At 42.3% G+C, this 72089-nt stretch overlaps 1 protein-coding gene across 1 annotated transcript; it reads right to left on the bottom strand.

The window, feature by feature from the left end:
* Positions 1 to 15552: 15552 nt before the first annotated feature.
* On the bottom strand, positions 15553 to 71481 carry LOC148542639 (transcription factor ETV7-like). Its single transcript, XM_088467411.1, has 8 exons — positions 71420 to 71481; positions 59659 to 59788; positions 49108 to 49272; positions 46457 to 46582; positions 42787 to 42936; positions 38798 to 38940; positions 21981 to 22081; positions 15553 to 17251 (listed from the first exon to the last, which is right to left on the bottom strand). Exons 1-8 carry the CDS (start codon positions 71459 to 71461, stop codon positions 17149 to 17151), a joined length of 960 nt encoding a protein of 319 aa, XP_088323537.1. The 5' UTR covers positions 71462 to 71481; the 3' UTR covers positions 15553 to 17148.
* Positions 71482 to 72089: the final 608 nt, after the last annotated feature.

Genomic DNA, 72089 nt, shown 5'->3' with positions numbered 1-72089 from the left:
TTGGGAGGTGTCACCTTGCTCTAACACAGACATATGGACCAGGCTAACATCAAGGCTTATCCAGTATTAAACATTTCAATAACTTACATTATTACAGTACATAATAGACATGCTAATGAAAATGTGTGTCCTGAGAATGATCACACATACACTAGGAGACGGATGGGGGACACAAAAGGACTAAAAAGTAAATTGATCTCTGCAATGACTGAGATGCTGCCAGTAAATTTGTAACACACATCCCATGTCCTCACATTCCTCTCCCACTTTTTAGGCCTTGTTCCCAGGGGTGATAAGGACACATTACTGACTGGGGGAGGCGGTGCTAGGTCTTCCAGTGTGGCGTAGAACTGGGTCTGGTTCCTGCTGACGGGACAAGCCATCCGCGTTTCCGTGATCTCTACCCTGTTTGTGGGAAATAGAGAAGTTGCACAGTTGCAGGGCCAAACTCCATCTTAGCAAGCGTCCATTGTCTCCTGCGGTACGTTGTAGCCAACTAAGGGGGTTATGATCTGTGACCACCGAGAACTCGCGCCCATACACGTATGGCTGCAGCTTCTTAAGGGCCCAGACTATAGCCAGACACTCCTTTTCAATAGTGGCGTAGGCTACCTCACGGTCGACAAGCTTCCGCGAGAGAAAAGCCACTGGGTGTTCACATCCATCTTCCCCTACCTGGCTCAACACAGCTCCTATTCCATAACCTGAGGCATCGGTTTGCACAATGAACCGCTTGCGAAAGTCGGGGGCTGCTAATACTGGGGATTGGGACAAAATTTCCTTAAGCTGGGAAAAAGCCCGTTCACACTCAGGGGTCCAGTGTATTTCTCAGGTGTACTTTTTGGTCGTCAGGTCAGTTAATGGCTTGGCAATGGTGCTGTACTGGGGCACAAACTTCCGATAGTACCCTGCCGTTCCAAGGAAGGCACGTACCTGTTTTTGGTTACTGGGTTGAGGCCACTTCAAGATGGCCTCAATTTTTGCCGGCTCTGGACGAATTTGGCCTCCACCAACCCTGTGCCCGAGATACAACACCTCTGCCATCCCCATCTGACATTTGTCTGGTCTGATAGTCAACCCCGCCTGGCTAATCCGGGCTAGCACCTGGGCATCATGCTGCAGATGTTCCTCCCAGGTCTCACTAAAAATTGCTATGTCGTCCAGGTATGCCTGGGCGAACTCCTGACACCCTGTCAGCACGCGATCTACTGTACGCTGAAAGGTGGCTGGGGCATTCTTCATACCAAAGGGCATGGCTGCAAATTCAAATAGCCCAAATGGGGTGCTGAATGCAGACCTCTCCTGTGCCTCCCTGGTAAGGGGTATCTGCCAGTACCCCTTACTAAGGTCCACAGTGGATACATAGCGAGCCGCCCCAACCTGTCTAGCAACTCATCTACCCGGGGCATGGGGTATGCATCCGTCACAGTCACCTCATTCAGCTTCCTATAGTCCACACAGAAGCGAGTGCTCCCATCCTGCTTAGGCACTAAGACTACACTGGCTGCCCAGGGACTAGTGGATGGTACAATGACCCCAAGTGCCAGCATTTCATCAACCTCTTTTTTGATCATGTCCAGCACCTCTGGACTCACCCGATATGTGGGTTGCCTAATGGGCCGAGCCGCCCCGGTGTCGACATGATGGGCCACTACATGGGTGCGCCCTGGTTTGCTTGTGAATTGAGGTCTCTCTACCTCCTACACCTCCCTCATCTTTCTGGCCTGGGTTGCTGTTAACTGTGAGCCTATGGGCACTGCCTCTACCCCTAGATCCTTTTTGGTTGCTGCTAAAATGTCAGGGATAGGGTCAGTCTCTGGGTCATCCATAGGTGGGCAGCAGATTGCCACAGCCCCTATTTCTCTAGTGACATACTCCTTTAACCGATTTATGTGGTAGGTACCCACCCGCTTCCCTGTTGGACCTAGGGCAACAATATAATCTACCTGGCCCTGACGACCCATGATGGTATAGGGTCCTGCCCAGGTTGCCTGTAACTTGTGCTTTCGGGCAGGTACTAGAACCATCACTTTCTGCCCAACATCTAGCTCCCTTTCATGTGCTCGCTGGTTGTAGTACTGGCTCTGCCGTTCCTGTGCCCCCAGCATGTGGTCATGCGCAAGCTGCATCAAACGCTGCAATCTCTCCCTCATTTGGACTACATACTCCAGGACAGGAACCTCAGGTTCCTGGAATGTCCCTTCCCAGCTTTCCCGGACTAGGTCTAGAGGCCCTCGTACCCTTCGTGCATATAATAACTCAAAAGGGGAGAATCCAGTGGAATCTTGTGGCACTTCGCGGTACGCGAATAATAGCTGCTGCAACGACTTCTCCCAATCCCCCCCCTCCGATTCAGCATATGCCCGCAGCAACTGCTTTAGGGTCCCATTAAACCTCTCGCAGAGCCCATTCGTCTGGGGATGGTAGGCTGTCATGCGGAAGGGATGGACCCCAAATTTGTCCCATACTGTTTGCAGCAAGTCCCCTTGAAATTGTGTACCCTGATCGGTAACTACTTCTTGGGGAAATCCTACACGGCTAAAGATGTCCATGAGAGCCTGGGCAATATGCTCAGCATCTATGGATGCCAGGGCCACTGCCTCAGGGTATCTAGTCGCATAGTCAACTACGGTCAGTATGTATTTCTTCCCTGTTCGGCTCGGCTTCTTAAAAGGCCCAACAATGTCCATGGCCACTCTCTTAAATGGCTCGCTTATGACAGGCATGGGTTGTAGGGGAGCTCGACGTGGGGGCCCCCCGAGGCGTTGACATACCTCACAGGATTCCCTATACTGTTTTACTGCTTGGCTTATTCCAGGCCAGAAGAAGTGCCATAATAGCCGGGCACGGGTTTTACGAACCCCTAAGTGGCCTGCTAAGGGAGTGTCATGGGCAAGTGCTAGCAACCGGGTACGGTACTGCTGGGGAACAATCAACTGTTTCCTTAGGACTTCAGGCTCTAAGGGGTCTGCTTTTGCAGGCACCCTGTACAGTCTCCCCTCCTCCCACTGGATGCGATCCCCCTGAGGTCCCCAATCTGCCCGTTCTGCCGCACTGCGGAGGCTAGCTAGGGAAGGGTCTGTCCGTTGGGCTTCCCTAAATGCCGTCCTGTCTAGCTCCCCCAGATTCCCATTACAGTCAAACAAGTCTGGTTCAGTGTTACTCACCGGTGACAGGTCAGGGGTTGTGGCCATTGATCCCACCAAGACCCCCGATGCTGGCCCGAGAGGGTCCTCGGGTGCTGTCGCCAACAACTGCGCTTGGCTCCGGGTGATAGCTCCCACAAAATAACTAGCCAAACCACTGCCCAGATCATTTCCCAGGATAACATGGGTGGGTAACCCACCCAAAAGTCCCACCTCCACTTCCCCTGAGTCCAGGCCCCAATCCAAGTGTACCCGGGCCATGGGGATAACAGTGATCTGCCCTCCGGCCATGGAGATTTTAATTTTCCGTTTCTCCAATAGTTGGCAGGGGGGGATTAACTCCGGTCGGACCAGGGTAATGGAGGCCCCGGAGTCTCTCAATCCTTGCAGTTCCTGTCCATTGACTTTAACAGGCTGTACGTGGGTTTTCATGTTATCCGGGGTAGCTTTCACAATAGCTGCTACTACCTCCACTTGATATGCTACTTCCTCCGCCTCTGGCGCATCAGGAATGCAGTTCCCCTCCCCACCCCCAAATGTTGTTTCCTGGTACACAGCTACCCTGGGCACAGCTGGTCGGGCACCTGGAAATTGTCCTCTTCCCCGCGGACAGTCTCGCTGCACATGCCCTACCTGGTGACAGTTGAAACACCGCCGAGGCTCTGGAAGTGCAGGGCCCCGCGGCCTTGCATTGGCCATTTGCAGAGCTGGGGTGTGTAGTGGGGCCGGGTGCTGGGTTGCCAGGTAGGGATTCTGGTCTTGTTGGGGCCGTCGGGGGGCTGACCTCTCTACTGGGTTGGCTCCTCTCTACCAGGGCCTGTTAGCTGTGAACTCGTCAGCTAGGTGTGCTGCATTCTCCGGAGTGGTGGGGTTCCGATCCGCCACCCACTCTCGAATTTCCGGGGGCATCTTGTTAAGCAACTGCTCCAGGATAATAAAGTTTTTAACCTCCACTACAGTGCGTGCCTGCTTTCCGGCCAACCATCTGTCACAGTTCCGCCGCAACAGGTTCTTAAACTCTGTAAATGAGGTATCCCCTTTCCATGACATTGACCGGAACTTGGCGCGGTATGATTCAGCAGTCACCGCATATCTGGCAAGCAGCACCCCCCGGACCTCCTCATAGGACAATGTCTGTTCTGGACTCAAAGCCTGGCACGCTTCCAGCGCCCGTCCTCTCAGACTGGGTAACAAATATAGAGGCCATTCTGCTGCCTCAAATTTATGCAGAGACATCATTGATTCAAACGTCTGCAAATGGTTATCAATGTCCGAGCTGGCCTCATCAAAAGGCGGTATGTCCCGATATCACAGCCTGGCTGGCTGACTTACTGATACTGGTGGGACAGGGGTGTAGGTCTGTGCTCCCAGTGCGGCCCCCAGTACCGCTGCTCCTTGTCCTAACACTGCCAGCAACTCCCGCAATTGATCTACCCCTCCCATGGTAGGCATTGCCCCGGAAACCGTTGTCGCCGTGGTTCCCTGACCCTCGGTCTGCTCCGGTGCATCGTCCTCATCGTCCTCCTCCGCTGGATGATCTTGGTCCCACTGGGCTAGTTTTGCCATTAATTTTTTCCTGGTGTCCTCCGCATAAAACTCAATCTGTTTTATTCGGCAGAGATCCTGCAGGGGGCCCTTCTTGAGGTATCGGTAGCATAGTGGTTCTGGATCCATTCCCTGCTGTATTTTATGACTTTATGCTTGAAAGCTGGTGTCTGAATGATCCCACTGTTGCTGCCGCCAAATGTGAGGATACGGGGTTCACTCAATCACCCAGACACCGAGCAGATGAAACCAACGTGATGGTTTATTTTTCCACAGCACACAGAAATAGATAATATGTCAGGACAAGCAGTAAATTCAGTGAATGGGCAATAAACAGGTAGCAGTCCAGACAGAGGCAGTCCCAGTAGAGTATAATGTCCCAGAACAATTCCACGAAATAGCTAGAGACCCTCAGTCCCCACAGTAGAAACTATCACTGATCACACAGCAGTGAATAGCGTATGTCCACTCAATCACTTCCAGGACCCTACACGTAGAAACTATCAGAGATCACACAGCAGTGATAGTCCCTGGGTACAATCAAGCATTTCCAGGACCCCATGCAGTAGAAGCTAATCACAGAACACACAGCAATGAATAGCGTATAGGTCCTTGCATAATTTCCAAGTATAAATCCACAGAACTGGTGATGCGTTCCACTAGCACCTTGGCAGAGCGAGGCCTCTTAGCCAAAGTCAGCGACTAACATGTGGAGTTGCCTTCAGTCCTGTTTTAAAATCTTCCAATTTCCCACGATATTGTGACCTCCCAGGGGGGATTGCACCGTTTCCTGATTGGTGCGAGTCCCTTATGCTGTCACTTTCTCCTACCTCCTCTGGGTATTACTTCCCTGACGAACACCTGCTGGGATGGTTCCGTTCAGTCTACCAGGTTCACGTGAAGCACAAAACAGGCAAATGGAAGGAGGAGTAAATCCTGAGCGTCCCCTGGGGAGGTGGGAATTAACTTAGAGGGTCTTTTGTTTTGGGAGGTGTCACCTTGCTCTAACACAGACATATGGACCAGGATAACATCAAGGCTTATCCAGTATTAAACATTTCAATAACTTACATTATTACAGTACATAATAGACATGCTAATGAAAATGTGTGTCCTGAGAATGATCACACATACACTAGGAGACGGATGGGGGACACAAAAGGACTAAAAAGTAAATTGATCTCTGCAATGAGTGAGATGCTGCCAGTAAATTTGTAACACACATCCCATGTCCTCACACTATACATAGGAAAAACCTGGTGCTGTGCACAGACACATTGTGTTTAAATATTTTACATTTGTTCAAATTAATTTATGTATTATGTAGGTAAAAATTGCACTTACCTTTCCCTGGAGGTCCAGGTCAATCCCCAGCCCCCCTTTCAGGGAAACTGAATGTGCCTACATGCAGTCTCCTACTGCAGTGTGGTATGAGGAGGTGCATGGGGAGCTGTGTCAAAGCTGGTTTAGTGGCTGAGACAGAATCAGTGTAAAATTAGCTTGGAGTGATGCCATCTTGCGAATGGCAACCAGACTCCATCTTAAAAATAAGAACCTGCCAGAAGCCATTTTGTGACTGATCTCCCAGCACCATTTTAAGTTACAACTCTAGAGCTAAGTACAGATGGCAATGTTTTTGGTACTGGGGACAACCTTGCATAGAAAAAAATACCCAAAAAAATAGAAAAACAGCTTCCTGAGAATAGTAATTAGAAAAGACAATACACCAGGAATTTTGGTTGTTTTTGCATGTAAATGGAGAGACCCCACATGTGGACAGGTGTAGCTGTGGCAATTGTAATATGGCCCAGACACTTGAATTTCAGTGAATGAACAATGGTAAGAAATCTGCATGAAAATAACTGTTTAAACTCACTGTCAGACAATATGGCACAAGCAATCGGCTGGGGGTCTCCACCCTGTTTGAGAGTGAATCTCATTACTAATAACACATTGCATTGCAGTTTCAAAATGTTAGTAAGGAATGATATATATATATATATATATATATATATATATATATGTGTGTGTGTGTATATATCTATATATATATATATATTAAATCCATCATAAATAGAATCACATGCATAAACACTGCACATTACGCACAGTTGCGCTGTTAACATAACGCACATTAGCGAATGCATAAGATCCTGTATGAAAACGCTGTTTATTAGCTTAGTGCGCACGCATATGCCCCAAGTTAACTAGTGTCTTTTCTCAAACCCCGAATACTTACACACTGCACATTCACATAAAAGGTTCCATAGCTTTAAAGCATAAGATTCAAGTTTTATTCATTTGTTACAAATGGTATGAACAAAGGTTATTTGGTATCTTAGGCTTAATACATGATAAGTAAACCGTGTTTGGTGTTATACTGATCTGCACTTTCTCAACAGATTCCCGGTATCATCGATGTGAAGATCGCAATATGCATTCTCAACTTATGGACCGTAGAAAGTTAAAGCACCAAAATGTACTTTGTAAAATTAACAGCTTAGATTTGCATGCAGGGGGAAAACTGAGACAAAGGCTGCTGGAGGCTGGTCTGTGTCCATTTGAATCAACCTGTTAAATATCCTGTAACAGATGCACCCGCACTGGGAACCAATGAAACCATGCCAAACTTCTCTATTGTATTGTCTAGTTCTGTAAGGGTATATATATGTGTGTTCTGACCCCAATCTGGAGTCTTCATGCTGATGCTGTTGATGGAGGTTTCTTATAGATGCCGGTAACTGGTCCCAGTGTGCGTGTGTATGTATAACTGTATCTTGGGTCTGTATAATTTCTTTGCGCTAAATTGTACTTAGATCACAGCGTGTAACTAACTGTACTTTACTTGAATAATACTTTGTGCTTTGGAAATACATGTTCAAGGTCTGAAGGCATTTATTTACTGTAAGACTGCGTACGCAAATAGTGTCAAAACCTAGAAGGTTTATAGGCAGGATTCAGTAGAGGTTTATAGGCAGGATTCGGTAGAGGTTATAGGCAGGAGCGTATAGAGGTTTAAATTCAGTATCCTTAGATGGGGGCTCTCGAGTGAGGTCACTTACCTATTCACATGATAAACATACGGTTATCCATCTCTCACCAAAGGGTGGAGTGGCCACACGCAGGGTTTACCTGCAACCACTTGATGCTGAGAGATCGCTATTCGTTATCGTGTGAGTCAAGGTACGCTGACTAGAATCCAGGGACAAGAAAGGAAAAAGTTTGTTTTCCTTTGTTGATAGAAGTTCATGCTAAAAAGGGGTGCCGCAGTATTGTGTACGTGGCTGAGTCGCATTTTTGTGCGCACAGTAGAGACGCACTTTTGCGTACGCAGCTAAGGGTAAGTCATACGGTTCTGTAGTAGTCGCATTATTGTGTATGCGGCTAGTCGCACAATAGCATATATGTACTTCCGGTAGTGCTGCCACATGTTTAAACAAAGCCATTGAGGTTACATTATCAATTGTTGCCAATAACTGGGTTAACATTTATTTTTCTGTGCAGGAAAAGAGTGTGTGATTGTGGGTATTTGTTTAGGGTGTAACACGGGTCCTAAATGTTAAGGGTATTGTATGATCCTTAAGGGCTAGGTGTAGGAGTTAGCCTAGCTGCTTGGTAGTAGCTACCGTTCTATACACATCAACAGGTGTACATGTTGTCTTTGTTGTAGGGACTGGCTCTCAGTGTGATTGCAGTGTTTAGTAGTTAGGTTGGATTACTGGAGCATTGTAATTGAGCCGCACTGGAAACTTGTGATTGTAAACTGAGAGATAATAGGTGAGTGGGAGCATCTAGAAATTTCTTCCATAGGTGATTGGGAGCATCTAGAGATTTAATCCATAGGTGAGCGGGAGCATCTAGAAATAACTTCCATAGGTGAGTGGAGGCATCTAGAAATAACTTCCATAGGTAAGTGAGAGTATCTAGACTGTCTTTCACCAATTTAAATCTTTATTGAAAAACTTAGGGTTCTCCCAGGATGGGGGCCAAGCAAACGGTAGAGATGTTAAATGATTTGCTGCTGTTGGAAGCACCACTTGGGTCGGCACGACATATTATGCATATTAAGTACGGTGCCAATGCAACAAGGTATTGTGATTTATGGTTTAATATGACGAGGAAGAGTGTTAGGCCATTTCCTAGAATTGGTAGTTTTGATAAGGAGATATTGAATAATGTCAGAGCTCACATCTGTTTGGTGCGTTCTCGAGTGAAAAAGGTAAAATATTATGAATGCTTAAAATTGTGGCAGCATGTAGCGGATGCATGGTTTAAAAATGTGCAAGCAACGCAAACTAGCATTGCGAACGCATTACTAGAACATATACCTGTGGTGCTAGATTGCAATACATCCGAGCCGCACGTGCAGCAAGGTAGCATTGCGGAAGGTATTGCCAGTAGTTCATGCGCACCACCACCACCTTATGTGGATGGGGGTGCAGGTACAGTTATTGAAAAAACCCACAAAAATGTAACAAGTAATTTGTACCCTCTCTTAAGTAACCATAAGGAAAATGTTTATGATGTGGATAATGAGCCTATTGTCATGTCTGCCATTTCAAACCTCCAGCCAGGTAATATGGTCAAAAGTAGCAGTGCGGCCGGTCTGCATCCCATCTGGACAATAACTGTTCCGAATGGGAATGCGGATGCGAACGGAGTAGTGCCCACAAGGGATGTGGAAATGCATTATCCTTGGACAAGAGCAGAGCTAAATTCCATCATGAATGATTTCCCTGATCCCAAAAAGGAACTAGCCAAATGTCAAAGATTTTTGAGAAATTTGGGTAGTTCTCATGAGCCAACCAATGAAGATTGGCGAGTGGTGTTAAGGGCCTGTCTACCACGCAATATCGACGTGACAAAATTTATCACGGATTGTGTATTGGATGGTGACGTTCTCTTAATAGACGAAGTAAACCAAGGTAACATTTCCCGTATTATAAATCAATTGGGTGTATATTTTCCAGAAGTAGTTAACTGGAACAAAATTTTCACTATAAAACAAATAGTGAATCTGCAGAAGACTATTGTGACCGGGCTCTGCAGGCTATCACCCAATACACTGGGTTAGAAGATATTAAAGATAGCACTCACCACAGGGGAATGATTGTCACTATACTCATGGATGGCCTTAAAGAAGACCTAAAGACCCGGGTTCAGACCTCACAGCCTGGCTGGAGGGGAATCACAATAGATACCCTCATTGAATCCGCCATAGAACATGACAAAAACATCTCAAAGAAGAAAGAGACCCAGAGCGAGAAACTAATGGCTGTCAGTATTCAAGCTCTAGAAGGAATGACGGTAACATCACAGCCAGCAGACACACCTGCACCCACACACACACCTGCACCTGAACAGTTACATGTCCTCACCAATCCCACACCACTGCAAACACAGCCCTACCCCACTTATCACACACAGCCACAAGTCCCATACTACCCACAAACTCCATATCCCCCACAATATCCTTTCCCTCAATATCCTTACCCATACCCACCACCTTTCCCTCATGCTCAACCCCCACAACAATCCTTTCATCCACCCCGCTCGCAAAAATGTTTTAACTGCAACCAAGTGGGACACCTAAGTAAGTACCGCAAAGTGAAGAATGTAGGACTCCCAAACCAGATAGTACCTGTATACCCTAATAAGGGATATACACAGAATACAGGAAACCTCCAACAGGCACCAGCTCCAATTGTGGCCGTTAATGCTTTATTGGAGAGTTGGAGCCAATGCTAGGAGTCGGGTCATTCTTGTGGTCTGCAGATAGACAGGTTGACGGGAAGTACTAGGGAAAAACTGGTAATGGTAATTGATGTAACTGATACCCAATCTCTGTTCTGCTTTCTTCCCTGTGCCCTAACACCCTGACTGACAGTATTTTTCTTTTCTGACCTAGGGGGAGGTGTACACTACACATGAACACGAGTGTCCCATTAGTTCATAGACAACCCCAGTATCTTCTCCCAGGCCTTATATGACTGTTTACAATCTTTCCAACCTGCCAAGAGATCTGTGCTCTGATACACTATGTGGACAATTTATTGTTATGACCTGTTTCATTTATACCATGTTTAAATGATACTAAACTGTTGTGCTTCATCTCTCACACACAGGACACAAGGTTGCTAAGTACAAATTGTAGCCATGACAGGCTAAGGTCAAGTACTTGGGAAACTGTCCAAACCCAGGGGCTGAGACACTACCTAGAGCAGTAGCTATTAACAACAGGATTTAATTGCAGGAATTTGTATGCAGATACGATATCCCTAGAATTATTAAAAGTGATAGGGGTACTCATTTCACAGGTGACATCTTCCAGAACATGTGTAAGGTGATGGGTATTAATATCAAGATCATCCCAGACAGTCTTTTTATCTGTCCCCCTTTGAGATACTGTTTAACAGGCAGCCTCATGTGAAAATATGATAATGAGGTTACTGTGCAGTGTCACACAAAGATGAGTAAGAACAACTGAAATTGTAAATGTTATTTTCTAACATGTCTGATGCAAACTGTCATGATGTCAAACCTGGGGAATTTGTTATGATCCAAATTTTTTTTAGCTCAGGTTGTTTGACTGATCGTTGGGAAGGTCCGTATCAGGTGTTGCTGAAGGTGGCCGAGAGAGATACCTGGATCCATTCCACTCACTGTAGAAAGGTCAACCAACCGGTGGAGATATGGGGCGGAGTCGAGGCAGATAACGTGAACCTGTTGATTGCGAGCCTGTTCCGGGAGGGTTAAAAGGTACAGCAAGATACCTGAGCTAAAGAAATGTGTAGATCAGTGCTTCCAGCAATGGAGTGGTCTGCTGTGGTCATCCTAGTTCTTTCTTCCAGAGTTTCAATCGTGATGATCTGTTTGGGGATACCCAGTTTCTGTGATGGAGGACTGATAGAGGAGATGAGAGCTGATGGCAGAGATGATGGAGTGGAGTCAGGAGGAGGAGTGCTATGCCAAATCAGGGGAGTGTCTGACCAATCTTAGTACCATAATTGTTATGTTATTTGGGAAGACTACTTCCAGAAATTTATGACCCTTACACATGGTGAAATGCTTGGTATTCATAAAAACACACCATCACCATATCTTCACACACAGTATGAACACAGAGACCAAATAAATATGATACCTGGTGACGTGCATAAAGCCACTTAGTTAATTAGTGAGACAACTGGCTTTCAAGTTTTAGTCGCATTGGATCCCACCAGAATCGCTCGGGGTACACTAAATTTTAGATATATCCAAGATCTTGCTAAATTGATAGATAATATCACCGAGATGTATGATGACACCTTCAGGTATACAGGTAGGGAATTGCAAGCGTACAAGAAAGAACTGATGCAACACAGACTAGTGCTAAATTATTTAACAGCTGTCACGGGAGGGTATTGTGTAACATTGGCCACCCAGTTTGGAGTAAAGTGCTGCACATATATTACTAATAACACCAGTGACCCCAAGGAGATGATAGACCGGGAGATAAATTAAATTCTGCAGCTAAAATGGGAATTTCGGAAGAACCATAATGCTTCAGTGGCTAAAGTAGAGAAGGTAGAGGAATGGGTTTCATGGTAGAACCCAGCGAAGTGGGGAGTGGGTCCAGGAAATGATCACAAGCATAGGTAAACTCCTGATCCTTATACTGGTTGTCATCATAGTAATTGGCATATGTGTCAAGTGTGTTCCTAATGTGTTGAAGTGTGGAAAATGTAAAAATAAGGTAAATTGGAAGAGCGAAATTATGATGGTGGTTAGTAGTGTCCATATGAATACTGAGGTAAATGTAGAACTGCATTACAACCCTGAACTAGGAAATACCATCATATAATGTATTATATTTAGAAATGTGTAAAATGTATTATTAAAATGTTATTTTTTTTCTCATTTAAACAACTTAAATGATGTAAGTCTCTATTCCCCTTCAAAACTTCCTTTATAGGACTGGTGCATCCCCACATCTTTCCCATGATCTCCCAAGATCCACGGTGTGCGTATAATGGTAGTTTTATGTTCCCTCCTAGAGACCCATTATAGATGGATTGAAACCACCTCGTGCCATCCCATTAAAATAACATTAAAATAATACCCCATATGCAAGCCTAACATTAATTTTAAAATCAGAGAATGATAGCATGTTGTTTGCTACCAAAGGGTGGAATGTCAAAGCTGGTTTAGTGGCTGAGACAGAATCAGTGTAAAATTAGCTTGGAGCAACGCCATCTTACGAATGGCAACCAGACTCCATCTTAAAAATAAGAATCTGCAAGACGCCATTTTGTGACTGATCTCCCAGCGCCATTTTAAGTTACAACGCACGAGCTAAGTACAGATGGCAATGTTTTTGGTGCTGGGGACAACCTTGCATAGAAAAAAATACCAAAACAACTATAAAAACAGCTTCCTGAGAAAAGTAATTAGAAAAGACAATATACCAGGAACTGAGGGTGTTTCTGCATATAAATGGAGAGACCCCACATGTGGACGGGTGTAGCTGTGGCAATTGTAATATGGCCCAGACACTTGAATTTGACTGAATGAACAATGGTAAGAAATCTGCATGAAAAGAACTGTTTAGACTCACTGTCAGACAATATGGCACCAGCAATCGGCTGGGGGTCTCCACCCTGTTTGAGAGTGATACTCATTACTAATAACACATTACATTGCAGTTTCAAAATGTTAGTAAGGAATGATATATATATATATATATATATATATATATATTAAATCCATCATAAATAGAATCATATGCATAAACACCGCACATTACGCACAGTTGCGCTGTTAACATAACGCACATTAGCGAATGCATAAGATCCTGTATGAAAACGCTGTTTATTAGCTTAGTGCGCACGCATATGCCCCAAGTTAACTGGCGTCTTTTCTCAAACCCCAAATACTTACACACTGCACATTCACATAAAAGGTTCCATAGCTTTAAAGCATAAGATTCAAGTTTTATTCATTTGTTACAAATGCTGTGAACAAAGATTATTTGGTATCTTAGGCTTAATACATGATAAGTAAACGGTGTTTGGTGTTATACTGATCTGCACTTTCTCAACAGCTTCCCGGTATCATCGATGTGAAGATCGCAACATGTATTCTCAACTTATGGACCGTAGAAAGTTAAAGCACCAAAATGTACTTTGTAAAATTAACAGCATAGATTTGCATGCAGGGGGAAAATGGAGATAAAGGCTGTTGGAGGCTGGTCTGTGTCCATTTGAATCAACCTGTTAAATATCCTGTAACAGACGCACCCACACTGGGAACCAATGAAACCATGCCAAACTTCTCTATTGTATTGTCTAGTTCTGTAAGGGTAAATATATGTGTGTTCTGACCCCAATCTGGAACCTTCATGCTGATGCTGTTGATGGAGGTTTCTTATGGATGCCGGTAACTGGTCCCAGTGCGCGTGCGTATGTATAACTGTATCTTGGGTCTGTATAATTTCTTTGCGCTAAATTGTACTTAGATCACAGCGTGTAACTAACTGTACTTTACTTGAATAATACTTTGTGCTTTGGAAACACATGTTCAAGGTCTGAAGGCATTTATTTACTGTAAGACTGCGTACGCAAATAGCGTCAAAACCTAGAAGGTTTATAGGCAGGATTCAGTAGAGGTTAAAGGCAGGAGCATATAAAGGTTTCAATTCAGTATCCTGAGCAGGTGAACACAACTATTTTAGCTAATTGTTTCTGGGAGCTCCAGAACTTCCACTTGGCAGCCAGGACCTCTCTGCCTGGGAATCTTGTCTACCTGTCCATGGAGCTGCGATTTCAGGTGGAGGAGGTGGCAAGGTCCCCTGGCAGATTCCTGGAAGTAAGTTTTGGAGGGAACCATCCCCTTCCTCTAGACATGCCAGCACCTAGGTGTTGACTTTTAGCCCAGGTGGGCTCAGGCATAGAGTGGTGACCACTTCCCCTGTCCATAAGGGACAATGTTAAATGTGTGCTTGTACAGTGAATGTCCAGCCAATGCACTGAGCTTGATTGGTTAAGGGACCAATGGCAGACTTGCACCCTATGCTATTGTGTATCGGAACCAGATAAAAGAGGAGACCTCATGCTCTGAAATGTGTGTATCCTTTGAGTATCACAAAGGAATGTACTTCAGTAACATCTGTATGCTGTTATTACCCAGAGCACCTTCAGCAAAGGGGAATTGTCTTTTTCAAGACATTGAGCAATAAATATATATCGCCTTTAAGACTACGCATCTGCTGTATCCTGTGACAGCCAGAATAGTGCAAAATGCTGTTCCATTCTCTGGCCGTTCTGGATTGAGCCCAGTGTCTCCAAGCTACAGTAAAACCCTCTGCTAGCTACCCTGCAGAGACAGGTCCATAATGAGGGACCAGTGGGAATTAGTCGACACTAACCAGGTAGTGATGCAGCGGCGTGTCCACACACATTCTAAGAAGTAGATGGTTCCAGGTGGCAATGATAAGAGCCTGGGTGGAAGTAAACAGTTCCAAGTACCGGTAGTAGGAGCTTGGTGGTGGTGGCAGTGGGTGGAGTTAGTAACAGGGATTCCCTCTTACCATCAGTAACCGCCTAATACACCAATAGGATCAAAAATAATCTGTGTTTGTCTGGCAGGTCATCCGGTAAAGATATTGGTGGCAGGGTACAGTGAGTAAAATGATAGGAAGACTACCAAGAGGTTATCAGCAACATTCAGCCCTGAAAACAACCTATTTTATATTTTTTATATAATTTACATAAAAACATAAAAATATATTTACACACATATACATATAAACACACACTCAATGATAAATGTATTATTTATTCATAAAAATATTTTAAAAAAATGTACATACATTTTACACCCCCTTTGCCCAGAATAACTTGATTTTTTCATGACATTGCATTCAACAAGATGCTGGAAACATTCCTTAGAGATTTTGGTACATGATGAAATTTTAAAATCACACAGTTGCTACAGATTTGTTGGCTGCACAGTCATGTTACGAATCTGATAATTCTAACATAGATATTTAGATTTGGCTGTTACTTATAAGTAATAAACTATGTACTTAATAAATCTGTGTATTAAGAGGAGTTAGACTCACTCTGGCGGACGTATGCTAATGTTTCTAGTAAATATACAATAAAATTCTGAGTCCTGTCTTTGATCCTTCTCCATAGTCCAAATGGAGCCCTTTACTTCAAGGTGATTTAGGCTCACTGGGTAAGTACTTTAATAGAACTTAGCCACAAATTCTACAGCATCATAAAGTGTACAACTGATTTAACCACTTCACTGGCTAATATTCATAAAAAATAAACCACTCAGAAATTGTCAGGTTTTTTATAAATGAATTGAGACAAGTATATCTATTTAAAACTTATCCAACACGATTTTATAAAAATATATATATATTTTGAAACACAGTATCCCATAAAAATAGCAATTCTTATTGTTTACTGAAGCGATGGCTATCGATGGCTGTACCATCAACGGATGATGGTATTTAACCATCAATAGAAAACCCTTAATGGTGCAGCCATAGATAGTTGGGTCTTGCTCATCTGCATAGCATGACCAACAGGCTCTGCCATTGATGGGGTGGCATCATTGGGCATTGAGCATAGACCATCAATGGTTATATACCATCGATGGTTGATGGCTGTTTCTAATATACTGTACCATCAACGGACGATGGTTTTTAACCATCAATAGAGAACCCTTAATGGTGTAGCCATAGATAGTTGGGTCTTGCTCATGTGCATAGCGTGACCAACAGGCGCTGCCATTGATGGGCGGCATCATTGGGCATAGACCATCAATGGTTATATACCATCGATGGTTGCTAGCTGTTTCTAGTATACTGTGCATGAACTTGAATCCCTTTGAAAACAAAAAAAATTTTTTTTTAGATCTGTACAAATCTAAGTATTGATAATCAACACTATCGCGTGCGGCCAGGGCTCTGCTGTATATGTTTTCGCAGCTGCTCCTCTCTGCAGTCGCTGGTAATCACAGGGTGATGGGCACTGACTGGCCTCACTTCCTCGGAGAGGGGCTGAGAGGTCCCTTTGATATTTGCGGCTACCAGATTATTTTCGGGCAGCTGTCCACTGGGCATTTCTGACTGGTTACATCAGATGCGAACATGTCAGGGAAAGCATGATGCGACCACTCTAGGCAAGTGGTTAATGCTTTGAGAAGCAACCTCAGAAATCTTTTGATCCCTATTTATAGCATCACAATACAGTTTTAAAATAGTTACCATGGCTTCCAGATTAACAATATTGTTGCCATCGCCTTATACAGGTCTACCAAATGTGGGTATTTCAGGTTAATAAAAATTAGTCAATGTAGTGTGATAGATTCTCAAACAGAGATATGTTGTAAATTATTGCATTAATTTAAAAAAAAAAAAATTGGAAAACCCATAATATAATTCTCCCCCATGCCAAACATCTCAAGGTGAAATAGCTATAATATCCTCGTTAGAATCATATGTGTCAAGTTCCAGCTGCAGCAAGTTCTCTGATGTTAATCTCTCTGTTGGTGATTTCAGAAACCTGAAAGAACACGGATGGGAAGATCTTCAGAAAGCAAGGAAAAGGTAGTCCTTATATTGGAGTGCACTTATAATTGCATAAGTGTATTTAATAAAGCTTAACCTTTATTAAGTATTCTTTAATAAACATAGAATCACACACCAAATTCAGCTAAATAAAAAATTAGTATAGATAAGTAAAGAAATTATTAAAACAAAGCCTTTGATTGTCTCTATGTCCCGTTATTTATTTATTGTGCTGTATTCACAGATTGCTCATTCATATTACTGCTAGCAGGTAAATGCAGGTGTAATTTGCTCTGTACATATTTATTACCACAGGGAATTGGATGTTTAGTTTAATAACATAATTGTCCCCACAGATTTGAGGTGTGTATTACAGCAGCATGTATATAGAGAAACAATGTCTCATATCCCCATCCACATACATTTTTGAAACAATGTATCTTGTTTTTACTCAAGGTCCCTAGTTGTTACATACATTCATCCTTGTGAAAAATAGCCAAATTAATATTATTGGATATAAGGAAATGATATATAGGAGCTTTTTATTGTAGTAGGATGCATCCAACAGATTTTCTTTCAGTATTAATTTATATGTGAACTCTCATTTCTCATTAGATTTTTAGAATTTAAATGAAGGAGCTCATTCTATTCCTCTCTGTTAATTCAACGCTGATGATGTTTAAATGAGAGTCGTAACACAATAATAACTTGTGGATAGAATGCTGCTATATTCACCATTCTCGACAGCTCTGTATGTTAACAGCTCTGTCAGTGAGTTATAGCGACACCACAGATGTGATCTATTCGCAGCGTGTCTTACATCACTGATCTACTGCTATGTTAAATGTAGTGACATCGCTATGGTATCAGTCCCCAGCCGTGGTCAGTGTGACATGCGCTACAGCTGTTCTGCTAATAGCACATCTATTACAGCATGTATATTCAATTAAGGCATTTCTTGAGTCAATCACAGCTAAATGCCGACGCGCGTTTCGCTGTAGCTTTTTCAAATAGGCAACGGTTGAGAGGATGCTTGCAATTAAAATGATAAATACATTGCTTTAATATGAAATAAATGCTAACTCTATATCTTTGTGAATATTTGGGTATGGAAGTATACAATCATAATGCACTTAAAAAAAAAATAACAGATGTGCACCAAATTATTGATTTTCAATCTGTTCCTAGAATTATATACAGTACTGTATCAGATCATAATTTAACTAGTATGAAACCATCGTGGTGATAAAGTACAAGCAAACCCACCTTCACCAATAGCATAAATAAAAATCTGTTTTAGTGATTAAATAAACCTGAGATAACAAATGTGTGGTTATACGTAACTAACGCTGACGCTGGTGAGCATGCTCTCTAATAAAAGCAGGCTTTTTTTTTTTTTTTAGGAGGATTGTGCTTATTATTGACTTATTATTATTTTCATTATTGGCTAGCAAGTGTCTATGGTAACATACTGTATATGCTCTATACAAACATCAGATTGGGAGATTATTACACAGATTACCAGCAATGCCACATCAAGTATTACAAACATGTTATCTTTTACATTATCATTTGTTTGCTGTAGAATAATGTCATAAAGATATAGGATGTGAATTTTTCTTTCTGGAGAGAGGGGATTCTTCAGTCCCAGTGTGCTGGTTAACAGAGCTGCAGTAAAATTTAAGACTGAAAAGGTCACTATACTATATCATGTATACTATATTCACTACATATATGAACTACTGAATGCACATCGACCTGGAATTTAGGTAAGTGTGAATGCAAACAACGCGGGACGAAGTCCCTGGTCTTTACCAGGGACAGGATGAGACCTGGGAAATTGTCAAGTTGATAGATTCGGCAATTTCCCAGCTCTCATATCTGAAAGCGGTATTACATTGCACCATATTGAATGTGCTCCACTTTGGAACATCGAAACATAACTAGAAATTGATCACACTGAATTTATAAGTACTCATCTGCAAATACCATTTAAATATGGGGCCACCAAAGGGTGAAAAGTCTTTTGACTGATAAAAACTATGTAGTTTTACCAGTAATGGGGATGCATTTGTTATGCTCTATGTACAAATGGGGTCACCAGTGGTGTATTATGCTGCAGCCCCCCCAGTAAAATCAATCATCTCAGTGTAGTCAGTGCAGTCGGTGACTGCACTGGCTACACTGTGACTGGCAGAGGTTTCCTATTGGAAGCGCCACCTGCCAGTCACACAACAGGCAGTCTCAGGGGGAGGTGTCTCCTCCCCCTTTTGGACTGCCAGTTTGGGCTGCTATTAGAGAGCGGCTTCCAGGAGGAAGCCGCTACTGTGTCTTTCGGCCAGCCCTAACCGGCTCCTAGGAGCTGCAGCCCCCTCATCTAAGAGGGTAGGAGCTGGTGCTGGTCACCACTGGTGATAATCTCATTATTATCAGCAATAACCCCACCAGCATTAAGAATACTTTCCCTACACTTTCATCAATTATTAACAATGAAGGTGTGCTTGTATCGCCAAAATCCCTGTTCCATATATTTAATGATGCTTGTGTTTTTTAATACTCTATCCTTATTTTTATTACTTGAACTGAAAGCTGAAACTCGAAGCTATTAGATCCACTGTACATGCATGTACCAATATGCTGACTCCCACATGTGCACAATAATGGAAACCAGCCAGCTAAGTGACAAGTAAAATTTGTTGGTAAGGACTAGTCTCACTTAGGGCTTTATTTATTAACATAATTTTTACTAAAATAAAGTGAAAAGGGGTGTTTTCACACCCTTTTCACATTGTTTTAGTTTCACCTAAATTTGCTAAAGGGCAGCTGGAGTATAATTCGTAAAATTCTACTCCAACCCCTAATTATCACATATTTTTGATGGCATTCCCATAATTGTAATGGGAAATGCGATTTGCCTGGGATTTACTGAAAATGAAATGTGAAAAAATACCAGGGGAAGCCCTGTGATAAGCACGCCACCTGGAGGTGGCGTTATCCAGGGTCTCCCATGGCTACCGGACTCCTGCTCTGCTCTAACAGGCAGAGCAGAGCCCAGAGCCGGCCCCAGTGATCAGCTGTGTGGTCTAAATAGACCACAAGCAGATCACTGAAAAGAAAAAAAAAAGTCAGCTGACCAGGTCACAGTGCAGGATGGGAGACCAGCTGACTGGAGCCACGGAGGACATCACCGGAGCACCGACCACCAGAGGTGATTGAAACTAAGGGGGGTTGGGGTCCTGATCACGGGGGGGGGGCTAGCGGCGGTGGTAGCTTGTCACTGTATTTTCTTTCGAAGAGTATAGTGATAAGGCCGTGGAGGGGATTCGCAGGGTCAGAGCTTTATCGCATATAATGCGAATTCAGTCAGTAATAATCACACTACAATCTGCATTTTAATGCGGATTGCAGTAAATAGAGCCCTTAGGGACCTATTTACCACAGTTCACATTTAAAAATGCAATTGTGGTGCGATATTTTTGCTTAAATTCGCATTGCATCAAAATTGTCAAGCAGGGACAGGGCTTGCATGAAAAATTCCCTCTGCACACTGGGCCTGATTCAGAGCGGGACGCTCTGACCAGAGCGCTCGCTCTGAATCAGTGCCCTCCTACTTAAAAATGGAGCGGCCTCCTGGCCGCTCGCATAGCTGTGGGTGACCACCCACAGCATATGCGAGCGGCCAAAAAGATGGTCGCGATGGTCAAGACCATCGCGACCATCGTGTTTGCGACGAGACCCCGCGGTAGGGTCTCGGTGACCGCAAGCCCTGGAGTGATTTTGGCTCTATCAGAGCCAAAATCACTCCCACTGACATCACTAGTGATGTCAGTGGGGCCGGACCCAGACGGTAGGCGTTCCCATGTGAATGCCTCCGTCTGGCAGCCACGCCCCCGGCACGCCCACCAAAGGGGGCGTGCTGTCAGTCACCATCGACAGCACGCCTCCTTTGGTGCGAGACCCGGAGTGACAGCTTGGCTGTCGCTGTCCGGGTCTCGCGCATGCGCACGACGGAGCTCCCTCCGTCGTTGTGCGCATGCGCATTGGGGTAACATCGACCCGCTAGCGAGCATCCTGCGCTCGCGAGCGGGGCTGAATGACCCCCACTGCTCACTGTATTTTTTGCAAAAAATACAGTGGGAGTGTCTCCACGCAAACACCCCACGTGCTGCTGCCTGTCTCCCCCCGTCTCTCTTGAACTGGTGCCCGGTTGCCTCCTCTCTTGTCCACACTCTACCTGCTGCCTGGCTCCTGTCTACTCTATCCCCGCCCCCCACCACCGATGCCCGCTGCTGCCGCTACCACTGCTGCCCCCCTCACCCCAGCGGCGCCTGCTGCCCCTACCCGGTGTAAAAAAAGAGGATATTATCAACACTTACCTGCATCGGGGAGCTGAGCAGTAACTTCCTCTTCTTACCAGCTGATCCGCTGGTCAGAAGAGGTGGTCTCCACTCAGCTCCCCGGTGCAGGTAAGTGTTGATAAGTAGTGTTTTCCCATTTTTTTTTTAAATAATTGATAAATAGGGCCCTTAGAGAGCTGAGTGATATTTTATTAACTACTCATTTATAACCAGTTAATTGGTCTCACATAATGAAAACCAAAAACTTCAATCTGTCTGCTATTTTCAATTCTACAAGTATAATTGACAAGGCAATATTAATGATAAGCTAATCATGTCACCTTAGTAAAAATAGAAAAAAAAGATTCATGAATAATATGTAATTACCGGAATGTTAGTCTCTGTCCAGATTCTTTTTTTAAAACATTTATTTTGTAATACTGTCTCAGAGCTCTTGACATCTTCTCATAAGTCATGTTTGGACGATTCTGCATGGAAACAATTTAATCATTTAAGCTTTTTTTTACTCTTTAAATGTTCAGCTACTGACATGGGAAACATTGGGCTAATAAAATGCATCACATTGTACCAGATGCCTGTCTCAGAAATAATAATTTATCAGATTATTTTGTGATAACAAAGACTGCTAAACTTAGAATTTATTCTGTGTTGTTAGTGTATCTAATTAATTCCACTTGGATTCATATCCAAGCCATTTATTTAAATACCATAAGCAAGAACCATTTGCATTAAACTCAGAAGATAATTAATATAACATTGATTACTAAACATTTACAAAGTTAGGTGCTAAGAATTTGAATGGATAAAAACTGTAAAGCATTGTTATAAATATATATTAAATACAAGAAATATAAACACAGCGGTGTTGTGAAAATGTTTTCAGAGTGACAGCATTCAATAGGGGTTATTTTCTAACATAGGTACGTACAATTGGTTCAACTTGCAAAGTTCAGTAATCCATAGCAACCAATCATTGTTTTAATACAAAATAAACTAATATAGGAAAATTATAATTTGTTCTTATGGGTGACTATACTATGCTTTTTTACACCTATGTTCGTAACTAACCTTGCAGACATTTATGAAGCTAGACATTCAATGTTATGCATCTTGCTTATACAGAGATGTATGAATGCCATGGCATGGGAAGGGACTTAAGTATGCCAATTTAGCCATGCAGGTTTCCTCCCCTGCTGGTGTTCCCAGGGGGTTGGTGGACATGGTGCTTATGGTTAAGTGGGTAGACGCATGCACAGACACCTAAGTGGCAGCAGGTTTTGCTGTATCACCCGCATTAGCTTTGGGCTCTACTGAGTTCTTTTTTAGATGGCCCCCAGGTAGTAGTTTATGGGGTGTGTCTCCTGGGCTCTGCCCTGATGTCTGTGGAACTGTCGTCCATATCCACCTTTTTGGAGGCAATGGTGATGGCTATGTCTTGCTAGTAAAAGCACTACCCTATTAAATATCAGGCTCAAAACACAAACAGAAGTGTCGGGTTTTACAACCCAACACTTCGTAAATAATCCCCTATGTGTGCAAATTAACCACTATACACAATCTACTGTATATATTAATAGCAGACGGACAATTTTTATCAGTGACATATCTGTGATGCCGTTGCCTGAGTAGGGCACATCATATACCAAATTAAAGGTCTTGTTCTGTAGATTAGCAGAAAAATATTTGCGTTGTAATTGGTTGCCTTGTTTCAGAGTTATGTGACAAAACATCCACCTGCCATTTACAAAGCATCACCATTGTGCTCTGGGAAATGTGACAGTTGGTAAACTCTCCCTGTGCACCTGTTGGATGACCTTGAACATGTGACCTGCTGGGTAGCCTGGAAACTGTGACAGTTATTTGCAGCCACATCTTGCGAGGACCTCAATTACAGACTGTTGTGTTATTTCATTTTCACTTCACCTCGCATTATTTACACTAAACATGCCTAGTGGCCGGCTTCAAATAGCTTAAACAACGTATAACAAGATCAACTGATGTGCTGCTTGCATTGGACATGAAATATCCTATGGACGTGCAATATGTGAACTGTGTTGCCCTACACTCAGGGCCAGTTCTAGATATTGTGGAGCTCAGGGTAAAAGTTCCCAGTTGCGCCCCCTCCCAAAATATAGAAAACTTTTTTTAGACGGCATTTCTCTGCGCGCGCCGAAAGCGTGGACGATTCCGGAGAGGGAGCGTGTCCTTGCGGAACACCCCCAATTCATCACACTGTGGGGCATCCCCAGCACTTATGGAGGTGCTGGGCTTCCCCCAAGCTCTCCTCTCATGGCGAATAATTACCATGTGTAGTAAAGCGCCTTACACAGTATGTCCTACACAGTAATGCCCTTTATAACACATTATGCCACATGCAGTAATGCCCTGTATAATACATTATGCCACATGCAGTAATGCCCTGTATAATACATTATCCCCAATTCAAATTATGCCACACAGTAGTCTCTTATTCGTGTTTCACAGTGGTGCCCCTTTTACACAATGCCCAAATTAGTGTCCCTTACAAGGTCCACAGTAGTAGTGCCTCTAATACAATGCCCACAGCAGTGGTGCCCCTTACACAATGGTCCAGTAGTGGTGCCCCCCATGCAGTGCCCCCATTAGTAGGGTCCACAGTGGTAATGCCCCATTGGTAATGCCTGCAGTAGTAATGCCCCCAGTAGTAATACCCCCTATAGTAGTTATGCCCCCAGTAGTAGTGTCCCATTGCTAATGCCCCATATAGTAGTGCCCCAAGTAGTAGTGCCCCCAGTGGTAATGACCCCATTAGTAGTGCCCCCAGTAGTAATGCCCTCTATTAGTGCCCCCAGAAGTAATGTCCCCTATAGTAATCCCCCCCAGTTGTAATGCCCCTTATATTAGTGATGCCCCAAGTAGTAGTGCCCCTTATAGTAGTGTCCTCAGTGGTAATGCCCCCAATAGTAGTGCCCCCAGTGGTAATGCCCCCTATAGTAGTGTCCCCAGTGGTAATGCCCCCTATAGTAGTGCCTAGAGTAGTAACACCCCCATTAGCAGTGCCCCAGGAGTAGTGCCCCCAGTAGTAATGCCCCCTATAGTAATCCCCCCAGTAGTAATGACCCTTATAGTCGTGCCCCCTATAGTAATGCCTCCATTGCTAGTGCTTCTAAAAAAAAATGCAATTAAAATACAAACAAACACAATACTTAACTTAAGCCCCGCTCCTGCATCCACTACCGTCCGGTCTGACCGCTCCACGGATCTATGGGAGAGACATCATGACATCCCTCCCATAGTGCTCTCTGCGGGAGCCAGAGCTCTGGAGTGAGCTCCGGCTCCTTGGATCTATGGGAGAGACGTCATGACGTCCCTCCCATAGTGCTCTCTGTGGGGTTTTCGGCTTCCACTGTGCGGAAGGAGCCAGGTGCCCGCTGTTACCAACGGCAAGTGCAGCCTCCCTGCGGCAGATAGCAGGGGGGTGCAGGGATCGGCGCAGCCTTTTTTTTTCTGGGGACTCAATGGTGCCCTCTAGGGGCCAACACTCTGGGTGAAGGCCCTGTTAGCCCGCCCCTAGAACCGTCACTGCCTACACTTCTTAGTAGAGGAGATTAACGCCCACTTTTCAGACTGCTGTCACAATGGAAAGGTTTTGTTGCCCAATGTGGTTGTTCCATCATATTTAGCAGAACTTTTATGATAAATACCCTCAAATGATGGACTCATTATCTCCATAATATCCTCAGTAACTAATATTCATAATATTCTCCATAAGAGTAGGAGCAGCCAGGTCCTTCCAATGAGTCATTGACTACTTCCAAAGAGGAGTGGGGAGTCTGAGGTTAGTGCTGGCTTGCTTTCTCTTCAGCTGGGAACTGAAACTCCCCAGGAGTAGCGCTTAAGGGTCTTGCGCAATGGGCCATTCGTGACATGAGGTTTTAAGTAACTCCTCTACAATGTCAACAGGTGCGTGCAGACATTGTTCATTGCGTAAATATGGCAGTGCTTCAAAGGATGATGTCTGGGATTAAGGAATTGGATTCGTACAGGTCAATATATTGATGTTTTTGCTTTAGCAAGAGCCAGGGCCTTCTTAGATTTGCTTGGTAAACAGGCATTGCAATTAATTCTGTTCCATTTGACCACAGGTACTTTATGGCAAGCATACAACAAGGAGTTCAGCATAGCTTAGCTGCTATAGTCTTAGCTGTAAGAATGCTAAGAAGAAGTTGAGGGGCACAGTGTCCTGGTTCAGTGACAGTTTTGCCTAAGAGTGCATTAGTGGCAGGTCAGGGTGCACTAGCATTCCAAGCAAAGGCCAAGAATGTCACGTATAATAATGGCAAGTGTCCCATTTGGTCAAAATGTTATTTTTGACAACAGTGTCTTAGATATGGGGGCCAAGGAGTTTTGGAGACAATTTGGAGGTCTTGGTCTGAAGTAGTGCTCGTATGCTGGTGAACATGGATAACATGTCTCATTGGCTTGGTCTAGACACACTTTGAGTAGATGCAGAGGACTTTTAGATGTTTTTTTTCTTGGTTTTCTTCTGCCCATAGTGGGTAAAGTGTGATTGGGGTTGCCCAGGAATTTGCTCTCTGCTGCAGATATTTCTTTGGTGGTCAAGTAGAAGGTCATGAAGGAAGTTTATTTTGGGTAGATGATTGGTCCCTTTAAAGAACCAACTTTGCCATATTTGTTTTTTTGCCTTGTGGGCATGGTCCCTAAGAAAGGTCCAGGGAAATTCCATTTAATTCAGCAAATGTCCTATCCTGAAGTGGGGCATAGTAGCGGAGCAACTTGTTAAGTGGGGGGGAAGATAAGTATTTGCTATTAAATGGCAAGAAAACAAAAGGTGGTTGTGGGACTCGGAGATCGGAGATCTAGGAATACTGCACCACAACAGTTATTTTGGAAGGTCACGGTGGTAGAGGTGGCCAGTGGATTTAAGTTCTTAGGCATTAATCTTACTGATGATTTTTTTGTGGTCTTCTCACATTTCAGTTATAGTTGGTAGACAAAACAATGCTTTTTCTTTTTAAGATGACTACTGGCAGCGAGTTTACAGAGACATAGGGCCAAATGTAATGGAGTGCGAGGTTTTAGTAAAAAAAAAAATATGCACCTTCTCACATGTTTAGAAGGTGGGAGCTGGTGCTGCAACTTGCAAATGTAATAGCCTATGAACTTTTGAATTTCGAGGCTATTTAACTATGCAAATCTGTGTGAGTATTTGTCTATGTAAACTCAGACGTTTTAACGCGACTAGCATCAAAAGGTCCGAGTTATACAGAAGCCTTCACAGATCAGTGAGATCTATGAAGGCTTCTGTGTATAAAAAAAAGTTGTAACAGTGAAAAAAAAAATGATGTGCCCATCTCCCCCACTAGCATAACCAGTACCGGGCTCTGTAGAGCTTGTCCTGTTTCTTAATATACACGGGGGAAAAAAAGCATGAGAATCCCCTGTATTTTAAGAACCAGCACTGGGCTCTGTAGAGCCTGTCCTGGTTCTTAACATACAGAGGAAAAAAAAATGCGTAGGAGTCCCCTGTGTTTTATGAATCAGCACAAGGCTCTGCTGAGGCAGTCCTCGTTGTGAAAATACAGGGGACAAAATGAGAGGGGGCCCATCTATTTTCCATAACCAGCACTGGACTCTTTCTTATGGGGGTGTAATGCCACAGCCAGGGGAACCCTTTCACCAGGGCCCCTGGCCAAAGCATTACACCTGACCGCTAGTCAGTCCAGGCCGGGGATCGCTGGGGAGGTGAGGACCCCCCAATAAAGGAGTCCCCCTCTCCAGGGCACCGTAGGCCTGGGCTGGAAGCCCAGAGCTATCCTCGGTACCCCTGGCTGGTGGCTGCCAGGTTGATTGTATGAAAGTGTGATGTAAAAAATAGATTTAATAATATTGTGTTTTACTGTAGAACTACAGGTCCCAGCAAGCCTCCCTTGCATGCTGGTACAGTACTTGGAGAACCACAAGTACCAGCATACAGGGCATTAAGGGCCCACTGGCACCTGTAGTTCACCTGCAAAATAAATATTAAAATAAACACAACACGCGCACACCTTGAAAGTAAAGTTTTATTAAAGCATACATGCACACTCACATTCATGAGTGTGCATGTATTCTTTAATAAAACTTTACTTTCACGGTGTGTGTATCTTGTGTTTGTCACAAGTCTTCATGTTTTGATTGGGTTAGTTTTTGGGAGTTGGGCACATCTGCCAGAGTCTTACAGATGTGTCCTGATACACTATTTTCACAGTCACGACAGAGAGCCCTTCTTTGCACACCAGGTCCTGAGCGACGCGGCTTGCGCTGAGCATTATTTTTTTTTCTTTGTTGCTCGAATATGCGTCTTAGTCGCAATGCGATGTGACAAAACCACTTAACGAGACTGCACTGATTAATTTGTACTGTGAATGTGTCTGAATCTGTGTGTGAGGTGCTATGATGCTGTGTGTCCGTGTTTTACTTCACATCAAGTTCCATTGTGATTCATATGTAACTTTATACATATTTAAAACTAAATCCCCTGCGGCTAAAGTTGTAGCCTGACATCTGTGGTACAGATTAGGTGAGAATAAGACACAGGACAGAACCTGCAGTGTCTGAAGCTCCCAGCACTGAAAAGAGACACTTCTACAAACTGAGTGTAGCCCCAGTCAGAAATGGCAATGTCTGAAGTTTTTAGCGCTAAAAAAACACTGATATAGGCTCCTGCACTGTCAGTCCTCACCACAGTAGTACAGCCACGATCCCCACAAGGTTGGAGGAGACAGCTATATAAAAATAACAGCAGCTGTATGTACTCATGATATTGGAGCTTTTTTCTATGTGATGGCATTACAAGCTCACTATTTTCTTTGCCATCAATCTGGAGACATTGTAAACATAATTGTATACATAGGAAAAATGTCTCCTAAGTGCTAAAGGATATCCATTTGATGTGTGTTGCTAATATTGAAAGAGTAAAGATTTTTCATTCACATTGTGAGGACATGAGATGTGTGTTACAAATGTACTGGCAGCATCTCAGTCCTTGCAGAGATCAATTTACTTTTTAGTCCTTTTGTGTCCCCCATCCGTCTCCTAGTGTATGTGTGATCATTCCCAGGACACACATTTCCATTAGCATGTCTATTATGTACTGTAATAATGTAAGTTATTGAAATGTTTAATACTGGATAAGCCTTGATGTTAGCCTGGTCCGTATGTCTGTGTTAGAGCAAGGTGACACCTCCCAAAACAAAAGACCCTCTAAGTTAATTCCCACCTCCCCAGGGGACGCTCAGGATTTACTCCTCCTTCCATTTGCCTGTTTTGTGTCTCACGTGAACTTGGTAGACTGAACGGAACCATCCCAGCAGGTGTTCGTCAGGGAAGTAATACCCAGAGGAGGTAGGAGAAAGTGACAGCATAAGGGACTCGCACCAATCAGGAAACGGTGCAACCCCCCCTGGGAGGTCACAATATCGTGGGAAATTGGAAGATTTTAAAACAGGTCACTGAAGGCAACTCCACATGTTAGTCGCTGACTTTGGCTAAGAGGCCTCGCTCTGCCAAGGTGCTAGTGGAACGCATCACCAGTTCTGTGGATTTAAACTTGGAAATTCTGCAAGGACCTATACGCTATTCATTGCTGTGTGTTCTGTGATTAGCTTCTACTGCATGGGGTCCTGGAAATGCTTGATTGTACCCAGGGACTATCACTGCTGTGTGATCTCTGATAGTTTCTACGTGTGGGGTCCAGGAAGTGATTGAGTGGACATACGCTATGCACTGCTGCGTGATCAGTGATAGTTTCTACTGTGGGGACTGAGGGTCTCTAGCTATTTCGTGGAATTGTTCTGGGACATTATACTCTACTGGGACTGCCTCTGTCTGGACTGCTACCTGTTTATTGCCCGTTCACTGGATTTACTGCTTGTCCTGACATATTATCTATTTCTGTGTGCTGTGGAAAAATAAACCATCACATTGGTTTCATCTGCTCGGTGTCTGGGTGATTGAGTGAACCCCGTATCCTCACATTTGGCGGCAGCGACAGTGGGATCATTCAGACATCAATCAAGGAGCAGTGAAAGCGTGAAGTCACTCACAATAGAGAAGAGAGGATCAGGCCAACTGAGTGGTCGTCAGTCCTGTAAAAGGTGAAATGGTGCTAAGGAAAGAAAGTCAGTGCCTCAAGTCTCCCAGGGCAGTGAAGCTCGTGGATGGAGGTACATCGGTATGTCGGCAGGCTAGGAAGCCGGATATATTATTTATTATAAGGATGCAGTACATATGGGCATACTGGAATGATGCTCGGAGGATGATTAGCGGGTGGAGAGTATCCAGCTTAACAGACAAATTGTGTTATCTGGGAGATGCTTTCATGCACTGCAGAAGTGAAGCAGTCACATGGAAGATGCTGGATGAACCAGAGTTTGAAGAATTTGCAGAGGAAGTGAAGGCTACAATGGCCCAAATGATACAAGGAAGCCACTGTACAAAGACAGAAGGGCAGGTGCAGGATAAGTGGTCCTCCTGGACAGACCCAGAGGAAAGATCCGAAATAGAACTACTGCAACCCGGCCAGACAACCGAGGGGGTTGCCCCAAAATTAACTGTTACCAGTGGAGCGGGGTCATTGTCAGGGGGGCCCCTAAGCCCTCTGGATGAAATGAGCATGGAGGAGTTGGTAGCAGAATGCCAGCTGCGGGGCATCCCTGGCCAATTCGGCACGCGCAGGGAAATCCTTCAGTGTATACTCCAGGACGAGGGGGACCCCACCAAAGCGTTCACTGATTATCGGACATTTATCCTCCATCTCGGCCCACGGATGAGTGTGGGGGAACAGCTGGAGTGTCTGGAGTCGTGCTTTGTCGTGGCAGAAGAAGAGGCCTCAGATCGTGGTCTCCTGGATACCCCAGGCTGGCGGGACCAGTGTTGCAGGGTGAATGCAGAAAGGCACCGCCTGCAACAGCTTCTCCCACTGGCAAAGGACACAGCTGCCCAGTGTACTATACTGGGAGAGGCTAGCGCCCAAGTGAAGGAAGCAGTGCCCATAATACAGGCACCCCAGGAGGAGTCGCACTACACCTTCCCTTTTGCTGAGGTGGAAGATGGAGACCTATTAACCAGCTGCCAGGGGATCTATGAGGACAGTGTCCGAGAGGAGATCACCAAGGTTGGGGGAGTATCATCTCACTTCCCAACCACAAGCATACCAGTCGCAGATGGCATCGTGGTCCAGGCGGTTCAGCATACTCAGCTGGGAGAGGCCCATCATGATGAACTGGCAATGGCAGACTCTTTTAGTTCATCGGGGGAGGCTGAGGAGAAAATGCCCTGTGTATGTCCTGCTATCCTAACTCCCCCTGAAGGATATGAAGGATTGTACCCGATCCCCTATTTGGAAACTGAGGAATTGCAGGCAAAATGTTGGTACGTACCCTGTGATTTAAATGGAACATGGGTAGCAAAGACTGTTAACCTAACATCAGATCATAAATCAGAAGAGGATTTGTTATCACCCTGTAATAATTCGGACAGTGGTGTGGACTGTAACTATGTGCCAGGGGATTTGCCTGCCCTTAGTAAGATTCCAGCAAATACAGACCAGGTGGATGTCAGGAGACAGCGCTTGCAACCCCTTCTCCCACCCCAGGGAGAAGGCACTGCACCACCCGGCCCCCTGCATCTCACAGAACACGAGGCATTTGTGGAGATAATTTTGGAGTGTTCAGCGGTTAAAACCTGGTGTGGTACCCAACCAGTTATCCAGCCGACCGGGCTAGAAGAGGGAGGTACCAAGGAGGAGGACAGTCCAGAAGAAGTTCCAGGTGAGACTCTGGCTTTTGAGGGGGAAGGGCTGGGACAGGACCAGCCTGTCCTGGTGGCTCCCCTGCAGCCACTAACTGCATTGTTCCATATAGAAGGTTCATCCTGGGGCCCGAGCCGTGAGGAGCCCACGTGTTGCACTGAAAGTTGTCAGCCCCCCAGTTGGTGTTTGGGGGAGGAAGGAATGGACACTGCCACAGAAGTGCCATGTAAAGAGACCCAATATTTGCCTGCCCCTGGGCAACCGTTACTTGTACAAGGTGGTGAGGGGGAAGGTACCCACTGCCCCTGTGTTCCAGAAGTGAGGGTGTTAGGATGCCCGATTAGTATGATTTGGGGAAAGGGGTGTGATAATGTGAAGGGGGAACACCAAACGTTTGACTTGGGGGAATTGCTAAATCCTCTGGTGGAAAAAGGGGACATGTTATATTGTAATTTTGTACATGCGGATTGTCTAACTAGGCTGCTTCTCACATCCTGGGTCTTATGTTACATTACTCTGTGGGACACTGGTGGCACACTCACCCACAAGATGCTTTACCCTGCACCCCACCTCGCCCAATCAGTAGTGGTTCTGGATCCCCCCAGGGAACAAGGCCTAAAAAGTGGGAGAGGAATGTGAGGACATGAGATGTGTGTTACAAATGTACTGGCAGCATCTCAGTCCTTGCAGAGATCAATTTACTTTTTAGTCCTTTTGTGTCCCCCATCCATCTCCTAGTGTATGTGTGATCATTCTCAGGACACACATTTCCATTAGCATGTCTATTATGTACTGTAATAATGTAAGTTATTGAAATGTTTAATACTGGATAAGCCTTGATGTTAGCCTGGTCCATATGTCTGTGTTAGAGCAAGGTGACACCTCCCAAAACAAAAGACCCTCTAAGTTAATTCCCACCTCCCCAGGGGACGCTCAGGATTTACTCCTCCTTCCATTTGCCTGTTTTGTGCATCACGTGAACCTGGTAGACTGAACGGAACCATCCCAGCAGGTGTTCGTCAGGGAAGTAATACCCAGAGGAGGTAGGAGAAAGTGACAGCATAAGGGACTCGCACCAATCAGGAAACGGTGCAACCCCCCCTGGGAGGTCACAATATCGTGGGAAATTGGAAGATTTTAAAACAGGTCACTGAAGGCAACTCCACATGTTAGTCGCTGACTTTGGCTAAGAGGCCTCGCTCTGCCAAGGTGCTAGTGGAACGCATCACCAGTTCTGTGGATTTATACTTGGAAATTCTGCAAGGACCTATACGCTATTCATTGCTGTGTGTTCTGTGATTAGCTTCTACTGCATGGGGTCCTGGAAATGCTTGATTGTACCCAGGGACTATCACTGCTGTGTGATCTCTGATAGTTTCTACGTGTGGGGTCCTGGAAGTGATTGAGTGGACATACGCTATGCACTGCTGCGTGATCAGTGATAGATTCTACTGTGGGGACTGAGGGTCTCTAGCTATTTCATGGAATTGTTCTGGGACATTATACTCTACTGGGACTGCCTCTGTCTAGACTGCTACCTGTTTATTGCCCGTTCACTGGATTTACTGCTTGTCCTGACATATTATCTATTTCTGTGTGCTGTGGAAAAATAAACCATCATGTTGGTTTCATCTGCTCGGTGTCTGGGTGATTGAGTGAACCCCGTATCCTCACACACATATTAAAGGAGAACCATTGATTTTTTTGCACACCAGAAAGATTGACGGAGTTTAACAGTGGATATTATTGAGTACAATCTATATGTGCAATACCGCTGTTTTTAGGGGATGAGAGATATATGGGCACATTTTCATTACATTTGTGATTTTATAATTGTTTGTCTACTCTACACACATCTTATTTTGTGCTTCCACTTCCTTCCCCACTGTTTCCCCTTTGTTTTTCCTTTTTTTCCTCTTTCTGCTTTTTATTCATATTGAGCAATTATTCATGTACATATGTCAGTTTAATAGAAATTCCCCTTACGAGTATTGAACGCTTTTATTGATGTGTGATTAAAATTTGCTATTCAATCCGTTTGCGCTCACTCTCTTTGCTTTTCTTCCAATTATAAAGTGTTGCTTTATAGTCTGGCCTATGTTATGATATTTCATATATGGCATTCCGAGTCTCCGAGTTGGAGGTCTTCCTTCTTTATCCTTTTCCCAGGTTTTTGTTGATGATGCTGTGGTTCTGTGTTAGGTACTGTGTAGCATTCTAAACAGGTTGGGGAGGGGTCACAGGGTGTCCTTGACAGTGTGCAATGATGCCAGGGTTTGTCCGATGTCCTTTGCTAAACTATTTAGTTCATTCCCACTGTTAAAGGGGCATGGGTAATTCATACGGAGGGATTACCTATGACTCGTTTCCAATTTGATTTAGTTTTGAAAGGTTGTATTTTGGTTGTTGGTTTATACTTGGTGGGGTTAATTTTTCATTTCTCTAATTAAAAGCTCTCACCTGCTGGAAATCTAATGCCTGTAAACATTATATTAGATTTCATTAGTTTCATTTTGTGTATTAACTTGAGTATTAGCTACTCGTCACCTTTGGTGGAGGTCCGTGAGGAATTTATTTTTTTCCTGTTGGAGATTCATTTACTGCTCTGTACTCATCTGGCAGGTTTTTTGTGTTTTGCCTCAGGTCAAGTTATGACACCCGCCTTTTTTTCTATTTTGTATGGTTCTTCTCTTCAGTTGTTTTTATTCATTATGTTTGTTTTGTATTATTTTACAGGTGGTAATGTTGATTGTCATTATATTCTGTTGTCATTTAGGATATTCTTTTGTCTTTTGGGAAGGTCAGTGCACATTTGCTAGGTGTTTTGATTTGTTCCCTGAGTTGGGCCAGGTAACTAAGTTTCCAGGGTATGCGTTGACATTCTCTTTTTAGTCTTTTTAATTATTTGTTCTGCTCAGTTCAGTCACTTATCCTTTTATGTTGATAGTTCTTTTGAGAGGTAATCATTTGGATCTTCGAATATCCATCTCTTGTGATTTGGAGTGTATTGCAGTGATGTGGCCCTTTTTTTGTGTTCTTTGGTCAGAGAGTATTCCTAGGTGGGTATGGAGATGTAAGTGGTATAGAAGATGTAGCAGAAATGTGCCAAGGCAGCCTTTGTGGTTTGTCCTAGGAAGTAGTATACACCCTTCCCCAAAATATAAGAATAGAAAAGCAATGGGTTCACCGCCTGGGCACCTTTTAGCTACATAAAAAGTAAAATATATATATATAAACTTATCTGATCTTTTAACAGTGATCTCTTTCTTTGTGTCAATCTTCTGGTTTAAAATTGTGATAATACAATAAGCATTGTGGAGATAAAAGATATAATATAATGTAGTGCAGACAATTAACTTTAATTGGCATATTTATTGCCTACATAAAGCAGGTTTTTAGAAGTGGCGTTGCCCATAGCAACCAGTTTCTACTTATCATTTATCTAGCACCTTCTAGAACATAAAAGCTATAATCTCATTGGTTGCTATGGGCAACAACTCCACTTCTAAAAACCCACACTTAGATTACTGTACTTTAAACTAACTTAAAAATACATTTAAGGTGTGGTCATTGCTAATCAGGGTTACCCCTCTTTTTTTTTTACAAGGAAATAAAATTTCCAAATAGTAATACGTTAAAAAAAAAATTGGTATTTTTAACATCTCTTAATAAAAATAACAACTGCATATACACATGTGGCTGTATTCTCATAAAAGAACATATATATCATGTACAGTACAAAATGGTGTAGATGGCCTTCTACCAAAATCAAGAGGGAAACGGATCCTATAATCACTAGGGTGATCTTTTTGTCCCAGGTACATCTCAGCTGCTCACAGGGTCCACTCTCCTATCTCCCGGGACGGTATCTGCTACACCTCTTTGAGGCCAATGCATTTCAACTGGAGTCCTTGTTGTCACCCCAGTAAGAAGATGTTGGCAGTCTCTGGTGGTTTTGGACATGGCTAGGAAAAGGGTCAATTCTGTGGTTGAGCGATGTGTCCGGGGTTTTGGTGGTGGTGGTGTGATTCAACATTTAAGGATTCCCATCTTCATAGACTGGATGGGGTTTACCTTAATAAACAGGGGTTGTTTTTGTTCATTAAAAATGTAGTGCAGGTATCAAGGATGGTTTCTGTCTAGAGTATGGTGACTTCTGCGGTTCCTAATATAGGAGCCTTGTTTGGCACTTGAAGTCAATACACAGGTTAGGCTGATTCTATTGGGGTCAGCGACAACACCGATCTTGGTGGGCCTTTTGAGTCATTAGGATTGCAGTTGGATACCTTAAGTTGTGGTGATCAGCTGGCAGTTGCCCCTTTTCCCATCTAGGCCTAAGTGGAGATGGTGAGCAGATGGCAATATTGCATAGTAGGCCCGTTCTTTCTTCACCATCATGCCTTCTTCTCCCTCTTACCATTTAATTAATTATAAATAAAGATGGTCTTTTTCTCCCCACCACAATGCCTCAATGTCATTATTTTATAAGTTGATTATTATTATGTTGTTACGCTAGCATACAAGGAAAGTCTGACATCATATAAGTGTTTACTAAGATAAATGCTTAGTGCCCTCTCTCCCTTTAACTCAGTATACTGTACATCCAGATTCTAATACCAGGAAACTTCAAAATAGGCAACTTTTATATTATTCCCAAAATGTGTAAAGGATGTAATCCTGAAAAGTAAGCTAGCTATCTTTAAGACATTACAAACCTACTGAACAGTTACATGATGCTAATTCAATTATGGCACATGTATAACAGTTCAACAAGATTTTACAACAATCTACAATATTCACCCACAGTAAACACTACTTTATTGTTAAATAAAATGACAACTGACTTTTTGTACACATGAATCTTGTATAAAATGATATCACTTCATGTAGAGTATAATAACCTGAAGTATTCATCTACACACATTCACATCTTAAACTCCATGATATAAAATAAGAAACAAACAGTACATACTCTTTACTATATATAAATCAAACAATACATACAGATGTGTCCTCATACATCTAGCCTCAATACGCCACACAGCGCGACTTGCCAGGCGTGAGTGAGCCGCTAGGTCCCGTACTACTGTGAATCTTTTTTCACTGAAAATGTGACTAGGATGCACCAGCAGACTGTGCGGATTAAGTTGATATGCGACACTTGTATATATGTGTACACCTGAGTCTGTATATGAACCACAACGGAACTTGGAATGAAAAAAGCTGCGGCCACTATTTAGCAACACTTTGTATACAGATTCAGGGACTCAGTCGCATTGCGACTTAACTGCATTCTCAGCACTAGTAGAGTCTCACGGGACCTGGTGCCAGGGGCGTTTTAAGAGAGGAGGGGGCCCGTGTGCAGCCAAATTCTGGGCCCCCTCCTCTCTGTCGGCAGCTCAGCGCTGCACTGAGCACTGTAGATTCTGGCTTTATGCCAGAATCTACAGCGCATGCGCAGGTCTCAGGGAAAATGGCGCCTGTTCCTACTTTCCTGGGAGACATCTTTTCTGCGAATGCGCAGATCACTGGGAAAATGTCCGCCGCAATTTTCCCCAGTGAGCGATTGCTGCTCTGCAGCGCTGGTCTGGTGCTGCAGAGCAGCACTTCGGGAATGGGCGGAGAATTAAGTATGATTACCTGTGGGTGCAGGGTGTGTGGTGTGGGCCCCCTTGGACCCAGGGGCCCGTGAGCACTGTACACCTTGCACCCATTGTAAAGCGCCTGTGCCTAGCGCACCGAGAGGGACTTTTTAGCGTGACTGCAGCAAAGATGTATAAGGACACATCTGTATTGTCTACAATACATACCACAAACCTATTTGACCTACATTCATACCTTGCATGTGATGGTTTGCATTCAGTATCAAGCATGCCAATACTCAATCATCTACAGCTAGACCATCAGACACATGTGGATCTAAAGATGTGACCTCATACACTGTGGTTTCAGTCGCACCAAACAGCCCCTCTCGGCATGCTAGGTCCCGGTCGACACTGCGTCGCGAATCGTTTGTCTCTCTCAATATGTGCGTCTTATTCAAAAAACAAATGCAAGCAGAGGAACTACTTTTCTAGCTCTACACTGATCAGTTTGGGTTGCGACAAATGCACATCTGTGTCGCAGTGGTCTGGGCCGTTGAAAGCCTGGTCGGGCCTGGGTAATGGAGGGTGTGTGGCTTAATCGCGGGAGGCATGGCCATGCCCCCTTGAAAAAAAAAATAAATAATCACTTTTTCAGCACCGCCTAGTGGTGCCGAGCGCTGGAGAGGGGTGCGCTGTAAGCCCCCCGGCCCGGTGCTAAGCAGGGGGGGGTGCGATCAGTGTGATCGCTCCCCTCCACAGCCATAGAAGACTGCGAGCAGGCTCACACAGCAGCCCAGCACAAGCTGTGTGCTGAGCTGCTGTGAGGGAGGGGGAGGCGACGCCGGACCCGGGCCCTTCTACCATGCCCGGGCCCAGGTAAACTGTACCCGCTCCCCCCCCTCTCGGTGCCCATGGCAGTGGCCGCAGATTTTTCTCACGCCAAGTTCCGTTGTGCATCATCTGCGACTTTGTACGTGTTTAAAACTAATTCCAGTGCAGATAAAATCACAGCCCAGCAGCTGTAGTACACTTTTAGAGGTATTTTGCTGTGTCTAAAAATGAGAATAAGATGCAAAATTTAAAGAACGCTCCACCTCTTAGAGCAGATCAGTCATGCCGGGCATCTTGCACCGTATGAGGACACATCTGTACTTCAGAGGAAAAAAATTAAACAACTACTGCAAAACACCTCAGGACCCTGTTCCTCAACCAGATATACACCATGACAGAGGTCAAATACAGAGGCCAGCCTGCATATGAAAGGACAAATCTCCACACATACTAATACAAAGGAGAGGAAAACAGGTTTCCACTGGTGCTCACATATAAGCACAATCTGAAAGTGCTACTCATTTCATTGCAGTATAAGAACACATGCTCACAGCAGCCATATGCTAATAACCTCCGACATAGCCCAGATTCAGTGTCTTTACTCCGACAATTATGATTGTGTTCTCCATGCCAAAACCTTGTAAATTCATAATTCAATTAAACTGTATAGGACTCCAAAGCACACAAGCTGCGGAAAGTATAATGCAGAACTTTACTCCACATTTGGAAACGGGGTCGGACTGGCCCACAGGGGAACGGGAAATCCCCGGTGGGCCCCACACCCTCCATTAGGGGTCAGGATCCAGACTGTTGGGCGAGTATAAGCACGGGCCCCTACCACTACGTTCCCCCGGTGGACCCTCCATGCCCCAGACCGACACTGAACCATGGAAAACCAGACAAGCTTTCCAAACACTTTTAATAAACAGGTATATTAATAAAGTTCTTTATGTAATAAGTAGCATGTAAAATACCTTATGATTTCCCCACAGTGTAGCAAGTTTGTTTGGATCCACCACTCTAAAGATTTTTAATTCTTTGTCTTCCCACCTAATGTAGGGTTCATAACGCTGATCCGCAAGCAGTCGGTACAAATAGTCCCACAGAAGTCTGCAATCTGAATTCACAACTGTTATTACAGAGTATTTCAAAATCCATGTGAAATATGCATTATATAAAGTGAGTTATAAAGTGAAATGTTACCTGTTAACCGGTTAAATAAAACAAAATAGGTAATTCATACAATGCTGCTGAACTGTTGTTATATACTAATATGCTAAGTTCTTGAGATCATTTCCAAATTTGTACGCAGTTTCACTGTTGCCGGTGTCTTAGTTCCGTTGCCCATTTTGTGGGACCATAGTCTTGCTCAGGAGGCCAATAATCGATTGATCTGCGACAGAGGCTGCAACATTTTACGAAGATGCTGTGTAATTTACAAATTTTATGCCGCTACATGAATTTACAAAGCTGCAGGTGGGCGTCTCAATACATCTCCCAGGGGCTCCGACATTTGCATATTTCCGCAGAACAGCTGCATTAAATATCGCAGTCGCGGCAGGATTAGCGTACAACTCTGAATTAGACCCACTGTTCAAATGTGTAAATATCCCATCAAAGTCGAACTTCCTACCTCTACAGAATAACACCTTTCATTGCATTGAACTTTTCCAGAATTATTATAAAATGCTGGATTGTACTGTATACTGTCATTTATGTCTTAAATGAATTATGAGAGTGAGGAACTGTCTTTATTACATGTAACACATTTGTGTAAGGCTTTTATTAGATTGCTTTAAGTATACAGGTTGAGTCTCCCATATCCAAATATTCCAAAATACGGATTATTTTTAGCATGACTGAGATAGTGAAACCTTTGCTTTTTGATGGTTAAAAGTACACAAACTTCATTTAAGCACAAAATTATTAAAAATATTGTATAAAATTACCTTCAGGCTTTATAAGGTGTATATGAAACATAAATGAATTTCATGTATATATACAAATTTTGTTTGAGCCACAAAATCATTTTAAAAAATTGTATAAAAGTACCTGCAGGCTGTGTGTATAAGGTGTATATAATACATAAGTGCATTCTGTGTTTAGATGTGGGTCTCTTTCTCCAGATATCTCATTATGGTATGCAATATTTCCAAACTACGGAATATTCCAATATCCAAAATACTCCTGGTCCCAAGCATTTTGGATATGGGAGACTCAACCTGTATATAGAACTACACTGTTCTGCAAATTACAAATAGAAAGTATAAATTATGTCTCTATGCAGGGCCGGCATTTTAGGTAAGCAAATATTTTTTTCGCCACCACTGATGCACGGCCGAATGCATACGCCCTTAAAAAAATAAAGGAGCGTTGTCTAGTGGGAAACATAATACACCCCCACCCCACATAATAATACACCCAACACCTCTCAAATAATATTAATAACCCTCATAAAACATGATACATCCCCGCCCCACATAATACATAGCACACCCCTCAAATAACATTAATAAACCACCCACCATAACACCCCCCACCCCACATAATACACAGCACACCCTAGAAATAACAATATACCACCACACCACATAACAAAACCCCACTCCTCAGATCACATTAATATACCCCCACCCCACATAATACACCCCACTCCTCTCAAATAATATTAAATAACCCCCAACCCACATGATACAGCACACCCCTCAATCAACATTAATAAACCACCACCCAACATAACACCCCCCACCCCACATAATACACAGCACACCCTAGAAATAACAATATACCACCACACCACATAACAAAACCCCACTCCTCAGATCACATTAATATACCCCCACCCCACATAATACACCCCACTCCTCTCAAATAATATTAAATAACCCCCAACCCACATGATACAGCACACCCCTCAATCAACATTAATAAACCACCACCCAACATAACATACCACCACTACACATAATAATACACCCCACACATCACAAATAACGATAATATACCCGGGGCACAACACATAATACATACCCACCCCTCAGATCACATTAATATACCCACCACCCCACATAATACACCTCCACTCCACATAATACACAGCACATCCCTCAAGTAACATTATTAACCCCCCACCCCACAAAATATACAGCTCACCCCTCAAATAACATTAATAAACCCACACCCAACATAACACACCACCTCCCCACATAATACACAGCACACCCTTCAAATAAATAAAATTAATATACCTCCACACCACATAATAATACACAGCACACCCCTCAAATAGCAATAATATAACCCCACACCACATATTACACCCCCACCCCTCAGCTCACCTTAATAAACCCCAATCCCACATAATAATACACCCCACACCTCTTAAATAACATTAACACATTTCCCCCTCCCCAGATAATTACCACCACGCCTGTAGAAGGCTGTCAATAATCTGGTGGTCTCATCACATTGTACAACTCCAGTGTAGGACAGAGTCAGACAGGAGGAAGAGCAGAGGCACTGCTGTGACTCGGGAAGAAGATAGAAGGGGCGAGGTCTCGGTGAGGGAAAGGAGTGGGAATACAGCCTATTGGTGGCTAGTCCTGGGGGAAGGAGCAGTCACCATGTAGCGCAATCAGTGCCAGCAGTGATAACGGCTCTCTTTATGTGCATCCTTGAAGCTGCCTGTAGCATGCAGGGGTGGGATTCAAGTAGCGCACATATGTTTTTCATATTTCTGCTCAAGTTGATGAGCTATGGGGTGGCGCCCCCGTGTTTCCGCTCAACTTGAACCGCCCTGCTCATCACTAGCACAGGCAGCGGGGAAACACAAGCAGGCAAGCAGGTAGACGGACGTGAGTGCGGCGTGATGCCATCACGCCACATTGCATGCATACACACATAGGATCCTGAGTCAGTGGAGGTGGAGTTGGAGAGTTCTCTCTGCTCCAGTGTCTGTGGCCGCACAGCGTTCCCAGCAGCTATTCACGGCGCCCTCTGCCAACTGGCGTTCTACACACCTGCGAAGTTGGCCTAACAGATGGGCCAGCCCTGTGTCTATGTCAAGTACAAGTCTTGACTTGAATAACCTCAGCCTGATCTAATGTTAATTTCCATGTACTTTAGTACAATAAAAAGGTACCATTCCCCTCCTCCTGCAAAGGAAGAAACACATATTATAGTATTTTACTTACTGTTTTGAATAGGGATGTGCAGGCTCGGATTAGTTCAGATATTCCCGCCAAATTTGAATTTTCCCGCCAAAAATCGGGTCTCAGAAAGTGGCAAAACATCATCTTTCATGGACAAACATCATCATTCCTGGACAAAAGTCCATGAAAGATGACGTTTTGTCTCTGACACTCGATTTTTGGCAGGAAAAAAAAAAATCTGAATTTGGCGGGAAAATCTGAACTAATCTGAGTCTGCACATCCCTAGTTTGAAATTATATAAGCTGAAATTCGATCCAAACATAACAGCCTGTAGGCAGCAGTGCAATATCAACGATATAGAGACATTTGCGCCAGTATGTCCATGTGGCAGACCCCCTATAAATGCTCCCAGTGGATCCATCTTTTCATGATGTAGTTAGAAAGATGGGGCTGGCACTTTAGAAAACAAAGACTTTGCTCTCTACTGTGCATCTTGCCAAATATCAATGAAAAGGAGGCGGCGCCAACTGGGAGCACTTATGGTGTATTCTGCTGCACGTATACTGGCCGTCTGGGACCAACATATGTTTTGGGGGGCCTGCTGCATGATAGGGGGACCCGCTGTATATGGACCACCATATCTGTTAAAACACCCCTGATTTCTGGACTAAACATTTTGTAGAATTTACAAATATATTGCAGAATTTTATCCAACATTAATGTGATACAAACGTAAGAGTCAAAAATGTTATTGCCGGACCTCGGCAAAACAGTCTGTTCTGCTACAACTTTGCTCATTTCTAAGATTTACCTTTTATTTTTCCTTCTACACAAATACCAGGTTTTGCAGATTCTTGTTGGGTTTTGTACAGCCGTTGAGAAAGATTGAGTGGAGCATCCTGATGCTTACTCATGTCTGTAGAAGCTGGGTGTGGAGCCGTTCTGGGACATTGGGTATGTTCTGTTGTGATCACATATGAAGCAACATATTATTAAATGATAAGGTGTATAGGGCATAAAACCTGATTTTGCTATAACAGTTCATCAAATCAATCTTTATGCAATGTTTGTCTGGGTTAGGCACGGGATCCGACGGTCAGAACCCTGACGCCGGCATCCCGAAAAGGTTAGGATGACTATACCAGTTGGTAAGTATTCTAATCCTAACCCTTCCCACTCCCTAAACCTAACCTCCCCACCTATTACCTAAACCTAACCCTCCTCCTAGTGCCTAATCCTAACCTCCCACCTAGTGCCTAAACCTAACCCTCCTCCTAGTGCCTAACTCTAAACCTCCCCCCTAGTGCCTAACCCTAACTCTCCCCCTAGTGTCTATCTCTAACCCTCCCCTAACCCCACTACTTACCATCAGAATGTAGGCGGTCTGGATGCAGGTGCCGGAATTCTGACTGGTGTCAGGATTCCGGTACCGGCATTTTGAGCAACTGCATCCTGGCTGTCAGGATTTCAACTACCCCCCATTTGTCTGTTATTTAGGGTATAATAATTTTTATTGAAAGCATGGAAAATACAAAGAGACACATTTTTACCATCCATGGCTTATAATTGTTATTTTGCGTGTCTTACTTTTATACAATTTATTTGGAGTTCTGGAGATTAGCAGAACATATTTGTTTTATATATCAAAAGGTACTGTCATTTATTTAAAAAGAAAGTGTAAATGTGCACCAACTCATAACAAGCAATCCAACATTAGATTACACTAGCCAAATGAAAGCTCATATCTGCTTGTTACTACATTTCTCTATTTTAGAAAAAAAACACGTGCGCTGATTGAAACGTAATAAGACTGCCTCTGTTTTTTTTCTGTCCCATAGGTAGACGTGGCAATGCTATGCTAGTCAGTGTGAAGCATACATCGATGTGTCTGAACCTGCGGTTGGACTGCCATAGTCTTCTTTGTTTGGTTACAGCGAGTGGAAGATCTTCGTATATTTCGTCATGGTGGATGAGGAAGACGTGTCTGTGAGATTACGTCAGAGATGAGTGATTGAATTTTGTGTTAAACTTGGAAAAAGCAGAAATGAAACTCATGAAATGTTACGGCAGGAGAAACAATTATCCGTGCTGCAGTAGTTCGGAGGTGGAAGCACTTCAAAGAGGGTAATATGCGAGTGACTGATTAAGCACGTTCTGGGAGACCATCCCCTGCGGTTACAGATGTCAACATTGCCAAAGCGCAGAAATGTTGCAAAATGACAGAAGGTTAACTTTATGCAAACTTTTGGCTTCACTTGTCATCTCATTCGAAAGGTGGCAGCATATTGTGACAAAGGAACTGAAAATGCTTTGCATGTGTGCCTGGTGGGTACCCAGAAATCTCACAGAAAAGCAGATGCGATGATGAGGTGAATCATGCAAGAACACCATTCGAATGTTGGAAGGGTTACCCGATTTCCTGATATCGATTGTGATGTGTGACGAATCGTTGATTCGTCATTATGATCCGGAATTCAAACAACAGTCCAGTGTATGGAAACATGCGAATTTGCCTCCACCCAAAAAATTCTGTGTGATTCCCTAAGCGTGTAATGTCAGCTTCTGTTTTTTGATGTTCACAGTATGATCCTACAGCACTGGGTTTCCTGTGGACAGACAACTAATGGTGATTGCAATGCAGACATCCTGAAAACCCATTTGCATAGAGCCATGAGGAAAGAAATATCACATTTGTTGAAGAGTGGATTTTGCTCCAAGATAATGCCCAACCACATGTTTCTGCTGTTGCATACTATAGGCAATACTGACTGAAATTAATGGGGCAGCACTGGAACACCCTCCATATAGCCTGGACTTAGTGCACTGTGATTTCTTGGAAATCCCAACCCTGAAAAAACTGTGCGGAAATAAGAAGTTTGTTTGCTTATTTGTTTGCTCTCAAAGTAAAGCTGCCAAATCGTACATAGTTATTGAGTATCAAAAAAGTAAGCTACTTTATTAGACCACTTAGCGTGTCACCATAGGTTGAATAAGTTAATTTCTACATGTCTCAAGCAGCAAATGTACCATGAAGTATTGGTTCATGTTATTTTTTAGAGAATGGGCAACTGTTAGGTCAAGGACATTACAGGACCTAGGTGCAGTGAGCTCATAAGAAACAGTTGGTAATAGAAGTACCTTATATGGTGTGAACAAACCACATGCCAAGAATGGTCAGTGTCAGATCGACACAGAATAGTGTGGTCAGCAAGAAAAAGAGTATATGAAGAGTGTGGTCAAGGGGGGGAAGAGAAGGAAGAGAATCCATTGGAAGGAAGAATGGATGATTCCTGTATGGCATTGGAACGACATGCACCTGTGCTTAGTTGTGTGCAAGTGTGACCATCCATTATCACTATGTACCCTGGGCAGAACTTTGACCTGGGGAGCCTGTTCTGCGCCTTCCACTGGATGGATTTAAATGAAAACTTCACAGAGGGGTGGCAATTGGTCTGGGATGTCTAATGGAGTGGTTGTGTGCTGGTCAGACCTCACAGCAGAGTGTACTGGGCAGAATTTTCACCCAGGAAGCCTGTTCTGGGCCTTCCATTGGATGGATTTAGACGATATCACATAATAAAACTTAATAACTTGAAGATTTAAACCTGGGCAAGGCTGGGTTCTTCAGCTAGTATATATACAGTATACAGGTTGAGTCTCCCATATCCAAATATTCCGAAATACGGAATATTCCGAAATACGGAATTTTTTTGGCATGAGTGAGATAATGAAACCTTTGATTTTTGATGGTTCAATGTACCCAAACTTTGTCTAAAGCTGGCCACACATCTAAAGATTATCTGTCCAACCAGCCAACTAGTTGATTGGTTGGAATGAAAACCTGGTAAGGTATGAAAGCAAATGACAATCAGCAATTTGCTTACAAACGCCAGAACATGGACTAAAAACTGTTGTTTGAACAAATAGCTTAGATCAAACATTTAACAAACTTGTCTGACGCCATTTTCATCTGTTTTCTGACATTTAGGAGCAAATTGCTGATCATCAGTTACTCCCATACGTTACCAGATTTTCATTCCAGCCAATCAACAAGTTGGCTGGTTGGATGTAAGTTGGTCTAGTGTGTGGCCAGCTTTAGGCACAAATTATTAAAAATATTGTATAAATTACCTTCAGGCTGTGTGTATAAGGTGTATAGGAAACATAAATGGATTTAATTTCTGTACACAAACTTTGTTTGAGCCACAAAATTATTGAATATATTGTATAAAATGACCTGCAGGCTGTGTGTATAAGGTGTATATAACACATAAATGCATTCTGTGTGTATATTTGGGTCCTATTCCAAAGATATTTCATTATGTTATGCAATTATTCCAAAATACGGAATATTCCGTTATCCAAAATACCCCTGGTCCCAAGCATTTTGCATATGGGAGACTCAACCTGTATAACATTTGTACTTGTCCTACATAAGTATATAATTGGTGGCACACGGTACAAAATCATCAATAACTCACTTGTGTGTATGAAGGACTGAGGTTGCAGGTGATCAGCTTTTCTTGTTAACTGGCTTAAGAAAGGATTAGTTGTTAACCCTTGTCTGTGATTCTTTATGCATTGTAGCAATTCATACAATACATCACCTGTTATGAAAAAAAGACAAATTATAATGTGTAAATACTTTTATTATATTCAGTATGCCATGTACTCACAAGGGCAAAAACCTTCCATTTGAGTATACACTAAGAGCCTCATTCAGATTTGCACACAATTCTAACTGTGGCTGGAACTAACAATTGTTAGTAAACTGTGCATACTTCAGGGCCTCCCTATCAGTTATGGGCGATTCAGAGCCGTACAGATCTCAGTCAGATCTCCACTTCTGAATAAGTGGTGTTATTGGGTTGCAATGGGGTGTTTACATGTAGGTTAAATTTTCCATGTTGTGGGCATTCGTGTAACTGCAGCATATTCAGAGGTGAGCAAATGCAGCGATCCGTCTGCTTTCAGGCAGATTTCTTGCACTAAGGATAGGGCTGGAGCAAATGTATATTGATGATGATGATGGTGGTGGAGTGCTTTCACAAGCGGATGGATGGGGTGGGATGTTTGTATTGACAGAGCAGGTTCAATACAGGTGAGAAAATGCATTAACACGAAAAGTGGCCACAACTCTGACTAAGGCCCAAAGTGGCCCATATAAAGGAATATTGTACTGTAAAAGTTTCCATCATTTATTGCATTTTATGTAGTCAATTCAATTAGATTTACTCAGCGGTTCTGTGCAAGTAAGTGCGGGTACATGCCACACATACAGTAGCTCTACAATCACTGATTTTTGTTCACAGCCCACAAGTACAAATATCCTGGAGTTCAGGACGAGGTCAGGCCGCAAGGGTGGGGCGAGAATTGGTGACATTGCCATAGTTTCTACGCAGGGTCGTATCTATAATGGGTGCAGGGTGTGCGGTGTACATGGGCCCCCGGGTCCAGGGGGGGCACACACTGCACACCCAGCACCCATATTATCTAAAACTTACCTCTCCAAAGTCTAGCGTTGGGTCTCTCAGCACTGCTAAAAACACTAGAAAATGACCGCCATGGCCATTTCTCCAGTGTTTTGCGCATGCGCTGTGAGGAAATCGCTGGAAAAATGGTGGCCGCACCATTTCCCTGGCAATATGCGCATGCGCAGTAGACTCTGGGCACTCTAGTGCCCAGAGTCTACTGATGATGCGGTGGCCGGGGTGAGAGGAGGGGCCCCCCCTGTTAAGGCGCCCCTGTTTCTACGCCATTGTAATGGCAACTTGCCCCTCTGGCAGCTAATTGTATTGAGATTTATGAATTAGAAGTATTTTTGTATACCTGTTTTATTATCATCATTATTATTATTATTAACATTTACTTAATTAGGGTCTGCATTCTCTGTGACACTAAACAATTGGAAACAAATAGTATTAAACCTGGGTATTATCACACTGACAAAGACATAGGAGGGAATAGCTCACAAATTTTCAATCTGTATCATTATACGACCTAAAATTTCCAAACTGAGAATAGGGACATTTAAGATCACAGTCCTGATCTACCCGCAAACAAAGCAATCCACCTAAACCGCTCTCTGTCAAACCCATTCTTAAATCATGAAAGTTACTATCTTTGTGGCTGCAAAAACCATGACTCCCCCACTAAAGTCACACCTGTTTGGCGGGTATGGAGGGAACTCTCAAACTTCGATATAATTGAGGAGCTTCACTACTTAAACCAGGGGTTTGGAACCTTTTTTCTGCAGATTGCCATTTTGATATACAGTATATAACCTTATTCGCGGCCCGATGCAGGCAATGCATCCTCTGCGCGACATCACAGGAGGGCGGGGCCACAAGCCCCGGCAATCACAGCAGTGTCCGGAGCATCCAGAGCATACTCCGGGGAGCTGTAAGGGCAGCGGAGTAAACATCTGAAGAGTCCTAAGTACTCTCCAGGCGGCACTGCTGCATAGATTCTGGCTGCAGGGTGCCATTCTAGGCACCCTGCTAGCCAGATGAGACTAGCAGAAAAAAAGCTCAGAGGGCCAGACCAAATGATTCCGCGGGCCTTATACGACCCCTGGGCAGGAGGTTCCCCATCTCTGTCTCAAACAGTCACTTCATTCTGATGAGAGCCTGACTAAGAGCCCATGGGGCCCTAGATAAGAAAATGGTTTGTGGCACCTTCCCAAAATCCACATAAAAAAGGCTTACAGTAAATTGAATGTTGAACCTTATTCAGGAGTCTACAGTAGGTTGCCTAAATGTTAATTAATCTGTGGCAGTTAGGAGTGCATAGTCATGCCAGATACAGTATATAGTTTCTGCTGTATGATGCTTTCATCTTGGTTCTGAAATATTATTATCTTTTACTTATAAGTGTATAGCACAGTATAGCTCTGCAACATTGCAATTGCCTTTGAAGATAGCAGAAGTGGTTAGAAAACAGTTTTCATCTGAGTACTTTGGACATTGGTTTATAGGTTTTGGTAGCCTAAGGAAACATCAATAAATTAGTCGGATTCCTGCAGAAATCCCCACATGTCAATAAAATCAAATCCATTACATTTTTCCAACAGCATGTCTGCATGAAAAGAGGCTCAGGTACCACCCACTGCAAACAATGACTGATAAACTACCTGAACTTTGTGAACGGGCTTTAAAGTCATCTTTTGTGAGAATGCACAAGGCTCTTCCATTCATTACAAACTTGCTGTCATCTGTTTTCTGTAGTGAGTATTCTTCCTCTGCCCATCGCAGCCAGTTAATCACATCATCCTTGCTCCACAGAGTTGGATGAATTCCTGAAATACATAGTATACAAAAGGTGAATTGTGCAAAGTCATGGGGTTGGGTATGTACTGTAATACCGCCGGATGTCAGCCTGGCGATTGAAATCCCGATGCTGGAAGGTGGGCAGATGAAGATCCTGACAGAGGAGGTAAGTAGGCTATCCCTACACCTCTCCCCTCCTAACCCTCACTTAGTGGTACCTAACCCTAACCTCCCCCCTAGTGCCTAACCTCCCCCCAGGAGTGCCTAAACCTATCCCCCCCTCCCCGCTCCCTAATCCTCCCGGGGGGTGCCTAACCCTAACCTCCCCCCGGTTTTGCCTAACCCAACCCCTTCTTCCCCTAGCCAATCCCTAACCCTCTCGGTGGGGGGGGTGCCTAGCCCCAAGTCCCTAAAAGTAACCCTCCTCCCCCGCGCGGCTAAGAGCTCCCGACGCCCGGATTACCTATGTTCGGTATGCTGTGCGTCAGGATTTCAGTGTGGGGATTTTTAAATAGTCTTTAGTCCCCTGCCGGGGTTTCACAGTTGGGAAGTCGGCGGTCGGTATTTAAACCGCCGGCTTCCTAACTACATCCCATTCACAATAACTCTACACATCAGGTGTAATTCACATTTGGGGAACGGATTGCATCTGACAGTTTGTATACCAGTATAACAAGGTAGGAGGGACCTCGCACTGGATCTTAAATCAGTAATTACATAGAAAGAAGGTGATAGTGTACCAACATTAAAGATTATGTACAAACTTATCTTACTTGCAAATTATATATCCAGAGTTGGTGGTGCTTCCATGAGTCAGCAGTACAGTACTGTACATAGACTTATAACAAAAGAACAGGGACGCAAAGAGGGGGGAGTGGGTACTAATTACCCAGGCCCATCTGTCAGCAGCCTCCCTGTACACAGCAGCACACACTGCTGTGTGCGGGACTGCAGTAGGGCCAGACAGGCTGCCACCTCTGAGCAGGAGCAGCAGCAGTCTCCTGTGCCTGTTGGGCAAAGGAAACCACACTGATCGTGCCCCCCCTTAAATTGCCCTGGCTGAGAGGCTCACAGTGCCCCCTTGCTCAGCACATGCAGCTGCAAATTTTAACATTTTCATTTACATAATATTTATATAAAAGCTTTTGTTGGTATAGTCCATGTGATAAAGGACTGTGCCAGCAAGGAGTTTCTTAACACATTTCAAATATGCGACTTTGTTTCTTTCAGCATTGTGCATGTACCAGTTTATGTATGGGCACAGTGAGTGCTATGGACTGTAAGTCAGATTCCTATGTTACTCAGGCTGCGGTGGTTGGGAAGTGGCCGGCTGCCCTCACCACTACTGGACAGAAGAGGTTTCATGTGGGACCTGCTGCCAGTTATGCTTTTTTATACAATAACAGTCTGAGCTGCTGTGGGCTGAGCACTTCCTGTTTGTGAGAGAATATCAACAGGACAGGAGTTCTGGGAGAGTCGCAACAAACACATTGCTGGAGAAGCTCTTCCATGCTTTGTTTTGCTCCACTTAGGCAGGAAACGAAAGACACATAACACTATTAAGAGATGCCATTATGTAGGTAAAAAAGATATGAGAGCAGCTTCGCTTAAATACCGTTCCTGAACAGCCCTCTTTAAAACGCACTTTTCAATTAAACTAAAGGAGATCCCATTACAGGATCGACAGTTACCACGTCAACACTCAATGTCGAAACCGCAATGTCAACATTAGAAACTCAACAGGCAGCATATCAACATCCTCAGAATGTCAACAAGTTCATAATGACGACATCTGAAATGTTGCCATGTGAAATGTCGCCATGCTGAGGATACCAACAGTCAGGAAAGGGCACTGCCGGGAGGGTTAGGGTTAAAATACTCACCAGGATGCCGCTCTATCAGACCTCTCCAATGAAAGTGTTGGTCACATGTCCGAAGGGACCCAGATGCCGAGCTGAAACTGCTGCAACAGTCGCTACCAGGTCAGTGACTGCTGGGCCACCAGGTAGACATTCTGTCCTGTCAACATGTCATCTATTCTATCATGTCAACACATGCCATAATTTTTACCATGGCAACATTCATGTCGATTTAATGCATGTCAACATGAGAACTGTTGACCTAACATACCACACCCAACTAAATATAGATAAAACAAAAAGTATGGTTATCTTCAGCTAAAATGGGAACAACTGAGTTTAGCTTACTAAATAAACCTCTTTATAATATACAGGCAATGTCAGGAAAGTGTTAAAACAACAAAACTGTCCACTAAACTATATATAAAAACAAATTATACTCACCAATATTTTAATTTCTTTGAAGTACTCCATGGTAGCCCTAACAAATGGGTTAGAGAGGTCTCCATTTTATTTTGTGTTTTAAATGCAAAAGCACTTTGAGTCCTAGGGGTCAATTCAATTAGGTGCGAATTGCGAGTTTGTCACTCCTGAGAATTCTCCAATCCAATTAAAAATGCCTATTCACAATTTCACATTACTTGTAGCAGAGGGGTGCAAATTGACTGCCAAATGAGATGTGAGAGAAATGCATGAAAAAGTGGGGAAACCATCCTGGACCCCCCCAAAATGTATAATTTAGTTAACAGGACCATATAGAAGACTGCTTGTGGGCATTAGGAAGGTATTGTAGGTTTTTAAATTGTGTCAAATGGCTGATTTGTGCTTTTTTTTTAAATTGCAAAAAAAATAAAAAGCGAACTTTTTTAGTTTAATCTCAAACTAATTAAACGGAAAATGCAAAGAAAAGTCGAAAAAATGTGATTTAGGATTAAAAAAATATTGTAATTAAACTTGGAGTGCCTAAACTAACAAAAAAGTTGAGTTTGGGGTAATTTGAGGATTCCCCCCCCCCCCCCAAAAAAAAAGACGTAATTATTGGACTAATTAAGCTAATTCGAAACTTCCAATTGCCTAATTAGTCATTAGGGGAGGGGGAGTGTCCAAGGGGTTCAGCACATTATCCCGACATTTTAACCTTAAAATAACAGTATTCCTTCCCATCTCGAATGGAAAAATGCTAAATTTAAAAACCAAGTGTAGTGATGTACTTAAATCAATCAGAAATCTAAAGTGAATCCACAGCAGCTGACATACAGAGGAGACTGCCACAAATCGTCTCACAAAAGGCACAATAAAAATATATATGTCTGCGCTTAGGATCACTAAAGCATAAAAAGCAGAATGGAGCAATACATTTACCAAATGTTTAATAATGAAATACACATAAAAAAGAACTGCAGTTCCTGAATATTAAATGACCAATCAGCAGGTGCAAATATGCATCAATATAATTATACACGTAAGAATTGGCTATATATCATATTCCTGAAATTAACTTATAAAAAAGTTCTAAATACATAAAATAAAGTGTTGTTTGACAGAAAAAAGATGCTTGTGAGTTCTGATTGTAAAAGAATGTCACAAATGGCATGAACACGGTGATATAAATGCTTTCCTGTTTCCAGAAGGAAAGCCAGCAAAAAAAAAAAGTGTTCCTAAGCACAATAGACTCACCGCTCCCCGTCTGCTAAACAGTGGAAATCCAGATATCCCTGGAGGCTTGTATAGTATTAAAGGGGTAGTGTGGATGTAGTGTGCCTCTTATGAGAACCAAGATTGTTACACTGCATGGGGGAAATACAATGTATCTCCTGTGTAGGGCTGGAGAACACTCGTACAGCGCAGTCTCCCTCTGGCAAAAGCACATGCAGCGGCAATGCCGATTACTAAGGGCTGGTCTGCTGCTCACCGTGGATGCAACCCACATGGGGTCTAGAAATTCCAGCAAGGAGCCTGGGTGTAGGTCAGTGAATGGATGAATCCCGGCTGGAAAAGGTCTCAGTGTAATCTGTTTGAAGTTTTCACAGGAACAAATGCAGGTCTCAGAGCTCTCCTTAGGACAGGTGTCAGAGCTCTCCCTTAACGCATTTCTCCCCTCTCACAGGTGTTTTATCAAAAGGCTGAGATGACCACTCTGTCCATGAACAACAATTTATACAGGTAGTGACCTATCAGAGCATTGGTGGATCATCTGCTTTCAATTATATATTAATTGCATTCCATCTGCTTTAGCATTAAGCTTGTATCAAACAGCATTCAATAAAGTGCATCACGATTACATACAATTAAATCATTTAATTAGACTAAAAGTTCAACTTATATCCTTCATTATGTAAAAAGAAAAAGAATATCAGCACATATATAAAAAGATCCATATAAAACTAAAAAAATGTAAAATAAAAAATTATATATAATATGAAATAATATAGATCTATACACACATATAAATGTTTATGAATACCTATATGAGGATGAGTATAATAAATAAAACACTTAATAAATAAAATTAGATATGAATGAAAAATTAATAAATAAATAATACCAATACAAAAGATTATATATCTTTTGTATTGGTATTATTTATATATGAAAGATGTATAGGGACAGCGCACAGTATATATTGAATCCCTCAGACTAAGTTAGATATCGTGATAATAAGTTATTTGTACATGAATAACGTGCATCTAGTGCAATAAGTGGTTGTGAGTGTGATGTAATTTGCAAAGTCACTGATCCTTAATTAGAAGGCGGCAGCAGTCCTCTTGATGTCCGTTTGGCTAATGGGTGAAGTGATTCTGGAAGATAGGTTAAGAAGACATGCGCCTAATAGTGTAGTATTTTACTTAAAATAATACCGGTGCTCATATAAATGAATGTGCGTACCAAAAAGAAAATCTTTTAAGCTTATCTGAAATCCAGAAATGAGTGGTCCACACTAGATGGATTGAATGGGATGTTGTCGGCTGGATCACCTTATAAAGAGCTTATGCAAGCTCATGGGGGAGAGAGTATATAGAGTGTAGTATTTCCTTAAAATCAATATAATGATTATATATAGAGGCTGCGTACCAGACAATGCTAATTTAATAGCCTGTAGTATGTCTTCCTCCACGTATCTCCTAGTACCCCTTTTCAGTCCCTCTCTGGAACATATATATTCAGTGTATGCGAGCTAGATTCAGATGATCCCTCGTCAGGACATTTAAAAATGGGTTTTTATTGGGTTACAAAAGTAAAAGAAGACAGTATTCAAAACATACAAAATGAAAGTAATAAAATGTGCTTATCTTTTAAAATGGTACCCAGTCCTCTTAGGTAAGTATCCAAAGAATAGAGAGCCTGGGTCAGCTGGACTCAACGCATTTCGTCCTCTAGGGACTTCTCCTGAAGAAGAGGGGAAAGAGAATTCCCCCAAACACACTATTATAATCACCAGATTGTGACAAGGGAGACATAATAACCCAATATGAATAGCACCCATGGGTCTAAAAATCTAATTCTACCATTTCATTTAACCCTTCAGGGTATAGAGTTACCAAGGCATGCATCCAATACGCTTCTCTGATGCATAACTTGCGATATCTATCCCCCCCTCTTAGGAACTTTTTTTTGCTGGCTTTCCTTCTGGAAACCAGGAAAGCATTTATATCACCGTGTTCTTGCCATTTGTGACATTCTTTTACAATCGGAACTCACAAGCATCTTTTTTCTGCCAAACAACACTTTATTTTATGTATTTAGAACTTTTTTATAAGTTCATTTCAGGATTATGATATATATCCAATTCTTGTGTATAGATGCATATTTGCACCTGCTGATTGTTCATTTAATATTCAGGAACTGCAGTTCTTTTTTATGTGTATTTCATTATTAAACATTTGGTAAACTTATTGCTCCATTCTGCTTTTTATGCTTTAGTAATCCTAAGCGCAGACATATATATTTTTATTAAAAATGCAAAATTAGCTTGACTGATTCAGTGAGAGTTGCTAATTGTATTGAAAAATGAATTTGCTATACGAATTCAAAGAGAAAATAGCAACTTGCACCTCGCCATTCGCACCTAATTGGATTAACTCCCTAGTAGGATAAAAGTGATAAATATATAACATTATTATTATTCTATTATACCTGGTATAATATAATCAGTGGCAAATGCAGGATTTCTAGAGAGGGGTTTCCAAATGCTTGATTTTAGAGTGAGTGTGGCCAGTCCATGAAGAGGGCAGAATTGGTATTTTTCCAGCTTTAATATGCATCATACAATGTGTATTGTGTGTAATAATTCCAGCATATGCAGGACCAGAGATCACAGTAACCCATTAGATGCGGCAGTAGGGCCATCCTGCCTGAGCTGAATATTTTTATTTTAGATGTGAGCACCATTCCAGGTCATGGGAGCAATTTCAGGAGCCTGGAGGAGCAGCAGAAGAACCTAGCACTTCCTTGGACATATAAGTACATATTGGGCTCTATAGCAGCACATCCCTAACAGTGCATGTTTTCCAGATCTCCTAGTTGGTGCACAGGTTATTTAATATTGGCTGAAACATGTTAAAAGATCCACAGGTGGTGCTAATTATTTAATTTGTGATACTGAGAAGAACATGCAGCACTAGTAACAATCTATTATATTACTATTTCTACTGTGGTCATGGTATGCGCTGGGGAGGGGGGTTTCCAGGCAGACGGAAACCCCCCCCCCTGCGTTTGCCTATGATAATGTAGTAGTTACTATTTGGGATCTGGGTTTAGTCTGATTGTAAGTAGTGTTACTGTATGTATTATGTGGCTCTTCTTACTGCATTACCTGAAGTTCTCACAATTAATCAATCGAGTTACAATCATTTTCTTAGCATTATGTTCTGCATTGTACCTCTCATGGATCCTGATTCAGAGGTGCTTGCAGTGCCAATGTTTGCACAGTCGAGCGATTATTTGGTACTGTGCATGCAATACAAAATAAAGTAATACCTATAAATGTGCAACAACAACAATCCTGCAGCCCCAATTAACACTTAAAAAAGTAAGATCAAACTTCAATATTTCAAATAAAATACAAATGAGTGTTAATGGTTGGCGCTCGATTGTGAAAAATATGCATCAAGAATCATAAATTACCTACAAATTGGTGGGAAATCAGAAATACCATTCATTTCATAAAAAAACAAAAAACACATAAAAACATCCATATAAAGTAAAAAGATATTGGTACAAACAAAGGAGTGCGGTTCCAAATGACAGCCTTTCACCAAGGTTCATCGCTGCGGTGCGCTAGTGCTACGATTTAGCATGAGAACCTGGACTCAGCAGCTCGGCACCACCGCAGAAGGCTCAATAAAGTCCAAGGTAGGCTGGGTCCTGCAAACTCCCTTTGGTTCACATGCAATTGTTTCCTGCAATGCGTTCGGATCTCCAGGATCCTTCCTCAGGCAAAGGTCAGACCCGTCAGAATCCCGATGCTGGAATCTCGACCAGGGACTAAAGATAGGCGTCTAAATCCTGATGCCTATCTTTAGCCAGATGCTGAAATCCCAACAATCGGCATCCCGAACGAAGGTAAGCCGGGGCTCCCTAGTTGTTAGCCGTGGGAGAGAGGGTTAGGTTTAGGTACCTCCGGGGACACCCCACAGGGAGGGTTAGGGTTAGGCACCAATAAGGGAGGGTTAGGTTTAGGGTGGTTTAAGGTACTTATGTGCCCCTGTCGGGATCTTCATCCATCCGGCTTCCGGCATCGGGCTAGCTCAGTCCATCACACTTAACTACGTTAGAGGAATGCTCAAGCTGACATTTGCATATTTTTGTACATACAAATAAATAGCATCAAGGGTTACCCCAGATAGTGATATGTTGTATTGCTGCTTGCAGTTTACTCCTGTTATTGAACCAGTAATAATACACCCCAAGTGAGCTCTTATAACAAATGTTCTCAGTAGCTGACTAGTTTCCTAGTCGATGTCTAGCCTGCTGAGAAACCGTCACTATGTGTACTATGGGTGAGTTGTTATATAGCTTTTTAGGAGTTATTCTTACACTGTTACATTTATGTTCCAGTGTCAATTAGTAGGAGTTGTCCTGTCAGACATCCAAATATGTGTTTATGTAGTTCACATTTACACAGTAAATGCTTTTTGTGAAATACATTATTAACTAGTATGTTGCATCCAATTTGCAGCTTATATGCATCCAACAGTTTTATAAAACATTATTGTAGTGTGCTAATACATAATCTCATTAATGTTTGTTTAAATTGTTGTCAAAATATTGAGAAAAGGATCTTATTATGAAAGACAATGGTGCATATTTGTTATCAGGTTTTAGACCAGATAATTATAATTTCTTCTCACCATTTATTGTGACAATAAGAAATTAAGTAATGCCCTAATGTATACAAAACTCATGCAGGGACAGGAGCTCCATAGCCATCAGTTTACCTCTCATTCAGTATCCTGCCATGCTACTATGCATTCATGTCCTACTGACCAGGATGTGTGAATGGATCTCTTTCCTGATGAATGGTGCAATGTGTGGCCTATAGGCTACAATGTCTAATGCCACCAGAAGGGGATACAATTATAATCCCGATGTCCGGAATCCAGAATACCAGCGCCGGCATCCTGACCACTGGGATCCCGAAGGTAAGTACTGGGGTTAGAGGGAGGGCTAGACTTATGGTTAGGCATTAGGGTTAGGCTTTAGGGGTAGGCACTAGGGTGGGGGTTAGGTTTAGCCTGTGGGGGGGAGGTTAGGTTTATTCTGTGGAGAGGGAGGGTTAGGTTTAGGCACTGGGGGAAAGGTTAGGTTTAGGGTGTGGGGAGGGTGGGTAAGGGGTATGGTTAGGGGTTAGGTTAGGTTTACTTACCTGGAGGCATTGGGATTGTAACCTGGTAGGGATGCAGGCATCGGGATTATGACCACCGGGATCCCGAGTGCCGGCATCCAGTACCCAAACCCACCAGAAGATGCTGTTATCTACTAGAATTATGCTCCGGAATGGTTATTAAATTCAGCATTGAAGCAACAACCAATGAAATCTATGGAGGCTGCTTTTGCGATCAAAATCGGGGGATTGATACCTGCTTTGGTCCCTATAGATACATTCAGTTGGTACAAGATTTCTTTGCTATTAAACGTGCAGCATGAACCCAGTGTGTTATAATCAATAACATAGTCGAATTGCTGCTGAGGTAGATTATCAAGCATATGCAAAATGAATGAAATGTGCTACACAAACTCCTTTTGAGAAGTGCAAGAACCACACAATGCCTTGTATATTTGGTGCCGCTTTAGAATATGTAAAAAAAACACATTTCCATGTCTAGTTACAGATGTGTCTACAGACACCTATGCACAAATAGCCACAGATAATACAACTATGCTGCACCATGTGTACCACCACAAAGTGCTTTATGCCTTATTTGCATTTTTATTCAACAAATGTACAATGCATGAGTACCCAGGACACTGCCCTTGGCATAGTATGCAGCAGTGGTTTTGACTTGGATTCTAACCTGTGGAAAAAGGCAAAAGACAGAGGACCGATATGGGTGAGCCATACTCATCCTGCTACTCAGTGCTGTCCATAATCTCTATTCCAATTATATTGCAACAAACATGCTTATCCAAAATGCCTATTACACTATAAGCGACCTTGGATGCAGCTACTATGCAAATAAGAATGAAAGTCCGGGAATCACAACCTGTGGTGGAGCATCTAAGCTGCACCATACATCTTACACCATACTGCATAAAAAGGATAGGCGAATAAGGACAAAAAAGATAACTTGGCTAAAATTATTCTACTGGTAGAAATAAGGAAACCAACTCATCAGTTAGGTGACTTGGTAAAGTGCTGACAGAGATCTCAGATTGTTGTCTGATCAAAGTATTATTCTTGACATTTCTGTCATCTTTTGAATGTTGGTGCCTTTTATACAGTTTATAAATCCTACTACAGTATGTTTGATTAAAATAAAATCTTGAGATGTTTGTTTTGCTATTGAGGTAAAATGTTTCTTATTGCACATCCCATTGTTCCTGCTTTCAGGATGTTTGCATTTAATCTTTCTTTTTCTTTGCATCCATACCCCCTGTACCATTACTGTGCAGACTACAGTCTTTGGACCTCTAGCTACAACCCTGAAATCACAGGTTATCCCACAGATAGAAAATTTAATAACAAATCTAACACCACCCATCACTATCATTTTCAGCTATGATGAGACAAGAAAATACTACAATGGAAGCAAAGTTGCACTATATACCTTCAGGGGTGATCAACCTTTTCACTCTCTAGTTAGCTGATCAAGGATTAACCCATTTGGACTGTAATGAAAACATCTTCTCCTTATATGAAACCTCTCATCACAAGATCACTTTACTACTGTCACTACTAAGGTTGAATGCAGATGTTCTGGGCCATACAGTCCAAGACCCAGTCCTAATCCCAGTCCCTAATCTACTGCCATAACACACATTTATTATAATCTGTTTTAGGCTCCAAGGAATTCTGTAGTCCACATGCATTCCTATGTTACTCGGGGGTGTACTTACTGAGACTTCCAGGAACTTTGCATATCACTTCTTCAATAAAGGAACACTGTGACTGGTAATGACCCAGTGGTGGATGCTGGAATCCTGCATCAACTGTATACTTTGCAGAAACATTTTTCATCTGTCTTTCCTGTAAATATATGGCATAATATATTATGATTATACCTAGAATCTACTACTTTTAATAAATGAAGGAACACCACATCCCTAAAGTTATTTTCTAGGAGCCTTTAATAAACAGACACAATGCCTGATTCATCAAGGTTGGCAGTTGCTATTACGCACGCAATCGGCCGATTAATTCGCACTGCACATGCATGGATCTGCGATAGCAAAGTGAATGACAGGAAGTGGAGAAGATATCCTAGCGCTTATATATCACACTGGTAACTGAGTCTAAAGATACCTGCAGCGGTATGAAAAATGGGGAACAATTGCAACCCCGCAAGCACTACAACAAAATAAATTAACACACACCGTGCTGGTATACAATAGAAATGGATAATAAATAGATGAATTTATTAGTTCTCAAGAATATGGTAAAAATAGGGATAATATATCTGAAGGAATCAAACAAACATATCAACAATAAAAATACATGATCAGCAATAAATATATATGGATAAAAATAAAAAAATAGAGAATAAAATATAAAAAATTATAAAGGAAAACCGAGCATAAATATTTGAATATGGTAATGACTAGCTGGTGTGGAATGATGATAATAATTGTGCTGGGTTGAAATCACAAGATGATAGTTCCTATATGGAAAGTTCCAAATGAAGAGATAAAAAGGCGTTTTGACACACTTGCTAGTTAATGAACAAATTTTGTAATGTCACTGCTTAACCTGCAAACAATGTATCCGTATAAAGCCACAATGATGAACACTCTGAGGCTTGTGTAGCACAACAGTTTAATAACTTTTTGAAATAATGGAAGTGTTATCCCGTCGGGCACACGCTGATAGAAAGAGGTAAAGTACTGACCGGTCTCTAGGTTTTAAAACAGCAAGGTGGGGATAGCGTGATTCTCTCACCGGCTGTGCTGTAGCAGTACTGACAGGTCAGGATATACTCGAGATCACACAGCTTCAAAGATGCAGTACCATGGCTCTCCGTCCGGCTGCACGGTAAGGTTACCTGTCGGAGACAGGACCAGAGGGGAGCTGAGAGCAGTTCCGGATGTGTGAATAGGCGCAGCCATGACTTAGATATTCTCCTCGCACCGGAATCAAGAACTGCAGATGCTGGTGATGCTTGCAGGAGCGGGTACAAAACAGGACACTTGAGGCAGGTAGAGACAGCAATGCGTTTCGTCCCAATCCTGGGACTTTTTCAAGCTGGATGCCTCTGTCAGTGTCCTTCATCTTAAATAGGAGTCATAATGAATCTAATCAGTCTCAAATTAGTGGCCATAGGTAGCTAATCAAGGTATCCTCCACTGATTGTCCATTTGTCAGCACATGATAGTTAGCAACTTTAGTATATCTAGAAATATATAAATCTGTAGGAATAATTCAAATGATAATAATATAGAAAATATATATATATATATATATATATAAAAAGACCAAAGTCTATACATAGACAAATATCATATATTAAATAAATAGTGAATACTGATTAATGATTGCAATATCCTACACAAAAAACTAAACATATATATACTATAGAAGGCACATGGTTTTCTATGGCATATTTATTGATGATTTCATTTTTATTTGGGATGGGGATATTGATTCAACTGTTAGATTCACTGAATACCTTTACACTAACCATGTGAATCTTTACTTCACCTCCACTTTTAGTCACATTTCAGTTGTTTTCTTGATGTCACTCTCTCCGCTGAAGGAAATAGGATAATTTCCACTCTATATACCAAGGCGGTTGATTGCTGCTCCTATCTTCATTATTTAAGCAGCCATCACCGGCCTTGGATAAATAACATACCAAAAAGTCAGATGGGGCGCATCAGGAGGAATTGCACTAGGAGGGCAGACTTTGAATTCCATGCTAAACAATTAGAAACCAACTTTTTGGATAAGGGTTACCCCTTAAATTTGGTGAAGAAGCAAAAAAACATGCTCTTGAAAAAGATAGATTTTCTTCTAGACTCACCTCAACTAATGAGGAGAGCATCAAATTAATTAGAACTAAGGATACTTCTATGAAAGTTTTAGATGTGGATTCTTCCTCCCTATTGTTTATTTCACAGTTTAACAATGAATCTAGACGAATACGCTCCATAGTAAATAAGAACTATACTATGTCACTGAATGATTCAATTCTGTCCAAATGTATTAAACCAAAAGCTAAAATTGTATTAAAAAAGAATCACAACTTGGGCAGTTTTCTCGCACCTAGTATGCAGAAACCCCGGTCGAAACCTTTGGAGAATACTTCAACCTGGTTTCCAGATAGACCCCTTGGATGTTACCATTGTAATCGCCCGAGGTGTCTTACCTGTGGTTATATTCAGAATAGAAGTAAGACTTTTGCATCAGTAGCTAATAAAACCGAATATACTTTCAAAAATTGTATTAATTGCCAAACAGATTATACAATCTATATGTTGAGTTGTACTTGCCCAAAGCAATATATAGGGCATACAACAAGGCCCCTGAAGAAGAGATTTCGAGAACATCGAACCAATATACTTAAGGGACTGATGTCACATAGTGTATCTCGACATTTTTTTGAACATCATAATTGTGACCCATCAGAAATTTCCCTGTTGGGAGTCGATGTTATCGAACCTACCTTGAGGGGGGGAGATCGGTTCAGGAAACTCTGCAAAGCAGAATCAGAATGGATGTTTAGACTACAGACATTGTCCACAGATGGGCTCAACGAATCCCTTGAATTTGTGGATTGAGCCTTCGGCTTGGCTGGCGGTTACCGTCTGCCATCCACACATACTGTCTGGTTGGTGGATGGCACACGGTGCCTGCCACCCGAGTCTAGCAACCCACTATAATTTCCCGTTCTCTCTTCCCCTGCCTCTCTTGATCATTAGTCATCCTCATTTGTGTCTTAATTTATTATCTTTTGGGGGGCTTCAATTTGTTTTAGACCATTATTTATATCAATTTAACATGTGTGCATCTAATTTAGTCTTTGTACATATCAGACAATTAAACAAAATAACTAGTTACTAAATATTAGATTGGTATTTGCGTTCTCTTTTTCTCCTGGTTGCCCTTATCATTTTGTCCTCTTAACATACTAATATAGTATAAACTAATCCCTATTATAAGATAATTTGGTTGATATCAATATATAATCTACTATTAATACTGTTGCTCTAATGTTGCAGTTTCTCTGGATCCTTGTGGTAGTAATTTTATATTTTATTTTGTTATTTCATTTATGTATTTTTTATTTATTTTTTTATCTTGATTATTTTTTCAAACTACATTAAATGAATATTTGTGCTACTTTTCTTTATTCGCACAACTATTATCTAATATATAATATTATAATAAATTTGTATACATATATGTGTATCCTATAACTAATGTCCGCTTTTCATTAATCGATTAAATTACTAACATTGTGGATGATGTTTGTTCGCTTTTTGCCTTTGATTTGGTGTGTATAATTGAATATATATTTATCCCCAAAGGGTTGTTCACATTTCCCTAAAATGTTCATGTGGGTGTGCTCTGTGCACATTTATATGTATGTACACACATTTATTTACTGTTGTCCTTATTTATACATGTGCCTTCTATAGTATATATATGTTTAGTTTTTTGTGTAAGATATTGCGATCATTAATCAGTATTCATTATTTATTTAATATATGATATTTGTCTAGGTATAGACTTTGGTCTTTTTATATATATATTTTTTCTATATTATTATCATTTGAATTATTCCTACAGATTTATATATTTCTAGATATACTAAAGTTGCTAACTATCATGTGCTGACAAATGGACAATCAGTGGAGGATACCTTGATTAGCTACCTATGGCCACTAATTTGAGACTGATTAGATTCATTATGACTCCTATTTAAGATGAAGGACACTGACAGAGGCATCCAGCTTGAAAAAGTCCCAGGATTGGAACAAAACGCGTTACTGTCTCTACCTGCCTCAAGTGTCCTGTTTTGTACCCGCTCCTGCAAGCATCACCAGCATCTGCAGTCCTTGATTCCGGTGCGAGGAGAATATCTAAGTCACGGCCGCGCCTATTCACACATCCGGAACTCCTCTCAGCTCCCCTCTGGTCCTGGTTTCCGACAGGTAACCTTACCGTGCAGCCGGACGGAGAGCCATGGTACTGCATCTTTGAAGCTGTGTGATCTCGAGTATATCCTGACCTGTCAGTACTGCTACAGCACAGCCGGTGAGAGAATCACGCTATCCCCACCTTGCTGTTTTAAAACCTAGAGACCGGTCAGTACTTTACCTCTTTCTATCAACGTGTGCCCGACGGGATAACACTTCCATTTTTTCAAAAGGTTATTAAACTGTTGTGCTACACAAGCCTCAGAGTGTTCATCGTTGTGGCTTTATACGGATACATTGTTTGCAGGTTAAGCGGTGACAACATTACAAAATTTGTTCATTAACTAGCAAGTGTGTCAAAACGCCTTTTTATCTCTTCATTTGGAACTTTCCATATAGGAACTATCATCTTGTGATTTCAACCCAGCACAATTATTATCATCATTCCACACCAGCTAGTCATTACCATATTCAAATATTTATGCTCGGTTTTCCTTTATAATTTTTTATATTTTATTCTCTATTTTTTTATTTTTATCCATATATATTTATTGCTGATCATGTATTTTTATTGTTGATATGTTTGTTTGATTCCTTCAGATATATTATCCCTATTTTTACCATATTCTTGAGAACTAATAAATTCATCTATTTATTATCCATTTCTATTGTATACCAGCACGGTGTGTGTTAATTTATTTTGTTGAATGACAGGAAGTGCCATTTGGGGGTGGTGATGGGAGGGTGGTCGGGCGAACGCTGGTGTGCCAGTGCGTCTGAACACCATTGCATGGCCGTGCTCAAATTTTCCACTGCGTAGCCATATGCAATGTGAGGACTGATAGCGCACGTGGCTGTTAGCAATTTCTGAGTAAGGTCAGGGCTTGTGAAAGTGTGCATATGGGTCCAATGGTACTCGATTGTACCAATGGTTTTGCTATTCAGTTAAGTATTACGGATGTGTGTAAGGGGAAGTGGGCGTCCTTATATTAGGCTGTGATCGCAATGCATTTGCATAACACTGCTGATATTGCGTGCAGATTTGCAATCGTGATCCTTGCTGAATCAGGCAAATTGATGTCTCCAGTTGGATAGATTGGTATCTTTCATGGCTGGGCTGGCCAGATGGCAATTCTGGCTAATTTATTTCTTTATTAACAGTTTCTTATATAGTGCAGCATATTCCATTGTACTTTACAAATGGAAACAACATTAACTGGGTAGTAACAGACAGACAAAAAGGTAAGAGGGCTAATGCCAAAAGGGCTGATGGCCAGATGGGGTAATCTGGCTGTGTGAATGCCCCGCCGTGAAGCTCCATAGCTCTGCACCTCTGCTTGGCTAGCATGCTTAGATGAAGGTTTAGCACAAGATCACACCCCCATCATTCAAGTCATGACCACGTTCCCTTTTCTGAGCTCGTGAAGGGCCTGATACAGAGGCTTAGCAGAGATGCTAAGCTGGGTATTTTTGTGGTCACCCATCTGTGACTTTATGAAAATGCCTCTACAAAGCCCTTCCCAGGTGTACATCTGTGTGTATTAATGTGCAAGGACTGTAGACGCTGTCATACCACCATCAGTAGCTCCATTGAAACCTGCACAAGCCCTATGGCAGGTGCAGTATGGCCTCCAATGTGATTGAGGGTCTGTGTATGTTAACTCTTTAGTGACATGCACACAACACTCATATAACACACCCTTTTTTGTGTATCTTCCAGTCACCGCGAGGGAACACCCTGCACTTTTCCAAGGCAGTTCTAATACCATGCATCTCATTCATAACTGCGCCTTTGTTTGCTACGCACTATGTAACACATGCTCCATATCGGGATTTTTGCTGGCTGATGCGCGCAGTAACAGGTAATCGCTCAACTCCGTGAACATTGGCATTGCGTGCGTCTCTGAATCAGCCCGATATGTTTTAAATATGATAATTCCCTTTTATGGATTAATAAATACGTACTATAAATTTAGCACACTTTCCTATGAGCTGTCATTTTTATGTTGCTCCTAGACAGGTGACTATCTTGCCAAAGATAACTGCTCGCAAAGTGTTGAAAGTTTATATAAATACAGTAACTACTTATTCAGAGCATCTATAGGAGTTTCCTTTTGGAATGTTTTCATTCTCATGGATGCCAGCTTACTCAAATTGTCGCTTGTTCAGTACACACCTTGCCGGGTATAGCATTCACACTAGCGTTTCAATATTTCTGTCTGGCTGGTTATTGACGTCTGTTTGTGACTTCTACTATGCCTGGACTATCCATTTTCTGTTTCCTGGATTCTGATTATTGTGACCTGGGGGTAAATTTACTAAGGTACGATTTGAGATAAATTTTTATGAATCTCTTAAATCTCATGTACAAATCGAACACCAAATCCCAATCCAAAACGAACTTCAATGCCCCAAATGAATAGACCTGCTTCATGCTTTCAATTTCAGCATGAACATTTTTATTTGACACAGATGCATGCATACACAGATGCATGCGTGTAAAAAGCTTGTTAAGTGTTAATTTTTTTTTAAATGAAGTGGGGACTACTCCATTAAGTACAACCAGCCCCAGACTTTGCATAGCCAGTCCTGGTTGTGTAAATACAGGGGAAAAATTGCAGAGGGTTCCCCTGTACTTGGCGCAACCAGCACCAGGCTCTGAGACGGTCCTGGTTCTGGAATTACAGGGGAAAAAAAGCATAGGATTCCCCTGTAATTTCCATAACCAGCACTTGTCCCTTTCTAGTGGGAGGGTAATGCCACAGCCAGGGAAACCCTATCACTGGGTTCCCCAGCCGAAACATTACCCCTGACCACTAGTCAGCCCAGGCCGGTGATCCCTGAGGAGTTGGGAACCCCCCAATAAAGGGGTTCCCCACTCCAGGGCACCCCTGGCCTAGGCTGATAGCCCGGGACTATCCCTGGCACCCATGGGCGGTGGGTGCCGGGTTGATTGTGTAAAAGTGTAGTGTGAAAATAGTAGTGTAAACATTGTCTTTACCGTTAGAACTGCAGTTCCCAGCAAGCCTCCCCCACCTGCTGGTACTTGGAGAACCACAACTATACTTTTAATACACACATACACACTCACACATACTCACCTACAATACCTGGACCGGAACTCTGTAGGCATCCTTGGTCTTCGGAAAATAAAATAATGAAAATACCGACCCACAAACTCAGTACCATCCTCGAAGGATGGTACCTCCCTAATGACGGGCTCAGATGAGGCATTTCCCTTTTTTGCAGGAAATTCATTTTTCTGTTCTATTTGACATTTGATTTGGGCTTTAGTAAATCCCCTCTAAGAAAATCAAACCAAAATCGAATGGCAAATCGAACACAAAACAAACTCGAACCTTTGTAAATATACCCCCTGGACTGACTTTGTCTCTGACTTACTGCATTTTTAACCAATTGTGCATGTCTGTCTGCATATTTCCATCATATACGGGGAAATGCACTAAACCTTGAAGAGTGATAAAGTGTCGAGTGATAAAGTACCAACCAATCAGGTACTGTCATTTTTCAAACATATCCTGTAAACTGACAGTTAGGAATTGATTGGTTAGTACTTTATCACTCTCCAAGGCTTAGTGCATCTCCCCCACTGTCCATATGCTTTTGTGCACTTTATGATACTGTACACTCCTATCATAGACTGCTGATTACCAAATACTATGTCTACGATCATGCTAAAGTTTCATCTAACCCAGGGTGGTGGTCCCAGCTGCCGTGACAAGTATTCAAGTTCCCGGTGCTGCATCTACCCAACACTACCCTCTTCCTGAGTGAAGTGGGTGGTTCGGGTGGCTGATGACATGATTCACGGCATTGTATAGTGGGGGGTAGGGCTACAATGACCTGATCGTGCCATCACGCCCCGCTTATTGCCTGCTGTACCGGCCTGGCTGCCATCTCTCAGAGGGGACAGCCAGAAAGTCAGCAAGAATGATTAAGTCCTAAAATACAGAGCATAGAACTTGTGGCGCTACGCCTCAGAGCAGCAAAAAGAGACCTTATAGAGTCACCAAACTCATAAAGCAATTGTGTAAATAAACAAAGATCACGGTATTGCGCTATGAATTGTCCAAAAACAGTATTGATACTCATGATTGGATGTTTTTCAGATGTGGGACAGTCCTCCAAATTCTCAGGTTTTGAAAGTTATAAAAAACAATAAAGTCTATATCAGAACAAAATGTTCATATAATAAAACAAAAACAACACCACAGGTGTCAATAGTCCATAAAGGTGATATCTTCATGCACATCCAAAAAGGGTAAGAAATCCAACAGATGGTGTACCACAGATAACCCAGTTTGTATCCAGAAGAACACATAGAACAAATGTTTACATTTACCCTTACATAAAAGAAGCATATGGTAGACACATCAAGGTTTCTTTTCCACGTTGTGTAGACCTCAGGGTGTCATTCATGTGGAAATATTTCCTTTCAGTATTTCGGTTTTTAGAAAAAATAAGACAGCAGACAAGAAACGTATTACAGTCACACTGCTTGTCTCTAGTATAACAAGACGTGTCAATATTCTGTATAGGTGATATCCTTATGTACATAAAATAGAGTAGAGTGCAGTATCTCACACCCAGGAGTTCATATACCAATATGTGTATTAGGAAATGCACATGAATCAGTGCTTACGTTTATGCTGTACACATCAAGGTTTCTTTATCCACTTTAGACACTGTTCCTCCCTATGTTAGCTTGTAGAAAAGATAATAAAACTCAAGATGAAGATAAAAAAAATGCTAGTTCAATAATAAAGATTCATAAAAAAATAGGGACAATAGATCCATTTCAAACCAGATGTATAAAGGTCAAAATTATATTCCAAACAGAATGTAACACAGGTGGAGGATTTCCCCACATCTGAAGAATATCCGGGAGAGATCAAGAGCATCATTACTGTTTGGGAGAATTCATAGCGCAATACCGTGATCTATGTTTATTTATACAAATTATTTTAAGTCCTCTTTAAATAATTCTGTGCTGTATATTGTAATTAATGGGAACACTACAGATGTGTCCACATACATCTTACATCCTTGTGTGTTAAACAGCTCTTCTAGTCACGCAATGCCACGCCACGACTTGGTAGTGCCGTGTCTTTTTGTGCGACTTTTTACCTTCGAACGCATCTTATTCACAAAGCAATGTGAATAGAACACACATACAGCTTCTACTGATTACACTGACACTGTACCGTAGCCATTCACATACAGATACACCTGCAGTCGCACACAGAATATAGGCAGGCAGCATATAATTTTAATGCGACTTGTTGCGCACAGAGGTAAGATGTAAGTGGACACATCTGTATTTTTTAAATAGATAAGCTACAGAAGCTGCTCGGAATTTGTGGGAATTAAAAGGATTAGTAGGTAAAAATCTGACCAATACAATGTGTGCAATAGAAAATAACGGCTGTATTCAATTTAGATAGGGGTTTTTAGTGCCATTATTCTGGGAGGATTAGTTCATGCAGTGCCTGTACAGAGAAGATTGTTGCCTTAATAAAGAATGGTCTTCAGTTTGGGTTGAAGAAAGGAACAGTTTGCTGCTTTTGGCACAGATGTAGATTAATGTGGTGGATTCAGCTATTACCAGTGTTAGAGCTGGATGTACTACAGGCAAAACATGGACAAAAATCCAAAAACTGCTGGCTGAGCTGGGCTGGGCTGGGCTGGGCTGAGGAGGACAATGTAGAGTCAGGAAATAAAGTTACAGCCCCAAGAAGTACGTAGTAGGACTGATTCAGAGATGGATGCTAATGCTGGCTGTGTGAAAATATGCAGATGTCACAGCCGTCGGGATTTGTATTGAGACGCCCACCAGAGAAAAGGTTGTGACATGCCGGCTTTTCAGCTGCCACTTCCCCATTACCATCCCCAAACAATCCCTGCCTGTCACTCACTTTACAAACAAGTCTTCTGTGAAACCACCGTCAGATGTCCATCGTAGCACATGCGCAGCGCAACTCTGATGCATGAACAGACCACCGATAATCGCTCAACTACAAGAAGAACATCAGAATAGCATCCATCTCTGATTCAGGCCCAATGTCAACTCTTGTTCAGGACTTGTGGACTCTGTGCCTGATTCAGAGAAGTACGTTATGGCTGTCGCTGCTGCTGGTTTGGGAACACGGATGTTTTTTAATGTTACATATTATTTATATTTATATTTCTAGTCATTTGTACTATATCAGTTACTCATCAACACTCCAAGCAAGGCATTTGAAACAACAAAACTCCTATACTACAGTATATTCATACACTTAACACTTAATACACAGCGCTCGCGAGCGGGTCTGAATCAGGCCCTTAGCTCCCAACCTCATATACCAGAGTTAGACACTTAACATATGAGCTATTTGCTCCCTTGTTGAAAGTCTAGTCATTCTAACTACTGTATATGAAGCTATTCGTCTAATTGTTAGTTTATACCATTGCACCAACTGTAAGCAGACCTACAGTATGTAGTGTGCAACCACACATACTTTAGATATGCTTAACTGCAATAGTTTAAATTAATAATTAACTAATTTTATATACTGTAGTTAGTCCCCTTTAGAATGCAAGCTCTCACGAGCAGGGCCCTCTTATCTCAATGTGCTTCTCCTTTCCCTTACTTATAATATTATATACTACCTACAACAGCACCTAACTCTTGGTTGCTGACACCCTGTTGCTTATTTAAGTGTTATGATTGCGGATACATCTAAATGATGTCCTTGTCCTGTATTGTTTTATACTGTGCGTCACTGTTTTATTGTTTTGTTCATTTGTAAGGTGCTGCAGAACCCTTGTGGAACCATAAAATAAAGGATAATAATATTATTATTATTATTATTAATAATTACAACCCTCCTATGCAGGAGCAAATAGCTCCTGTGTTGTGTCCTGTGAGCAAGGTGCAATTTAAATACAGGAGAATTTACTTGAAGGTGCATATATCTCCTAGTGAGCCTCCATGCCGGCCTCATCCCACTCAGCAGGACATTGGAGAAAACTAACTTGTGATCTGTCTCAGAAATTAGTCCATCAAAGGGGTTTCTTGGTACAGAAACCCCCTTGTGTGCTCCACTGTAATGATGCACACCATGTGGCACATCATCATTAATTGGCAAGTGTCTGCTGAAAACAATTACCAAAACTTCCTAGATCAGATAGTCCTTAAAATCCTAACCAACAACCAGAAAATATGCATAATCTGTGAAACTGATTCACCTGCAGACTATAGATTACCAGTGTGTTAGACATAACTAGCATTATTGTGCAACACACAAAATTCAGGTACATTCCTTCATGGAAGTACAGTTCCTGCAAGCTTTATAATGCTTATTTATATAGTGACAAAATATTCTGCAGCACTGTATAAGAGACTGACTGCAGTATTGAACCCTACAATCTATTTTTTATTATTTGAAACATTGGCACAGGTCACACTACCCTACTTACGGCCCCGATCTTTGAACAAAAGATGACCAAACACTCTTACCTTATGGTCAGCAGTGGTGTAATAGTTTCCCTTGTCTGACATATCTACATCTGATGTATCAAAACTAAAAGCATTCAGCGCTGCCAGATAGATTCTGTCCAGTAATTATTTGTTCCTTGCAGGAAATATTTTGTTATACGTATATTGCTAAAATCACTGTATAACTTCCTGGATGTCCACAATTACTGTAGTTCAAAATTCATTTTCACAGCCAGAAACATCTCAGAATCTCCGATACCAGAAGCTGTCATTTCTGTTCAAAGTGCATGAGCTGAAAGCAAATGTTTCCTTGTGCTGCAGCGTTGTATAGAAGAAAGTGAAAGTGACAACAGAACCAAACTGATAGATCAGAAGAAGGAAATAAACCAGAATACGTCATGTAATTGAATGCAGTATAACAATAATAATGGTTAGTGCAAATGGTCTGACTATATACTATATAAATAGTGAACATGAAATGTGATGTAACTATACTGCAAGGTACCCATTGGTGTTGCATTTGCATTTTTTAAAAAACATTTTAAATTCAAACCAAAGATGTGTTTGAGGTGTTTTTTATTTTTACAAGCACTTCTGTTATGCTGGCCATGCACATTGAGATAAAACTCATCAGACAGACAGACCGATTATTGCCATACACTGTCAGATAATTGGTCTGTCTGATGGTGAG

Source organism: Taudactylus pleione, unplaced genomic scaffold (assembly GCF_031769625.1).
Source record: "Taudactylus pleione unplaced genomic scaffold, aTauple2 ptg000010l, whole genome shotgun sequence".
In the NCBI taxonomy this organism is placed as follows: domain Eukaryota; kingdom Metazoa; phylum Chordata; class Amphibia; order Anura; family Myobatrachidae; genus Taudactylus; species Taudactylus pleione.
This window is presented reverse-complemented; position numbering and strand designations above follow the sequence as displayed.

Excerpts from the sequence above, each read along its gene's own strand:
- LOC148542639 (XM_088467411.1), bottom strand. The coding sequence starts at position 71,461 with ATGTCAGACAAGGGAAACTATTACACCACTGCTGACCATAAG. Across the intron at positions 59,789-71,419 it reads ACACCACTGCTGACCATAAG|GAAAGACAGATGAAAAATGT; the intron begins GTAAGAGTGTTT and ends ATATATTTACAG. Across the intron at positions 17,252-21,980 it reads GGACAGAGACTAACATTCCG|GTTTCTGAAATCACCAACAG; the intron begins GTAATTACATAT and ends GTGTTCTTTCAG.